Source organism: Lampetra fluviatilis, chromosome 62 (assembly GCF_964198595.1).
Source record: "Lampetra fluviatilis chromosome 62, kcLamFluv1.1, whole genome shotgun sequence".
Taxonomy (NCBI): domain Eukaryota; kingdom Metazoa; phylum Chordata; class Hyperoartia; order Petromyzontiformes; family Petromyzontidae; genus Lampetra; species Lampetra fluviatilis.
The window spans coordinates 1,888,232-1,960,320 of NC_136336.1; the positions used below are offsets into that span (position 1 = coordinate 1,888,232).

Here is a 72,089-nt window from a genome sequence, read left to right on the forward strand (position 1 = left end):
TATACGGGGGATCTTTGTTTTTTTTTAATCTTTGTTGTCTGTGTGTGCGCACGCGTGTCTGTGTGTGTGTGTGCACACACAGACAGACTGCTCTACATGACATTATAACAACAGTCTGGACCACTGGGCGGGTTCCGCAGGATTGGAAGGATGTCCTGGTGGTCCCCCTCTTTAAGAAGGAGACCGCACAGACTGTAACACCTACAAGGGCATCTCACTCCTCAGTGTGCCGGGAAAGGTCCTGGCAAGGATTAATCAACATCGCCTTGCTATACTCTGGTTCTTTCAGTTAAGTCACGTAGGTAGAAAAATAATAGATCACGACGTTTCGATCGCAACACAAAGGCGGTCGGGAGTGGTGTTGGCCACCCACCCCTTCGTGTGCCGTTCCGGCCTTCATAGGTGCTCCTCGCTAACAGCACTTGCCCCAACAGTCTGTTTAGCCTATACGGGGGATATTTGTCTTTGTGTGTATGTAAGTGGTAGTGTCACAGCACGCTGCACTACAGACTATGCAAACTAACGTTGCATGTGACCAGGGTAAGGCCCCGCTGAGCTACCTCTAGTTCTGGCCATCGCAAACGAAGTGGGCTCATCATCATCATCATCACGTGGAGATGGCGAGCAGCAGCAGCAGCCAAATCCTCTCAACGATGTTGGGGGGAGGAGGAGGAGGAGGCACGATAGTGGAGAGCGGCGTTCATGGAGCGGTCTCCACGGCCCAGCGACCAAGGGCTTGAAGAGAGGCCAGATGGGGGGGGAGCCTGTGAGGGCAGATCTGTGGGTGTCTGTGTGAGTCTATGGGTGTCTCTGTGTGAGTCTATGGGTCTCTGTGTGAGTCTATGGGTCCCTGTGTGAGTCTATGGGTATCTGTGTGAGTCTGTGGATCTCTGTGTGAGTCTATGGGTCTCTGTGTGAGTCTATGGGTCCCTGTGTGAGTCTATGGGTCTCTGTGTGAGTCTATGGTTCTCTGTGTGAGTCTATGGGTCTCTGTGTGAGTCTATGGGTCTCTGTGTGAGTCCGTGGACCTCTGTGTGAGTATGGGTCTCTGTGTGAGTCCGTGGGTCTCTGTGTGAGTCTTTGGGTCTCTATGAGTCTATGGATATCTGTGTGAGTCTATGGTTCTATGTGTGAATCTGTGGGTATCTCTGTGAGTCTATGGGTCTCTGTGAGTCTATGGGTATCTGTGTGAGTCTGTGGATCTCTGTGTGAGTCTATGGGTCTCTCTGTGAATCTGTAGGTCTCTGTATGAGTCTTTGGGTCTCTGTAAGTCTATGGCTCTCTGTGTGAGTGGCCGAGTCTCTGTGTGAGTCTATAGGTCTCTGCGTGAGTCTGTGTGTCTCTGTAGGCAGGGAGGTTGCGATATTTAGACGTGTAGGTAGGCAGGTATATGGCAGTTGAACGTAGTAATGATAATCATCGTCGTCGTCACAAGTTCAGAAAGCGGAATGGAAGTACTGACCGTAGAGTCCGACCGCGTGGAAGTCGCTCTGCGCGTGGAACGCGACCCCCGCCAGGGTCGAGGGGGGGAATCCCGGACAGGGCCCCCCGCAGGAGGAGGGGAACGGGCAGGCGGCGAGGGGGTACGGAGCGAGGGGGTAAGGAGCGAGGGGGTAAGGAGCGGCGTGGTAGGGGCCTGCCCCTCCGCACGGCGCCGTCGGTCTCCCCGCAGCGGCCATCGTCCTTGAATCCTTCCTCCTCGTCCTTGAATCCTTCCTCCTCTCCCTGTGAATCGTTCCTCCTCTCCCTGTGAATCCTTCCTCCTTTTCTTGTGAATCCTTCCTCCTCTCACTGTGAATCCTTTCTCTCCTTCCTCTCCCTCCCCTCCCTGTGAATCCTTCCCCTCCCTGTGAATCCTTCCTCTCCCTGCTCTCCCTGATCTTACTCTTAATCCCACTTGAGGTATCACCTCGGGGCGGGATTTGACTCTGTCAGCGCCAGACGCGGCCCTCTCGACGGTGACCGCTCCCCGTGCTTTTTTTCGAATTCTCTTTTTCGATTTCTATTTATTTATTTTATTTCTCATTCGGTCTCTTTTTGCCCACGAGGCGACGCTGTCTAGACGGCTACTGGGGAGTAGGGGGGGGGGCGAGAGTGGGGGGGGGGGCACCACCACACGAGAGGTCACAAACGAGCCACCCACCCCCCCACACCCCCCACCACACCCCCCACACCCCCCCACCACACCCCCCACACCCCCCACCACACCCGACCACGCCCGAGCCCAGCCGGCCAATGGGAGGCGAGCGCGGCGGCGGCGGCTCTCATCCAATAGGACGCCCAGGTGAGAGTCCTCGTCAGTCGCCGGTGCTGGTGGTGCTGCTGGTGGTGGTGGTGGAGTTTCTTGTCGAATCTGTAAAAGACAAATAAAATGAGCACTAAGCGGAGCGGTGAGTCACGCGGTGCCACGTTCCTCCACGGCCCCGTGAGCGCCGTTCAATTTGGTCACGAGTGGCGAACGAGTGGCGTCTTTCCGTCACTCGGTGTCTGGTGCGTGTGCCCCATGTGCTTTGCGATAGTCATCTACTGATCGTGGATTTTATTATGTTGCAATCCTTGAACATGAGCATGGCAGTAGCAGGAGCAGCGATACGGTTCAGGTGCTGGGTGGTTCAGGTGCTGGGCGGTTCAGGTGCTGGGTGGTTCAGGGGCTGGGTGGTTCAGGTGCTGGGTGGTTCAGGAGCTCGGTGGTTCAGGGGCTGGGTGGTTCAGGTGCTGGGTGGTTCAGGAGCTCGGTGGTTCAGGTGCTGGGTGGTTCAGGGGTTGGGTGGTTCAGGTGCTGGGTGGTTCAGGAGCTCGGTGGTTCAGGTGCTGGGTGGTTCAGGTGCTGGGTGGTTCAGGTGCTGGGTGGTTCAGGAGCTCGGTGGTTCAGGTGCTGGGTGGTTCAGGTGCTGGGTGGTTCAGGAGCTGGGTGGTTCAGGTGCTGGGTGGTTCAGGGGCTGGGTGGTTCAGGTGCTGGGTGGTTCAGGTGCTGGGTGGGTCAGGAGCTCGGTGGTTCAGGGGCTGGGTGGTTCAGGTGCTGGGTGGTTCAGGAGCTGGGTGGTTCAGGTGATGGGTGGTTCAGGTGCTGGGTGGTTCAGGTGCTGGGTGGTTCAGGTGCTGGGTGGTTCAGGTGCTCGGTGGTTCAGGTGCTGGGTGGTTCAGGTGCTGGGTGGTTCAGGAACTCGGTGGTTCAGGTGCTGGGTGGTTCAGGTGCTGGGTGGTTCAGGTGCTGGGTGGTTCAGGGGCTGGGTGGTTCAGGTGCTGGGTGGTTCAGGAGCTCGGTGGTTCAGGTGCTGGGTGGTTCAGGAGCTGGGTGGTTCAGGAGCTCGGTGGTTCAGGAGCTCGGTGGTTCAGGTGCTGGGTGGTTCAGGTGCTGGGTAGTTCAGGTGCTGGGTGGTTCAGGTGCTGGGTGGTTCAGGTGCTGGGTGGTTCAGGTGCTGGGTGGTTCAGATGCTGGGTGGTTCAGGAACTCGGTGGTTCAGGTGCTGGGTGGTTCAGGTGCTGGGTGGTTCAGGTGCTGGGTGGTTCAGGTGCTGGGTGGTTCAGGAACTCGGTGGTTCAGGTGCTCGGTGGTTCCGGTGCTGGGTGGTTCAGGTGCTGGATGGTTCAGGTGCTGGGTGGTTCAGGAACTCGGTGGTTCAGGAGCTGGGTGGTTCAGGTGCTGGGTGGTTCAGGTGCACGGTGGTTCAGGAGCTGGGTGGTTCAGGAGCTGGGTGGTTCAGGAACTCGGTGGTTCAGGAGCTGGGTGGTTCAGGTGCTCGGTGGTTCTGGAGCTGGGTGGTTCAGGAGCTGGGTGGTTCAGGAGCTGGGTGGTTCAGGAGCTGGGTGGTTCAGGAGCTGGGTGGTTCAGGAGCGGGGTGGTTCAGGAGCTGGGTGGTTCAGGAACTCGGTGGTTCAGGTGCTCGGTGGTTCAGGAGCTGGGTGGTTCAGGAGCTGGGTGGTTCAGGAGCTGGGTGGTTCAGGAGCTGGGTGGTTCAGGTGCTCGGTGGTTCAGGTGCTCGGTGGTTCAGGAGCTGGGTGGTTCAGGAGCTGGGTGGTTCAGGAGCTGGGTGGTTCAGGAGCTGGGTGGTTCAGGAGCTGGGTGGTTCAGGAACTTGGTGGTTCAGGAGCTGGGTGGTTCAGGAGCTCGGTGGTTCAGGAGCTGGGTGGTTCAGGAGCTCGGTGGTTCAGGAGCTGGGTGGTTCAGGAGCTGGGTGGTTCAGGTGCTGGGTGGTTCAGGAGCTGGGTGGTTCAGGTGCTGGGTGGTTCAGGAGCTCGGTGGTTCAGGAGCTCGGTGGTTCAGGTGCTGGGTGGTTCAGGAGCTGGGTGGTTCAGGAACTCGGTGGTTCAGGAGCTGGGTGGTTCAGGAGCTCGGTGGTTCAGGAGCTGGGTGGTTCAGGAGCTCGGTGGTTCAGGTGATGGGTGGTTCAGAATCTCGGTGGTTCAGGTGCTGGGTGGTGTCAATGTCTGCTGCTGCTGCTCCCCAGCACGAGAGGGCTACAGCACAGAGAGAGAGAGTTTGAGTCGTCTCCATGTCCCTCCGCCCACACTGATGGACCATGGAGACGACTCCTGAACCACCGAGCACCTGAACCACCGAGCACCTGAACCACCCAGCTCCTGAACCACCCAGCTCCTGAACCACCCAGCTCCTGAACCACCGAGCACCTGAACCACCGAGTTCCTGAACCACCCAGCTCCTGAACCACCCAGCTCCTGAACCACCCAGCTCCTGAACCACCCAGCTCCTGAACCACCCAGCTCCTGAACCACCCAGCTCCAGAACCACCGAGCACCTGAACCACCCAGCTCCTGAACCACCGAGTTCCTGAACCACCCAGCTCCTGAACCACCCAGCTCCTGAACCACCGTGCACCTGAACCACCCAGCACCTGAACCACCCAGCTCCTGAACCACCGAGTTCCTGAACCACCCAGCACCTGAACCATCCAGCACCTGAACCACCCAGCACCGGAACCACCGAGCACCTGAACCACCGAGTTCCTGAACCACCCAGCACCTGAACCACCCAGCACCTGAACCACCCAGCACCTGAACCACCCAGCACCTGAACCACCGAGTTCCTGAACCACCCAGCATCTGAACCACCCAGCACCTGAACCACCGAGCACCTGAACCACCCAGCACCTGAACCACCCAGCACCTGAACCACCCAGCACCTGAACTACCCAGCACCTGAACCACCCAGCACCTGAACCACCGAGCTCCTGAACCACCGAGCTCCTGAACCACCCAGCTCCTGAACCACCCAGCACCTGAACCACCGAGCTCCTGAACCACCCAGGCACCTGAACCACCCAGCCCCTGAACCACCCAGCACCTGAACCACCCCAGCACCTGAACGGGTGGAGGTGCTCCGTGTCCCCGTGGCGACGGGGGGGGGGGGGATCTTGGGGGCTACGGGGGGGCGCGATGCAATGGCTCGTTGCTGCTTTATTGCTGCTGCTGCTGCTGTGTCCGCTCACGTCCGTTCAGGAGGCGATGGTGGAGGGCCGCTGGCGAGTTTGCCGCGAGAGTCGCGGCCAGAAATAGTAAAGCAGGACCCCACTGTGGTGGTCCACTGTGGTGGTCCACTGTGGTGGTCCACTGTGGTGGTCCACTGTGGTGGTCCACTGTGGTGGTCCACTGTGGTGGTCCACTGTGGTGGTCCACTGTGGTGGTCCATCAGTGTGGGCGGAGGGACATGGAGACGACTCAAACTCTCTCTCTCTCTGCTGTAGCCCTCTCGTGCTGGGGAGCAGCAGCAGCAGACATTGACACCACCCAGCACCTGAACCACCGAGATTCTGAACCACCCATCACCTGAACCACCCAGCACCTGAACCACCGAGCTCCTGAACCACCCTGCACCTGAACCACCGAGATTCTGAACCACCCAGAACCTGAACCACCCAGCACCTGAACCACCCAGCTCCTGAACCACCGAGATTCTGAACCACCCAGCACCTGAACCACCCAGCACCTGAACCACCGAGATTCTAAACCACCCAGCACCTGAACCACCCAGCACCTGAACCACCGAGCTCCTGAACCACCGAGCTCCTGAACCACCCAGCACGTGAACCACCCAGCTCCTGAACCACCCAGCACCTGAACCATCCAGCTCCTGAACCACCCAGCTCCTGAACCACCCAGCACCTGAACCACCGAGTTCCTGAACCACCCAGCACCTGAACCACCCAGCTCCTAAACCACCCAGCTCCTGAACCACCGAGCTCCTGAACCACCCAGCACCTGAACCACCCAGCTCCTGAACCACCCAGCTCCTGAACCACCCAGCTCCTGAACCACCCAGCTCCTGAACCACCCAGCTCCTGAACCACCGAGCTCCTGAACCACCCAGCACCTGAACCACCCAGCTCCTGAACCACCCAGCACCTGAACCACCCAGCACCTGAACCACCCAGCTCCTGAACCACCCAGCTCCTGAACCACCTAGCACCTGAACCACCCAGCTCCTGAACCACCCAGCTCCTGAACCACCACAGTGGACCACCACAGTGGACCACCACAGTGGACCACCACAGTGGACCACCACAGTGGGGTCCTGCTTTACTATTTCTGGCCGCGACTCTCGCGGCAAACTCGCCAGCGGCCCTCCACCATCGCCTCCTGAACGGACGTGAGCGGACACAGCAGCAGCAGCAGCAATAAAGCAGCAACGAGCCATTGCATCGCGCCCCCCGTGGCCCCCAAGATCCACCCCCCCCCCGTCGCCACGGGGACACGGAGCACCTCCACCCGTTGGGGGGCAGACAGAAGGGGGGGGGGGGGCGACGATCCGAACGTGGAGCCGTGGCGCTCGCCGCGATGCCCCCCCCCCCCGGCTCGGACGAGGCCCCTCGCATCCCCTCCCCTCTCGTGTTGCTGTCTCAAGCGGCTGAAGCACTCCACATGAACCACCGCGGCGTCTGTGCATCCATCCCCTCCCCTCCCATCTCTGTCTCGCTCTTCGATCTATCTAAGTCAGCTCGAGTCTCCCCGTAAACCACGTGGCTTCTGCGTGCCTCCCCCCCCCACTCAGAACCCCCTCCCCCTCTCCCCGTCACCGCCCACTCTGAAAACAGACTCCGCTGCGTGCAGCAGCAGCAGCGTGGAGGTCCTGACGCTGCTTCTCTCCTCGTCTCCCCGTCTCTCCGTGTTCTCTTCCATCCTCTTCATCCTATCCCCATTTCTCTCTCTCTCTCTCCTCTCTCTCTCCCCTCTCCCGTTCCCTCCTCGAGGGTTTCCTCCGGGTTCTCCGTGCCCCCCCCCCGCTCCCCTCTCCAGAGCTAAATAAAGACTCCAGACGCAGTTGTAACGGAATAACCCCAACGCTGAAACCTTTCCCTGCAAACCACTCGTTTGGGGGGGGGGGGGGGGTCACACAGCAGCAGCATCGCCCCCCCCCCACCTACTGCGAACAGAACTCGGCAGGACCCTCCTGGGGGTCACAGCAGCACCACGGCTCCTACGCCACACACACACACGGGCACACACACACCTACACACACACGGGCACACACACACGGGCACACACACACGCACACACACACGCGCACACACACACGGGCACACACACACCTACAACAACAACAACAACCGCCATTCGCCACTAAGTGGCGGTGACGTCACCACGACGCTGGTGCCAGGCCATGTGCACCCTGACGCCACGTGAAGTGTCGAACGCCCGCTGGCAGGAGGTCACGGGGCAGACCCAGGTGCCACGGGTCGACTGACCGAGATGACTGGCTGATGCACACACACCTACACACACACACGCACACACACGGGCACACACACACACACATCTACACACACACACCTACACACACACACACCTACACACACACGCACACACACGCGGGCACACACACACGCACACACACACGCACACACACACGCACACACACACGCACACACACGCACACACACACACGCACACACGCACACACGCACACACGCACACGCGCACACGCACACACGCACACACGCACACACGCACACACGCACACACACACACACACGCGCAGTGGTTACCTGGCGAGAGCGAGTCCAGCGGCGTTCACCTTCCGGGGATGTCGCGTCCCTTGCGCGATGCTGCTGCTGCTGCTGCTTCTGGCTGATTCTAACTGCTGCTGCTGCTGATGCTGCTGATGCTTCTGGCTGATTCTAACTGCTGCTGGTTGCTGCTGCTGATGCTGCTTCTGGCTGATTCTAACTGCTGCTGGCTGCTGTTGATGCTTCTGGCTGATTCTAACTGCTGCTGCTGCTGATGCTGCTGATGCTTCTGGCTGATTCTAACTGCTGCTGCTGCTGATGCTGCTGATGCTTCTGGCTGATTCTAACTGCTGCTGCTGCTGATGCTGTTGATGCTTCTGGCTGATTCTAACTATTGCTGCTGCTGCTGATGCTGCTTCTGGCTGATTCTAACTCTTGCTGCTGCTGCTGCTGGTGCTTCTGGCTGATTCTAACTGCTGCTGCTGCTATTTCTGCTGCTGCTACTGGCTGCTGTTGCGTTGGCAGTGGTTGTATCACCAGCACTCGAGCAGCAAATGACGACGCAACTCAACGCGACATCACCGTGACGCCCTACACAGCTGGCATATATATAGTAGGCGACGTTTCGGGCAATGGGCCTTCTACATTTGACAGAGAGGATATCGCCCTCTGCGAGACTCTAGTCTTGCTGCACTCTTACCTTCTTGTTCCAGGTGAGTGTCAATTAATTCATTAATTGGTGGGGGGTGGGGGGTTGGGGGAGGGGAAATTGAAAAATTCCCGGCCACACCCCAACTCCCCCCCCCCCCCACCACAGCGGTCAAAATGGGAGAGGGGAAGGGGATGCGGCAGGGGGGGGGGGGGCACGTGGGGGGGGGGGGGGGGCACGTGGGGGGGGGGGGCACGTGGGGGGGGGGGGCACGTGGGGGGGGGGAGGTTAGAAATCCGTGGAAGTTCCCACCGGAGCTGCCGAGTTGGCAGCACGAGTGGCGCTCCGGAATCCGGGCGGCGCGTTGCGGGATTTTTATGTTTTTGTTTAATTACGGTCCGGTGCCGTTAATTTGTTCATCGGGTACGGAGCGAAAAGCACGGTCTTCTTTATTTATATAGAGGGTGCTTCAAAAACATGTTAACAGTTACATGGGACTATCGTTTTTAGTGGAAAAAGAACGGATACTAATACGCTGTATCGCGACAACACCTGTCGTGTTGATAGCTTCAGGAAATCAAAGAGTCTCTTCCACTCGTTCGCCATCGTTGTCAACACGTGACTGGAATCTTCTCCAGGTGGTCTCCAGAGCCCAGAGGCGGCACATTTATTTTGTGCGATTGTTGCCAATTCTCAGAAGTGTCCAAACATTTTTGTGAAACGCCCTGCCCTTGTTAACGCGCCCCTTCTCGCGCCAACTCACGCCGTCAACTTCATCAGAAGCTTTGCCGCTTGGTTTACGATAAGCATCTTCCTTGCCCTCTTTGTCTTTAAAGGCGGCTGGCACGCAACGAATGCGACGCGTGGGTCATCGGAAGAAAAAGTCCAGAACGGCAGGAAAAGATGCCCTTCTCGAGATGGCACTTGATGAACGCACGGCGATTTAAAATCCACACGTGGCAATTGCGCGATGTTCGATTTCCTCTGCGGGGGTTTATTTGTGTTGCGTGGGTTCGAGTAGCGGAAAGAAAATGGGACATGTTCACGGAAGATCCTTTGAGCTGTTTTAAGAGTAAGTAGCTTTCTAGCGCAGCAACACATCAATAAACGCGATACACTACGACTCAGTTTAACACGGAGGAGGCTTTCACGGCCAATGTTATCCATACAATTCGAGTACCGTGAAGTTTCGCTGTCGCCTGATGGTGCTGGTTGTGGTTGTTGTGGTTGTTGTTGTGGTTGATGTTGTGGTTGTTGATGTTGTGGTTGTTGCGTGCCGCGTGGCCCTTGCGGCATCAATCGCACGACCACCTTCAGCGGGCAACTTTATTTTAGGGCAAAGTTGCTTCTACGCGCGCATTCCGTGAGTTGCTTTGCTTGTAGTCGCCCAGGTTTCTAAGTTGATTCGAGTTGCGTGCAACCGCTCTGGGGCTGATGGTGCTTCAATTGCCTCGTGTCACTTCAACGCTTCACGTGGCCTGCTACTACTGCACCGCTGTCGTGTTGTTGTTGTTGTTGTCCTGTTTGTTGTTGTCCTGATTGTTGTTGTAACGTTCTCACCCCGTGCCCCTACTGGACATCTATGAAATAAAGAGATTCATAGCTCATCGGATTCCTCCTGTAGTAGAAATTCTGATTCTATTTATCCCCGAGGTCAACTCGCTCTCGATGAGTGCACCTGGGTGCGGCAGGGTAGTAAATACCAGCGGTGGGGGGAGAAAAGAGAGACAAAGACGGCCGAGCGTGGGGTGCTAGAACTCTCTGGGCACGCGTCGTGACGGGATCTGGCGAGATCCGACCGTGGTCCATGCAGTGCTCGCCGAACGAATCCATCGTCATCGTCATCATCGTCTCCTTTCGCACGCCATGTCAGCAACAGTTTGTCGAGACGATGTCATAGTTGGATGTCAAGGATTCGTTGAAGGGCCTTAACATTCAAGGTGGGGGGGGGGCAGTCATTGGATATTTGACTCAACCTTCGAGTTCGCTGTGGCGGTAGCTGGGTGACGGCGATGCCTGTGATTAGCTGGTGAGTAATTCATTATTAATCAACATTAATTCATTATTAATTAGCATCCCGTGGTTGAGTTTGGCACGTGCCGAGCCGTGACACACGGAACCGCAGTCGGCGATAGGCACGGCCACGCCGCCCACCCCACCCCTCCCTCAAACCACACACACACACGGGCACACACACACACACACACCTACACACACACCTACACACACACGGGCACACACACACGGGCACACACACACGGGCACACACACACGGGCACACACACACGGGCACACACACACGGGCACACACACACGGGCACACACACACCTACACACACACACGAGCACACACAGACACACCTACACACACACACCTACACACACACACACGGGCACACACACACCTACACACCTACACACACACACGGGCACACACACACACCTACACACACACACGGGCACACATACACAGCTACACACACACCTACACACACACCTACACACACCAACACACACACCTACAGACACACCTACACACACACCTACACACACACGGGCACACACACACCTACACACACACCTACACACACACGGGCACACACACACACACGGGCACACACACACACGGGCACACACACACACCTACACACACACGGGCACACACACGGGCACACACACAGCTACACACACACCTACACACACACGGGCACACACACACCTACACACACACCTACACACACGGGCACACACACACCTACACACACACACCTACACACACACACGAGCACACACAGACACACCTACACACACACACCTACACACACACACACACACGGGCACACACACACCTACACACCTACACACACACACGGGCACACACACACACCTACACACACACACGGGCACACATACACAGCTACACACACACCTACACACACACCTACACACACCAACACACACACCTACAGACACACCTACACACACACACCTACACACACACCTACACACACACGGGCACACACACACACACACACACGGGCACACACACACACACGGGCACACACACACACGGGCACACACACACACCTACACACACACGGGCACACACACGGGCACACACACAGCTACACACACACCTACACACACACGGGCACACACACACCTACATACACACATACACACACACGGGCACACACCTACACACAAACACCTACACACACACGGGTACACACACACACCTACACACACATGGGCACACACACCTACACACACACACCTACACACACACGGGCGCACACACACATCTACACACATACACGGGCACACACACACCTACACACACACGGGCACACACACACCTACACACACACACAGCTACACACACACACACGGGCAAACACACACCTACACACACACATCTACACACACACACCTACACACCCCTACAACAACCGCCATTCGCCACTAAGTGGCGGTGACGTCACCACGGCGCTTGTGCCAGGCCATGTGCACCTTGAGGCCACGTGAAGTGTCGAACGCCCGCTGGCAGGAGGTCACGGGGCAGACCCACTGCTGCTGTAGGCATCAGATGCCTGCGGTGAGCGCAACGCCGCGCTACGAATCCCACCCCATCGAGTCCCGCTCACGGCCACCAACACCGGGTGACGATTATCTGAGCCCGTCCTGGGCCTCCCCTAGGTCGACTCGGCCTCAAATGAGTACCTGGTGCGGTGTGGTGTAAACATCGCCACTGGGGAAAACAAAGGCGGCCGGGCGTGGTGCTGGCCACCCACCCCCTCGTGTGCCGGCCTTCGTAGGTGCTGCTCACTAACAGCACTTGCCCCAAAAGTCTGTTAAGGCTACAGGGGGGATCTTTGTCTGTGTGTATCGCTCACAACACTTGCCCCAACAGTTTGTTAAGGCTACACGGGGGGTCTTTGTCTGTGTGTATCGCTCACAACACTTGCCCCAACAGTCTGTTAAGGCTACACGGGGGATCTTTGTCTGTGTGCGGTGGAAACTTTGGAAGTCACTCGCACTTCCTGCCGATATCAATTGCTGATAGCGGTCGCTGTCGGCGGGGGGGCGGGGCGTGGGGGGAGGGGGTGGGGGGGGCGTGGGGGGGAGGCGTGGGGGGGGGGCGTGGGGGTGGGGGGGCGTGGGGGGAGGGGGTGGGGGGGGGCGTGGGGGGGGAGGCGTGGGGGGGGGGCGTGGGGGGGGCGTGGGGGGCGAGGGGGGGGGCGAGGGGGGGGGGTAGCAATTAAAAATAAGTCGTCTGGCTCCGGGAGTAAAACTCCGCGTTGCGTTTTCCGCGCATCTCGACGATTCGAAATCCGCGGAAGCCGTCGGCTGCCTCGTCGAATTGTCGACGACGAGATGCGTGCTCATCGGAGGCGCGGTGGATGTTGGACTTCTTGCGCACCGTACGTGGCCAACCGTGCTAATCGGAGGTGCCTGGGGTAAGGACAACAAACTAAACACAACGTCGCGCAGTTCTAAAGAAGCGAGAGTTTCGATTCTAAAGGGATTCGTTCTTAATCTCGATTTTAAACGCGTCTCGATCACGACGCTCCACGCGAATTCCTGCGTGGAGTCAACGCGACATTTCGCGTCATTTCGGCTCCAACTGCGACCGCTGCCGCTGCTGCTGCTGCTGCCAATTCATCAGCAGCAGTGGCTCAAGCAGAGGCTGCTGACTGCTGCTGCTGCTGGGAGCGAACTCAGTGCGCCGGGCACGTGGCGCGTGTCGCATGCTGTGTGTGTGTGACGTGTCGCAGTGAGTGTGTGTTCTGCAGTGAGTGTGTGTGTTCTGCAGTGAGTGTGTGTGATGCAGTGAGTGTGTGTGATGCAGTGAGTGTGTGTGATGCAGTGAGTGTGTGTGATGCAGTGTGTGATGCAGTGAGTGTGTGTGTGATGCAGTGAGTGTGTGTGTTTTGCAGTGTGTGTGTTCTGCAGTGAGTGTGTGTGTTCTGCAGTGAGTGTGTGTATGATGCAGTGAGTGTGTGTGTTCTGCAGTGAGTGTGTGATGCAGTGTGTGTGTTCTGCAGTGAGTGTGTGATGCAGTGAGTGTGTGTGTTCTGTAGTGAGTGTGTGTGTTCTGCAGTGAGTGTGTGTGATGCAGTGAGTGTGTCGCATGCTGTGTGATGCAGTGAGTGTGTCGCATGCTGTGTGTGTCGCAGTGAGTGTGTGTGACGTGGCGCGTGTCGCAGTGAGTGTTTGTGTGATGTAGTGTGTGTGTCGCAGTGAGTGTGTGTGATGCTGTGTGTGTGACGTGGCGCGTGTCGCAGTGTGTGATGCTGTGTGTTGCTGTGTGTGACGTGGCGCGTGTCGCAGTGAGTGTCGTGGCGCGTGTCGCAGTGAGTGTGTGTGATGCTGTGTGTGTTGCTGTGTGTGTGTGACGTGGCGCGTGTCGCAGTGTGTGATGCTGTGTGTTGCTGTGTGTGACGTGGCGCGTGTCGCAGTGAGTGTGTGTGTAATGTAGTGTGTGTGTTGCAGTGTGTGTCGTGGCGCGTGTCGCAGTGAGTGTGTGTGTAATGTAGTGTGTGTGTTGCTGTGTGTGTCGTGGCGCGTGTCGCAGTGAGTGTGCTGGACGCTGCAGCACGTGCGTGCCGTGTTTCCTGTGCGGTGCGCGTGGCGGTGAGCGAGTGCGTGTGGAGAGCACCACCCCTAACCCCAACGCCACCACCACCACACCCAGCAGCAGCAGCAGCTGGAGCACCCTCAACCCCAACACGGCACCCATCAGCAGCACCACCATTAACCCCAACACTGCACCCATCAGCAGCACAACAACCACACTACCACCACCATCCCAACCACCACCAACAACGATAACACCACCACCACCTTCACAAAAACTCCTACCACCAACCACCACCTTCACCAACACTCCCACCACCATTCCAACCACCACCACCACCACGACCTCCACCACCACGGCGAGCACCACCATCCCAACCACCACCACGACCTCCACCACCACCACCACGACCTTCACCACCACCACCACAACCTCCACCACCACCACGGCGAGCACAGCCACCACCACCACCACGACCTCCACCACCATCACGACCTCCACCACCACCGCGGCGAGCACCACCATCCCAACTCCCACCACCACCACGACCTCCACCGCCACCACCCACGGGGCTCCAGGAGACAGTGGCCGGGAGCCTCTCAAGCCCAGCTGCAGCAGCGCCGCCTGTGACTCACGCCCGGGGGGGGCAGGGGGGGGGCCCAGGGGGGGGGCCAGGGACGAGGGGGGGGGGCAGATGAACTCCAGCAATACGGCTAGGAGGAGGGGGGGGGGGTTAGCGGGTCGAGGAGAGATGCGATCCCCATCGCCGCTTGTCGATCGGCAGACGATGTTGCGAGCAAAATGGGCCCTTCTCATTCCTCTTCGTGGGAGACGTCGGCAAAGAGGATGGTGAGGGTGGTGGTGAGGGTGGTGACGGTGGTGAGGGTGGTGGTGAGGGTGGTGGTGAGGGTGGTGGTGAGGGTGCTGGTGAGGGTGCTGGTGAGGGTGGTGGTGAGGGTGGTGAGGGTGGTGGTGAGGGGGGTGGTGAGGGTGGTGGTGAGGGTGGTGAGAGGGGTGGTGAGGGTGGTGAGGGTGGTGGTGAGGGTGGTGGTGAGGGTGGTGGTGAGGGTGGTGAGGGGGGTGGTGAGGGTGGTGGTGAGGGTGGTGAGGGGGGTGGTGAGGGTGGTGGTGAGGGTGGTGAGGGGGGTGGTGAGGGTGGTGGTGAGGGTGGTGAGGGGGGTGAGGGTGGTGGTAAGGGTGGTGGTGAGGGTGGTGGTGAGGGTGGTGAGGGGGGTGGTGAGGGTGGTGGTGAGGGTGGTGAGGGGGTGGTGAGGGGGGTGGTGGTGAGGGTGGTGAGGGGGGTGGTGAGGGGGGTGGTGAGGGTGGTGGTGGTGAGGGTGGTGGTGAGGGTGGTGAGGGGGGTGGTGAGGGTGGTGGTGAGGGTGGTGAGGGGGGTGAGGGTGGTGGTGAGGGTGGTGGTGAGGGTGGTGGTGAGGGTGGTGAGGGGGGTGGTGAGGGTGGTGGTGAGGGGGGTGGTGAGGGTGGTGAGGGGGGTGGTGAGGGTGGTGGTGGTGAGGGTGGTGAGGGTAGTGAGGGTGGTGAGGGTGGTGGTGAGGGTGGTGAGGGTGGTGGTGAGGGTGGTGGTGAGGGTGGTGAGGGTGGTAAGGGTGGTGGTGAGGGTGCTGGTGAGGGTGGTGAGGGTGGTGGTGAGGGTGGTGGCGAGGGTGGTGAGGGTGGTGGTGAGGGTGGTGGTGAGGATGGTGAGGGTGATGAGGGTGGTGGTGAGGGTGGTGGTGAGGATGGTGAGGGTGGTGGTGAGGGTGGTGGTGAGGATGGTGAGGGTGGTGAGGGTGGGGGTGGTGAGGGTGGTGAGGGTGGTGGTGGTGAGGGTGGTGAGGCTTGGAGGAGTGCACGTGGTGGTGATGATGGGAATGACACCGTGACGATGTTCGCTGATGACCAGCGCTTCATCAAGAGTCGTATGAAGTTACACAACGCGCAGCGGGTCTCGTCCTGGAAGAAGTTCATTCATATTGTTAGTGACATGAATGCACAAAGCGCTGAGTCTGTAGAAGGTGGAGTGGAGTGAGTAGAAGGTGGAGTGGAGTCTGTAGAAGGTGGAGTGGAGTGAGAAGGTGGAGTGGAGTGAGTAGAAGGTGGAGTGGAGTGAGTAGAAGGTGGAGTGGAGTGAGTAGAAGGTGGAGTGGAGTCTGTAGAAGGTGGAGTGGAGTGAGTAGAAGGTGGAGTGGAGTGAGTAGAAGGTGGAGTGGAGTGTGTAGAAGGTGGAGTGGAGTCTGTAGAAGGTGGAGTGGAGTGAGTAGAAGGTGGAGTGGAGTGAGTAGAAGGTGGAGTGGAGTGAGTAGAAGGTAGAGTGGAGTGAGTAGAAGGTGGAGTGGAGTGAGTCTGGGTGAGTGGAGTGAGTAGAAGGTGGAGTGGAGTGAGTCTGGGTGAGTGAGTGGAGTGAGTAGAAGGTGGAGTGGAGTGAGTAGAAGGTGGAGTGGAATGAGTAGAAGGTGGAGTGGAGTGAGTCTGGGTGAGTGAGTGGAGTGAGTATAAGGTGGAGTGGAGTGAGTAGAAGGTGGAGTGGAGTGAGTAGAAGGTGGAGTGGAGTGAGTAGAAGGTGTAGTGGAGTGAGTCTGGGCGAGTGAGTTGATCTTCAATCGGCGCCCATCGCTTGCGCGCCGCGTGACACGTTCATTGCTTGTGGACGCGTCGTGTGGTGGAGGCTCTGACGGCACAACTCCTGCGGGACCCTTCACTGCACGTGGTGTGAACGAGACGCCAAAACGCACCGGCCGAGTGGAATCATTCACCATCGACTGTCAAATCCCTCGTAAGAGCCGAATCGGATTTTCTTTTAATCGTCGACTCGTCGACGTCGTAACCGAGGGGGTCACCCATCGAGACTCGTTACAAAAACAACAACAGCAGCAGCAGCAGCAACAGCAGCGATAACCACGGCGACGATTTAGCCATCGCAATAAATAACAAAGGCGGTAAACATCAACACTCGGTACATTTCGCAATCGGCGAGCGGTGCAGTCAAAGTTGGGTGCCGAGGTCACCCTCCAAAGCCAAAACACCCGCAGGGGGTCCACGACGGAGCGAACCGATCGGGATGCAGTTGCAAGCGACCAGTTGCAAGCGACCAGTTGCAAGCGACCAGTTGCAAGTGACCAGTTGTAAGCGACCAGTTGCAAGCGACCAGTTGCAAGCGATCAGTTGTAAGCGACCAGTTGCAAGCGACCAGTTGCAAGCGATCAGTTGTAAGCGACCAGTTGCAAGCGACCAGTTGCAAGCGACCAGTTGCAAGCGATCAGTTGTAAGCGATAAGTTGCAAGCGACTAGCTGCAAGCGACCAGTTGAAAGCGATTAGTCGCACACAAAGTTGCAAACAATCGGCTACAAGCGACCAGTTGCAACAAATCAGTTGCAGGCGACCAGTTGCGAGCAATCAGTTGCAGGCGACCAGTTGCGGGCCGTTGCGCAACTCGGTTGCTCGCGAGCGGCGGTGGCGCTCCGCTCCGGTGTCCTCGTCGGGCCGACGGCTCGTCTGGCACGTGGGGCGCAGCAGCAGCAGCTGCAGCAGCTGCAGCAGCAACAGCACGAGGAGCGATCACTCGGGGGGGGGGCTTCACGGACACGGCAGGGGAGTGGGGTGTGGGGGTGGGGAGTGGAGTGTAGGTGTGTAGGGGTGTGGGGTGTGTATGGGTGTGTAGGGTGTGGGGGTGTTGGGTGTAGGGTGTAGAGTATGGGGGTGTGGGTGTGGGGTAGTGGGTGTGGGGTGTGGAGGAGTGTGGGGGTGTAGAGGTGTGGGTGTGTGGGGTAGTGGGTGTAGGGTGTAGGGTGTGGGGGAGTATGGGTGTGGGGGTGTAGCGGTGTGGGGGTGTGGGGGATTGGGGGTGTAGGGGTGTGGGGAGTGTGGGGTGTAGGGTGGGGTGTAGTTTGTAGGGGTGTGTGGGTGTGGAGGGGTGTGGGGTGTAGAGGTGTGAGGGTGTAGAGGTGTGGGGGTGTAGGTGTAGGGTGGACTACATAGTGACGGATCAGCGGATGCGAGCCCATGTCCTTGACACCAGGACCTACCGTGGAGCTGATCTGCCCTCTGACCATCGACTAGTCATCTGTAAGATGCGCCTGCCATTCTCCCACTCCGGTGGTGGGTGTACACCCAATACCCCATTCCAACCTAAGGTGGCCTGGTCTCAGTTAGCTGATGAAAGAATTTCATCGTCGCTTGCGGCTGGGGTTGGCATCGTCCCCACTCCTCCTGATGTCGAGGGTAAATGGGCGAGGTTTAGGACTGCGACTCATGCAGCTGCAATGGCTGCTTTGGGTACGCGGTCCAGACCTCCCCAGAGACCCTGGCTGACAGAGGTGTTCAGGATGGTTGAGAAAAAGTGACAGGCCCACTCTAATCGTCTACAGCATCCCACGTCAGAGAATAAGGAGGCCTTCGCTCGGAGGTTTGGAGAGCCGTGAGGCACTGCAAAGATGGGTGGTGGTCGCGGGTTGCTGAGGAGATGGAGTCTGCCTCAGTGGCCCACGATCACAAATCCCTATTTAACTCAATCAAAAAAGTAACCTGCAGCGCCACACCTATTACCATCATTAGGGTAAAAAACGGTGATCCAATCTCCGACCCCCAGGAACAGGTTTGCAGATTTTCTGAGCATTTCTGTGAGGTCCTGGGGGAGGGAAAATCCCTCAGCCAGGAAAACATCATGGCACAAAGTGGGGAAGACCCTGCTGAGGCTGCGGTGCCTCAAATATTGGAGGAAGAAGTCACCCCCTGTGAGTGGCTGGCTGAGGTGCCATCTATTGAGGAAGTACTGAAGGCGATCCAGAGTCTGAGACCAGGAAAGGCACCGGGCAGAGATGATCTCCCAAGCGAAATGCTGAGGGAGGGTGGCGTTTGTGCACAGACTGCCCTACATGATATAACAACAGTCTGGACCACTGGACGGGTTCCGCAGGATTGGAAGGATGCCCTGGTGGTCCCCCTCTTTAAGAAGGGGGACCGCATAGACTGTAACCACTACAGGGACATCTCACTCCTCAGTGTGCCGGGAAAGGTCCTGGTAAGGATTATTCAACATCGCCTTGCTAGGCATACTGAGGAGAGGCTTGCGGAGCCCCAATGCGGTTTCAGGAAAGGGCGGTCTTGCACATATGCCATATGTTCTGTCCATCTGCTACAGCAGAGGTGTAGGGAATTCCAACAAGACCTACATCTCTGCTTTATTGACCTGGTCAAGGCCTATGATACCATCAGTAGGCCTGGGCTCTTGGTTGTTCTTCGTGCTTTCGGAGTCCCTGATCCTCTGCTCACGATCATGAAGGACCTTCATGATGGTGAGCGAGCCCGGGTAGAACTACGTGGCCGAGAGTCAGAGCCATTCCCTGTACACCTTGGGGTGCGACAGGGATGTCCTCTTGCTCCGCGTAGTTCGTGAAGCCTTCAATAGCTGTACCGGGGGAATTTCCATTTGGTACAGATATATGGGAGACTGATCGATGCCCGGGTGCGGTCAAGGGATGGCTCCCTATTGGTCAACCACGTTATGTATGCCGATGAGTTGGTAATTGCTGCTCATTCAGAGGAGTAGTTAAGAGACGCTTCTGCTGAAACTGGAGTGTGCCACTAAGAGGTGGGGCCTTACCATCAGACCCACCAAAACTAAGCACCTGCCTGGGTATTTTGTACCATCTGACACTCCACGCCCACAACTCCCAATCGGTGATGGGGCAGTAGTGGAGAGAGTGGAGAGTTTTCCATTCCTGGGCAGTGTGCTTATGACCGGCTCCGATTTGGCAGCAGAGGTCTCACTCTGAATCAGTCGAGCGGCAATATCTTTTCATCGGTTGCGTAACACTGTGTGGAAGCTGCCTGGTCTGTCGCTCCACTAAACGGGCACGGCACGGGCTAGAGAAGAGATGGAGTGATGTGGTACAGGAGGACGTGGAGTTGAGTGGACTTGCCGATGACTGGTACCAGCGGTGTCAAGATCGGCCTCTGTGGAGGAGGCTCGTGAAGGACGCTGCTAGTGGGCAGTTGGAGGCAGTCGCCCTCCAACAACAACGGAGGGCGGAGGAGCGACGCTCACAACAACGAGCGGAGCGCCGGGTGGCTAAAGCACAGCAAGTTGGCACAGTAGGGGGCACAGGTGGTGCATCAGCCAGTCATCGCGGTCATCTGTCAGTCGACCCGTGGCACCTGGGGCTGCCCCGTGACCTCCTGCCAGCGGGCGTTCGACACTTCACGTGGCCTCAAGGTGCACATGGCCTGGCACAAGCGTCGTGGTGACGTCACTGCCACTTAGTGGCGAATGGCGGTTGTTGTTGTAGATGTTATCGATTTCAGAGGATTTCACATGGGTTCACATTTTTTGCTTTTATTTGCGCAAAGAACAAAAACGGAAGCATGGTCCGAAGAAGGTTGGCTTCCGTAGGGGCAACTTTTTAGTTTCTGTAGGCCCCTAGGCCACAGGAGGTGAGTGGGTGGGTGAGTGGATGAGTGGGTGGGTGAGTGGGTGGGTAAGTGAGTGGGTGGGTGAGTGAGTGGGTGGGTGGGTGAGTGGGTGAGTGTAGTGGTGGTTATAGTTGTGGTAGTTTGGTTGTGGTGGTGGTTATGGTGGTTGGTGCTGGTTGTGGTGGTTGTTATGGTGGTTTGTGGTGGTTGTGAATCTTTCTCCCAGGTCGGGCAGAGGGAGCGACATTGTTGATCATTCCACTGCTGATGATGATGCTGATGATGATGTTGATGATGTTGATGATGATATTGTTGACATTCCACTGCTGATGATGATGCCGATGATGTTGACCATTCCACTGTTGATGATGATGCTGATGATGTTGTTTGACCATTCCACTGTTGATGATGCTGATGTTGACCATTCCACTGCTGATGATGATGCTGATGATGTTGTTGACCATTCCACTGTTGATGCTGCTGCTGATTAAGATGATGACGATGCCGTGGAAGTTTTGCTGCAACGGGAATGTTGAGGGGGGTGACGACGTGAATGCGTGGACTAAATAAAATGTTTTGTCGATACACGACTCTCTCCTGCTGTTTCTGGTGGTGGTTGTGGTGGTGGTGCTCACCACTTGGTCTCTCGAATCAAGGGCATTTCACTGTCCCCAGATGATTTGCTCGTCAGCTTTGATGTAGTTTCTGTGTTCACCAAGGTCCCTGTACCTGACACCTTAGCAATAATTGAAGACTTAGTCCAACATGGACTGAATCCTGATGTTCCTGCGCTGGTTAGGCACTGCCTCACCAACACCTACTTCACCTGGAATGGTACTTTCTACAAACAAAATGAAGGTACCCCCATGGGATCCCCCTTGTCACCAGTGATAGCGAATGTTTTCATGGAGAAATTTGAAACATGATATTTAAAGACCCATAGAGATGCATAGAGACCGATAAGAGACAGAGACCCATAGAGATGAATAGAGACCCATAGAGATGCATAGAGACCCATAGAGACATAGATGTTGCACACTCGAAATAAAGGACGTGGGCAGGTGCTCCAAATCGAGGGCAAGCACATTTATTGTGGTTAATATTAATCTTGTGAAGAACAGCACCGTCACTCTGTAAAATGCAACCATTCTTCTGAGTCGCCATTAACCATGTGGCTGGTTTACACGTGCGGTTATTCAGTCCCTCCAGAAAAACGCGATTATGCGATCGCAAAATTTCACGCAAAATCAGCCAAAGTCCGCATATTTATGCGGGGGGTGCGTTTTTTCAAATACGCCGCACTTTCGCCGCATAAATTGCAGATTTCCGCGCGCAAAATATGCGGGCTTGCATGATTTCATAATCCCCGCATTTTCGTTGCAAAAAGTCACATATATCTTAGCAGAAAGTTGAAAAATGTTGCGTTTACTTCACACAAGCGCAGCCATTTCCCCTGTTGCCATGGGAACGTTATGAAGTGACGTCACTCATTACGCGACATCATTGAAAAGCTGCAAACCCCGCGATGCCAATGAAACCATGATGAAGCCCGCAAATCTTTCTCATTTGCCAACAAACATAAGCGCAAAAGACCGCGCAAAGCAGTTCCCCAGTGTGTTACATGACAGTGGGGGCAAATTATTTTGCATAGCTACCTCTGTAAAACAGGAAGCACACATTTTATTTTTTTATATTTTATTTATTCATTTGTACAGAAGTTGTAGCATATTCATTTTGTAAAGCTACAGAACTTGTTCGACTCAATGTTTTGTAAGTTTGAGCCATCTGTTTGTTAAGGTCTGAAATAAAACAAGATGAGAACTTAAATATTCCCAGCACTTTCTGTGATGTAGTATGCTTGCTTATCATAGGAAGTAATAAGAAATTACTCTTTACATTAAAGTAGTAGCCTAGTGAATAGGGTGTTGGGGGAATCACTTTTTTTTCTCTTTTTCATCAAACCGCAGTTTTTGCAAGTTCCCGAAATTTTTACAAGTTCCCGCAATTTTTGCAAGTTCCCGCAATTTAATCGCATAAAATTGCATAAATATCCCGCATATTCCATCGCATTTTTTAAGAAAACGTGCCGCATAATCAACGATTTTTGCCCGCAACAATCACCAAAAAACTCCGCGTTTTTCTGGAGGGACTGGTTATTCATTAACCCTTTCTCTGAAACCCAATTCTACTACTGATAAACCATCTTTGTCTTTGACAATCACATTTGCACATCACTATTCGAATATTACTTTAATCCTAAGCTGTATGTCTATCTATACCATCCATTATATGTACTGTATGTGTACAGTATACGTACTGTATATCACCATTGTACAGCTTACTACCTTACATGTGTTCTATTCTCAATAGCATTGCAAGTAGTCATACTCTGGGTGCATGGGCATGGTTATAGACTAAACAGTATTAGAGTTAGAGAATTACAATGACAGTAACAAGTTACAGTGCGTCATCCCTTTACAATGCACAGTGCTAAAACGCCTCTAATTGCATCCATTCCTAATGTGCCACATAGATACACAGAGACCCATAGAGATACACAGAGACACAGACCCATAAAGATACACAGATACATAGAGACCCACAGACACCCAGAGAGACATACACAGAGACCCACAGAGATACATAGAGACCCAAGAACTAAACTAAAACAAGATTTTACCAGGTAATGAGCTATGTAGCGCTGGCTATCACAAATGATAGAAGCTCAACTAAGTGGCTGCTAACATCATCATCATCGTGTGGAAATGTATAGACACCCACAGTCTCAGACTCACCACAGAGACCCACAAACTCACCACATAATGACCCACAGACTCACCACACAGAGACCCACACACTCACCACACAGACACCGATAGACTCACAATACAGAGGCCCACAGACTCACCACACTGAAACCCACAGACTCATCACACAGAGATCCCCAAACTCACCTCACACAGAGACCCACAGGCTCACCACGCAGAGACCCACAAACTCACCTCACAGAGACCCACAGAATCACCACACAGAGACCCACATACTCACCACTCAGACTCACCACACAGAGATCCACAGACTCACCACACACAGAGACACACAGAGACCCACAGAACCACCACACACAGAGACCCACAAACTCACCTCACACAGAGACCCGTGGAGACATCTTCAGGCTGAGTCGACCTCGAGGAGGCCCAGGCAGGCTTCAGATTTTTCCCGCCATCGCCGCCATTCGCCCCGACCGGAAGCGGAAGTAGAAGCTGGAGGTGGGGGGGCGCCCAAAGAGGAGGGGCTGGAGGCGACTTCCGGGGGCGTGGTCACGCGCTGTGACGTCACTCGGAGGGGCGTGTCTAAAGGGGGCGTGGTCACGCACCTCGCACTGGTACGTCACCGGTGACGTCGCAATCACCACGTGCTTCCTCAGAGTTGTAGACGCGCGTGAAGGAGACGGCAGCTTCTTACACTTGCAGCTGCTACAGCTTCGTCATCGTCGCCTTTCGAACAACTTCTGCTGAAGCCATCCGAGCGAAACGTTTGACGAGGTGAGTTTTGTGGGTTCGTGGTGAGTGTGTGGGTCCGTGGTGAGTTTGTGGTGAGTGTGTAGTGAGTGTGTGGGTCCGTGTTGGGGGTGCGTGGTGAGTTTGTGGGTCCGTGTTGTGGGTTTTGTGGTGAGTTTGTGGGTCCGTGGTGAGGATGTGGGTCCGTGGTGAGTGTGTGGGTCCGTTTTGTAGGTTCGAGGGAAGTGTGTGGGTCCGTGTTGTGGGTTCATGGTGAGTGTGTGGGTCCGTTTTGTGGGTTCGAGGGAAGTGTGTGGGTCCGTGTTGTGGGTTCGTGGTGAGTTTGTGGGTCCGTTTTGTGGGTTCGTGGTGAGTGTGTGGGTACGTGTTGTGGGTTCGTGGTGAGTGTGTGGGTCCGTTTTGTGGGTTCGAGGTGAGTGTGTGGGTCCGTGTTGTGGGTTCGTGGTGAGTGTGAGGGTCCGTGTTGTGGGTTCGTGGTGAGTTTGTGGGTCCATTTTGTGGGTTCGAGGTGAGTGTGAGGGTCCGTGTTGTGGGTTCGTGGTGAGTTTGTGGGTCCGTTTTGTGGGTTCGTGGTGAGTGTGAGGGTCCGTGTTGTGGGTTCGTGGTGAGTGTGAGGGTCCGTGTTGTGGGTTCGTGGTGAGTGTGAGGGTCCGTGTTGTGGGTTCGTGGTGAGTGTGAGGGTCCGTGTTGTGGGTTCGTGGTGAGTTTGTGGGTCCATTTTGTGGGTTCGAGGTGAGTGTGAGGGTCCGTGTTGTGGGTTCGTGGTGAGTTTGTGGGTCCGTTTTGTGGGTTCGTGGTGAGTGTGAGGGTCCGTGTTGTGGGTTCGTGGTGAGTGTGAGGGTCCGTGTTGTGGGTTCGTGGTGAGTGTGAGGGTCCGTGTTGTGGGTTCGTGGTGAGTGTGAGGGTCCGTGTTGTGGGTTCGTGGTGAGTTTGTGGGTCCGTTTTGTGGGTTCGAGGTGAGTGTGTGGGTCCGTGTTGTGGGTTCGTGGTGAGTGTGAGGGTCCATGTTGTGGGTTCGTGGTGAGTTTGTGGGTCCGTTTTGTGGGTTCGAGGTGAGTGTGAGGGTCCGTGTTGTGGGTTCGTGGTGAGTTTGTGGGTCCGTTTTGTGGGTTCGTGGTGAGTGTGAGGGTCCGTTTTGTGGGTTCGTGGTGAGTGTGAGGGTCCGTGTTGTGGGTTCATATTTTGGGTTCGTGGTGAGAATGGTGGGTTCCTGGTAGGGGGATGTGGGACAGTGGTGAGGATGTGAGTTCGTGTTGTGACTCTCTACACCATCTCCACCCCCTTCCCCCCCCTCCCACAGCTTTCCACACAGAGACCTTGGAGACTGCTACGTGAGAGAAGCCACTCTGAGCATCAACACCATGGAGGTACGCATGGGCCCTTACTCTCGACTTACCAACACCACCCACACTCACAAACACCACCCTCACTTACCAACACCACCAGCACTTAATAACACCACCATCCCTTATGAACACCACCGGCACTAAACTGGCACTGGGCCTCCCCCAGGTCGACTCAGCCTTAAATGAGTACCTGGTGCGGTGTGTAAACATCGCCACTGGGGAGACAAAGGCGGTCGGGCGTGGTGCTGGCCACCCACCCCCTCGTGTACCGTTCCAGCCTTCATAGGTGATACTTGCTAACAGCACTTGCCCCTACAGTCTGTTAAGGCTACACGGGGGATCTTCATCTTTGTCTTTGTGCGTGTAGACGAGCCAAGCTGGAGCGAGGAGGAGGGAGGGAGCCTCTGGCAACACGTGGAGTGCGCTGTCCGCAGCCGGCACCGGCCCCATCCGCAGTAAATCGCCTCGAGGTGAGAACAGCAGTGAGAGCAAACATGGCCACGGTGAATGGGGGGGGAAGTCACCACCGCCATTTTGCATGGGGGACTTCACGGCGGCCATGTTGCTTAGGGAACTTTGTGGCAGCCATTTTGCATGGGGGACTTCATTACGGCAATTTTGCATGGGGGATTTCACGGCAGCCATGTTGCATTGGGTACATCACTACGGCCATGTTGCATGGGGGACGTCACTATGGCCTTGTTACGTGGGGGATTTCACGGCGGCCATGATGCATGGGGGTCTTTAGGGTGGCCATGTTGCATGGGGGATGTCATGATAGCCATGTTGCATGGGGGATGTCATGATTGCCATGTTACATGGGGGATGTCACGGCAGCCATGTTGCAAGGGGGACTTTATTGCGGCCATGTTACATGGGGGACTTTATTGCAATCACGTTGCATGACGGATGTTACTGCGGCCATGTTGAATGGGGGACTTTATTGCAGCCATTTTGCATGAGGGATGTCACTGCGGCCATGTTGCAAGGGGGACTTTATTGCAGCCATGTTGCATGAGGGATGTCACTGCGGCCATGTTACATGGGGGAATTCTATTTTGTCCATTTTGCATCAGGGGTGTAATGATGGCCATGTTGCATGGGGGATATCACAGCGGCCATGTTGCATGGGGGTTGTCATGGTGGCCATGTTGCATGGGGGATGTCACGGCAGCCATGTTGCATGGGGGATATCACAGCGGCCATGTTGCATGGGGGTTGTCATCGTGGCCATGTTGCATGGGGGATGTCACAGCAGCCATTTTGCATGGGTATAGAGTATTTGGCTGCCGCTATATATTTGCACGTGATGAAGATGATATCAGCCACTTTGGTGGGGCCTTACCTGCCAAGATAAAAAATATTATAGTTTAATCTAAATTTGAAGTTTTCATGACTGCAGGGATCCATACTCGTTGGTTCTTTCGGCAAAGTCATAACTGTACCTAAAGAACCAAATAGTTTATATAGTTTAGTTTTAGTATGGGTCTCTGTGGGTCTTCATGGATCTATATGAGTATGGGTCTCTATGGTTCTATGAGTATGGGTCTCTGTGGTTCTATGAGTATGGGTTTTTGTGGGTCTTTGTGAGTCTGAGTGGAGTTATGAGTCTCCACGTGATGATGACGACGATGTAGCTCTAGCGGAGGCCTTACCTGGCATGTAAACAAAACAGAAATAGTTCAAAGTTGTTGTTGTTGTTGTCACGTGCGCAGCGATCCTGGATCTCTATGGACCTCAGTTGAGTCATCGCCAAAAGCTGGAGCTGGCGGCCATGGAACAAGTATGGTTCTTCACTGTCGACGACAACAACAACGATGGCTACGACGACGATAACAACAACTACATCCCTGTGAGTCTCACAGAGACACCCATAGAGACCCACAGAGACCCACTCCCATTGAGACCCACAGAGACACCCATAGAGACCCACAGAGACCCACTCCCATTGAGACCCACAGAGACACCCATAGAGACCCACAGAGACCCACTCCCATTGAGATCCACAGAGACACCCATAGAGACCCACAGAGACCCACTCCCATTGAGACCCACAGAGACACCCATAGAGACCCACAGAGACCCACTCCCATTGAGACCCACAGAGACACCCATAGAGACCCACAGAGACCCACTCCCATTGAGACCCACAGAGACACCCATAGAGACCCACAGAGACCCACTCCCATTGAGACCCACAGAGACACCCATAGAGACCCACAGAGACCCACTCCCATTGAGACCCACAGAGACACCCATAGAGACCCACAGAGACCCACTCCCATTGAGACCCACAAAGGCACCCAAAGAGACACCATTAGACACCCACAGAGGTTTTTATTGGGTTAGAAGGCATGATTATAAATGTGTAATCTCGATTTAAAGCTTTCGTGACTGCATGGATTCATATTCTTGGTTCTTTCGGTAAAGTCACGTAGAAGGGAAATAATAAAATAATAAAAATTATATAAATTAAACATAAATTTTTACTGAGAATTGTATCCACCTCTGTCTCACCACCAGTGTCTCACTACCCAGTGTCTCATTACCCAGTGTCTCACCACCAGTGTCTCACTACTCAGTGTCTCACTACCCAGTGTCTCACTACCCAGTGTCTCACCACCAGTGTCTCACTACCCAGTGTCTCACCACCCAGTGTCTCACCACCCGTGTCTCACTACCCATTGTCTCACCACCAGTGTCTCACTACCCAGTGTCTCACTACCCAGTGTCTTACTACCCAGTGTCTCACCACCAGTGTCTCACTACCCAGTGTCTCACTACCCAGTGTCTCACCACCAGTGTCTCACTACCCAGTGTCTCACCACCAGTGTCTCACTACCCAGTGTCTCACCACCCAGTGTCTCACCACCAGTGTCTCACTACCCAGTGTCTCACCACCAGTGTCTCACCACCAGTGTCTCACCACCAGTGTCTCACTACCCAGTGTCTCACCACCAGTGTCTCACTACCCAGTGTCTCACTACCCAGTGTCTCACCACCAGTGTCTCACTACCCAGTGTCTCACTACCCAGTGTCTCACCACCAGTGTCTCACCACCAGTGTCTCACCATCAGCCTCTCACCACCAGTGTCTCACTACCCAGTGTCTCACTACCCAGTGTCTCACCACCAGTGTCTCACCACCAGTGTCTCACTACCCAGTGTCTCACCACCAGTGTCTCACTACCCAGTGTCTCACTACCCAGTGTCTCACCACCAGTGTCTCACTACCCAGTGTCTCACCACCAGTGTCTCACCACCAGTGTCTCACTACCCAGTGTCTCACCACCAGTGTCTCACCACCAGTGTCTCACTACCAGTGTCTCACCACCAGTGTCTCACTACCCAGTGTCTCACTACCAGCCTGTGACTACCCAGTGTCTCACTACCCAGTGTCTCACTACCCAGTGTCTCACCACCAGTGTCTCACCACCAGTGTCTCACTACCCAGTGTCTCACCACCAGTGTCTCACCACCAGTGTCTCACTACCCAGTGTCTCACCACCAGCCTCTGACTACCCAGTGTTGATTCTAGATTTGAAGCTTTCGTGACTGCAAGGATTCATAATCTTAGTTTTTTCGGTAAAGTCACGTAGGTAAAAAATGAAAATTGAAATTTATAAAAATAAAATAATAAACGTCGTGATTTATTATTATTTAATTTTTATTAATTTTTATTTAACAGCATTCGGTATTCTTGGGTCTTTCGGTAAAGTCACGTAGACAGGTTCAAACAAAATAATAGAAATAACAGGAAGACGACCGCTTGCGTTGCGATCGAAGCGTCGTAGTTTTCCGTTATTTTATTATTTATTTTCTTTGAACCAATCTTTGTGACTTAACCGAAAGACCCAAATATATTAATTCCTGCAGTCACGAAACCTTCAAGTCAATCATTCGGCGAGTTTAACGAAACATTTAAACATTCGCGCAATCTAACACCCAAGCAAATAGAAACCTCTGTGGTGGAAAATTGCGGCCATGGAAAATGGCGGCCGTGGAAAATGGCGGCCGTGGAACCCCCGACTGCCGCTGCTGCCACCACCATTGAGCGTCAGGCGCTCCGATCGCGACGACTCTGACGACCGGTCCGTACCTCCTCTTACGCCTCCCCAGGTCCGCAAGGAACAGCTCCACTACCGCTACGAGGTGCAAAAGCTGATCGGCGAGGGAGGCCAGGGACTGGTGCTGCAGTGCCTCGACCACAAAACCAAAACGCTCGTGGCCGTCAAGATGCTGTCGCTGCCCTTGTGGTGAGTCCATGGTGGCCCGCGCTCTCGGACAATAATCATCAAACGATTGGAGGCACCGCCGTGGACACTGCCATTGACTATGGACTCGCTGACAAAATACTAACTGCCGTAAAACTGCTGCAAACTACACCCACAGAGACACCCAAAGAGACACCCACAGAGACCCACAGAGACATCCACAGAGACACCCAGACCCTTAGAGACCCACAGAGACACCTAGACCCTTGGAGACCCACAGATACACCCAGACCCTTAGAGACCCACAGAGACACCCAGACCCTTAGAGACCTTCAGAGACACCCAGACCCTTAGAGACCCACAGAGACACCCAGACCCTTAGAGACCCACAGATACACCAAGACCCTTAGAGACCCACAGAGACACCCAGACCCTTAGAGACCCACAGAGACCCACAGAGACACCCAGACCCTTAGAGACCTTCAGAGACACCCAGACCCTTAGAGACCCACAGAGACACCCAGACCCTTAGAGACCCACAGATACACCAAGACCCTTAGAGACCCACAGAGACACCCAGACCCTTAGAGACCCACAGAGACCCACAGAGACACCCACAGAGTAACCCAGTCACCCACAGAGACCCCCACAGAGTCACACACAGAGACCCCCACAGAGACCCCCACAGAGTCACCCACAGAGTCACCTACAGAGTCACCCACACAGAGTCACCGTTGATGTCGTGGCCTTCCCCCTCCCGCTGTGCAGCTCCTCGACAACATCCCGCCAGAGGACGGAGCTGGAGGTGACCAAGGAGCTGCAGGGCAAGGCCAGCGATGAGCGCTACGGAGTCATCCGGCTCCTGGACACGTTCCAATTCCGCGGACACAATTGCCTCGTCGTCGAGCTCTTGAAGTACGCGAACCTCCCCCCCCTACCTCCCCTCCCCCACCCACGTGCGTGTCCATTGCTCCACTCGATAGTTGATTCATTTCGGAATTGAAGATTTGAAGCTTTCGTGACTGCAAGGATTCATATTCTTTGGTTTTTTTCGGTAAAGTCACGTGGGAAATTTTTTTAAATTAATAAAAGTAAAATAAAATAAAAATCACGTTTCGGAGGCAACACAAGCTTCCGTCTTCAGGTAGAACCGTCGCAGCACGATAGTTGTATCAATAGCTGTATCACTTGATACAGCAGTCGTGCTGTGACGGTTCCACCTGAAGACGGAAGCTTGTGTTGCCTCCGAAACGTCGTGATTTTTATTTTATTTTTATTTTACTTTTATTAATTTAATTTTTTTACCTACGTGACTTTACCGAAAAAACCTAAGAATATGAATCCTTGCAGTCACGAAAGCTTCAAATCTAGAAGGTGTCAGTTTTGTTGCCAGATAGAAGGGTAAAACAAATATAACCCGTAAAAACAAAGTTTTTCACTATAAATCCTTTATATGCGTGGCGGCTAGAGTTCTCTCGTCCTCTGGCTTGAGATGGCTGCCATCTATGGGTCAGATGATTGCATTGCACCATTAAGCAATTGGTAATTAAATATAATATTTTTGTCCTAAAAAGTGTAAAATTTAGGAAAAAAATTTTCACGAACATTAATTGTCACGCACAACGAGTCTGTGTGGAAAATGTCAGCTCTATTGGATCACGGGAAGTGGGTTAAAAAACGACCGAAAGATTTGCAGGGTCCTAAGCAAGCAAGCGAACTTAATATAAAGGATTTAAAACCAATTATCGTCGTCGTGGTTGTCGTCGTCGTCGTGCCAGGAAGAGCCTCTACGACGTCATGAGCAAAGGGAGCATCAAGCGAATCTGCGTGAGGCGCTTGAGGGAGTACACCAGGACCATCCTCGACTTCCTGCTGTACGCCAAGCGGCGGGGCATCGTCCACGGAGACATCAAGCCGGTGAGCGGAGCGGGTAGTTTATTAAAAGATTTTGAACGGGTCTCAGGAACGTAGCCCGTGCCGAAAAGTTTTCAAGTTCAATATTAATTATTCATGTATTAGGCATGGCCCTGTGAGCCATTCGGCTCTTGAATCGGGTGCAACCGCAACAAACAAAAAACAAAAACATGAACAAAAAAACATCTTAAAGTGACTATGTGACCGAGTGCAAACAGAAAATCCAAGAAAAGACAGCAAAATATTGCAGAAAAAAACACCGTACACCAACGCTGTGTGCAAAAATCCCAGTGGGATGCAAGTCAAACAACCAACAACAACAACCACAAGACAACTTAGATTAAGGCCATCAGTCTAACTCTGTACTACAACAAACAAACATGGCTAAACCAATACACTTTTCGAAATCACCAAAATAAAGCCATGAAAGCAATGAAACAGTGGCCATAGGAACTGTGACGGAATTTTCACAATAAACGGCATCAACAACATGTACTACCAAACCTTGCAGCCCGTGTGGGTGTCAATGCGTCACTTTGCGTGATCGACCCACTGCCGGCTGGACACTCTCTTGCTGTAACCTCACAGCGTGGAATTCCTTCCGATAGCCAGCCAGTTTTGTTTAACCAGGTTTAGTTTTTCTTTATTTCACACTTTTGTTATGTAGGCTAGGCGTTAGTCACAAACCGCACCTCTCCATAACAAAGGCTCAGTCTTTTGTTATGCAGTCTATTCTTAGTCTTAAGCCTCACCTTACCATATTAATAAAAAGTGGGCCGTTCCTGGCCCTTCCCCCCTCAACCATTATATATACGGAGTGGTATCTCTTGTAATCTCTCATTTACTTGATACAGCTGTCGTGGCTGTGACGGTTCCACCTAAGGACGGAAGCTTGTGTTGCCTCCGAAACGTCGTGATTTTTTCATTAATTTTTTACCTACGTGACTTTACCGAAAAAACCTAAGAATATGAATCCTTGCAGTCACGAAAGCTTCAAATCTAGAATTAATTCCTTCTCCGTCTCTCCCCTTTGTCCAGGACAACATTCTACTCACCGCGGCTGGCAAAGTGAGGATCACCGACTTCGGGTGCAGCTGCTACCTGAAGTCTCACTGTGAGTGGCTTTGTGTGCGTGGAGCTTCTGTTTTCAGGGTTAGCTCGCGTCAATGTCAACGTTGTGTCGTCAAAACCCGCCGCCACCCGACGCAGCCACTCAGTGAGGTTCAGCGTCACGTGACCAGGACGCTCCAATTCGCCACTTGCACAGCGCCAACCGCTGTGCTGCAGAGGTCGCAAACGGGTTTTGATTCCTTACCCCCCGTACCCGTATCTGTACCCGTACCCGTACCCGGCCGCACCAGGGTCGCAAATGGGTACTCGTACTCGTACCCATACCCGTACCCGTACCCGGCCGCACCAGGGTCGCAAACGGGTACCCGTACCCGGCCGCACCAGGGTCGCAAATGGGTACCCGTACCCGTACCCGGCCGCACCAGGGTCGCAAACGGGTACCTGTACCCGTACCCGGCCGCACCAGGGTCGCAAACGGGTACCTGTACCCGTACCCGGCCGCACCAGGGTCGCAAACGGGTACCCGTACCCGTACCCGGCTGGGTACGGGTAGCCGGGTATCGGGTACGGGTTACCGTTTGCGACCCTGGTGCGGCCGGGTACGGGTAAGGAATCAAAACCCGTTTGCGACCTCTGGGTGGTAGTGGTGGTGGTGGTAGTGGTAGTGGTGGTGGTAGTGGTGGTGGTAATGGTGGTAGTGGTGGTAGTGGTGGTGGTAGTGGTGGGGTCACGGTACCTCCGGTGAAGACAATCCGGGACGACCTCTGCTTCATATTCATCGTCGTTGTTGTTGTTGTCGTTGTTGTTGTTGTTTCTGTGCAGCCCAAACCGTGGGTGGGACGTTGCCCTACATGGGCCCGGAGCTGCCGCTGGGCTACCAGGTCACGTGCGCCGTGGACATGTGGGCGCTGGGCTGCACCGTGGCCGAGATGGCCACCGGCAAGGATCTCTTTGACTCGCGCACCTACGAAGAGCACCTGCACTGCTGCATCGAGGTACGAGCTGTGGGTGGGTACGGTGGGTGGGTACGGTGGGTGGGTACGGTGGGTGGGTACGGTGGGTGGGTATAGTGGATGGGTATAGTGGGTGGGCAGGCAGGTCTCTATGGGTATGGATCTCTGTTGGTCTGCACAAAGACCCATACTCATAGAGACCCATACAGACCCATAGAGACCCATACAGACCCACAGAGACCCATACAGACCCACAGAGATCCACACTCATAGAGACCCATACAGACCCACAGAGACCCATACTCATAGAGACCCATACAGACCCACAGAGACCCATACTCATAGAGACCCATACAGACCCACAGAGACCCATACTCATAGAGACCCATACAGACCCACAGAGATCCACACTCATAGAGACCCATACAGACCCACAGAGACCCATACTCATAGAGACCCATACAGACCCACAGAGACCCACACTCATAGAGACCCATACTCATAGAGACCCATACAGACCCACAGAGACCCATACTCATAGAGACCCATACAGACCCACAGAGACCCACACTCATAGAGACCCATACTCATAGAGACCCATACAGACCCAGAGACCCATACTCATAGAGACCCATACAGACCCACAGAGATCCACACTCATAGAGACCCATACAGACCCACAGAGACCCATACTCATAGAGACCCATACAGACCCACAGAGACCCACACTCATAGAGACCCATACAGACCCACAGAGACCCATACTCATAGAGACCCATACAGACCCACAGAGACCCATACTCATAGAGACCCATACAGACCCACAGAGACCCACACTCATAGAGACCCATACTCATAGAGACCCATACAGACCCACAGAGACCCATACTCATAGAGACCCATACAGACCCACAGAGACCCATACTCATAGAGACCCATACAGACCCACAGAGACCCATACCCATAGAGACCCATACAGACCCACAGAGACCCATACTCATAGAGACCCATACAGACCCACAGAGACCCATACCCATAGAGACCCATACAGACCCACAGAGACCCATACTCATAGAGACCCATACAGACCCACACAGACCCATACAGACCCACAGAGACCCATACAGACCCACAGAGACCCATACTCATAGAGACCCATACAGACCCACAGAGACCCATACTCATAGAGACCCATACAGACCCACAGAGACCCACACTCATAGAGACCCATACTCATAGAGACCCATACAGACCCACAGAGACCCATACTCATAGAGACCCATACAGACCCACAGAGACCCATACTCATAGAGACCCATACAGACCCACAGAGACCCATACCCATAGAGACCCATACAGACCCACAGAGACCCATACTCATAGAGACCCATACAGACCCACAGAGACCCATACCCATAGAGACCCATACAGACCCACAGAGACCCATACTCATAGAGACCCATACAGACCCACAGAGACCCATACTCATAGAGACCCATACAGACCCACACAGACCCATACAGACCCACAGAGACCCACACTCATAGAGACCCATACAGACCCACAGAGACCCATACTCATAGAGACCCATACAGACCCACAGAGACCCACACTCATAGAAACCCACACAGACCCACAGAGACCCATACTCATAGAGACCCATACAGACCCACAGAGACCCACACTCATAGAGACCCATACAGACCCACAGAGACCCATACCCATAGAGACCCATACAGACCCACAGAGACCCATACTCATAGAGACCCATACAGACCCACAGAGACCCATACTCATAGAGACCCATACAGACCCACACAGACCCATACAGACCCACAGAGACCCACACTCATAGAGACCCATACAGACCCACAGAGACCCATACCCATAGAGACCCATACAGACCCACAGAGACCCATACTCATAGAGACCCATACAGACCCACAGAGACCCATACCCATAGAGACCCATACAGACCCACAGAGACCCATACTCATAGAGACCCATACAGACCCACAGAGACCCATACTCATAGAGACCCATACAGACCCACACAGACCCATACAGACCCACAGAGACCCACACTCATAGAGACCCATACAGACCCACAGAGACCCATACTCATAGAGACCCATACAGACCCACAGAGACCCACACTCATAGAAACCCACACAGACCCATACAGACCCACAGAGACCCATACAGACCCACAGAGACCCACACTCATAGAGACCCATACAGACCCACAGAGACCCATACTCATAGAGACCCATACAGACCCACACAGACCCATACAGACCCACAGAGACCCACACTCATAGAGACCCATACAGACCCACAGAGACCCATACTCATAGAGACCCATACAGACCCACAGAGACCCACACTCATAGAGACCCATACAGACCCACAGAGACCCATACCCATAGAGACCCATACAGACCCACAGAGACCCATACTCATAGAGACCCATACAGACCCACAGAGACCCATACCCATAGAGACCCATACAGACCCACAGAGACCCATACTCATAGAGACCCATACAGACCCACAGAGACCCATACTCATAGAGACCCATACAGACCCACACAGACCCATACAGACCCACAGAGACCCACACTCATAGAGACCCATACAGACCCACAGAGACCCATACTCATAGAGACCCATACAGACCCACAGAGACCCACACTCATAGAAACCCACACAGACCCATACAGACCCACAGAGACCCATACAGACCCACAGAGACCCACACTCATAGAGACCCATACAGACCCACAGAGACCCATACTCATAGAGACCCATACAGACCCACACAGACCCATACAGACCCACAGAGACCCACACTCATAGAGACCCATACAGACCCACAGAGACCCATACTCATAGAGACCCATACAGACCCACAGAGACCCACACTCATAGAGACCCATACAGACCCACAGAGACCCATACCCATAGAGACCCATACAGACCCACAGAGACCCATACTCATAGAGACCCATACAGACCCACAGAGACCCATACCCATAGAGACCCATACAGACCCACAGAGACCCATACTCATAGAGACCCATACAGACCCACAGAGACCCATACTCATAGAGACCCATACAGACCCACACAGACCCATACAGACCCACAGAGACCCACACTCATAGAGACCCATACAGACCCACAGAGACCCATACTCATAGAGACCCATACAGACCCACAGAGACCCACACTCATAGAAACCCACACAGACCCATACAGACCCACAGAGACCCATACAGACCCACAGAGACCCACACTCATAGAGACCCATACAGACCCACAGAGACCCATACTCATAGAGACCCATACAGACCCACACAGACCCATACAGACCCACAGAGACCCACACTCATAGAGACCCATACAGACCCACAGAGACCCATACTCATAGAGACCCATACAGACCCACAGAGACCCATACTCATAGAGACCCATACAGACCCACACAGACCCATACAGACCCACAGAGACCCACACTCATAGAGACCCATACAGACCCACAGAGACCCATACTCATAGAGACCCATACAGACCCACAGAGACCCATACTCATAGAGACCCATACAGACCCACAGAGACCCATACAGACCCACAGAGACCCATACTCATAGAGACCCATACAGACCCACAGAGACCCATACAGACCCACAGAGATCCACACTCATAGAGACCCATACAGACCCACAGAGACCCATACTCATAGAGACCCATACAGACCCACAGAGACCCACACTCATAGAGACCCATACTCATAGAGACCCATACAGACCCACAGAGACCCATACTCATAGAGACCCATACAGACCCACAGAGACCCACACTCATAGAGACCCATACAGACCCACAGAGACCAACACTCATAGAGACCCATACAGACCCACAGAGACCCACACTCATAGAGACCCATACAGACCCACAGAGACCCATACTCATAGAGACCCATACAGACCCACAGAGACCCATGCAGACCCACAGAGACCAACACTCATAGAGTTTGATTCCCTCTCACGGCCACAAACACCAGCGAGGAATATCTGAACTGGTCCTGGGCCTCTCATAGGTCGACTCAGCCTCAAACGAGTACTTGGTGTAGCGCTGTGTAGTAAACATTTCCACTGGGGGAGACAAAGGCGGCCGGGCGTGGTGCTGGCCACCCACCCCCTCGTGTGCCGTTCCGGCCTTCAAAGGTGCTCGCTAACAGCACTTGCCCCAACAATGAGATAATACGGGGAGGGGAGGGATTCATCTTCTTGGTTCTTTCGGTAAAGTCACGTAGAAGGGAAGTAATAAAATAATAAAAATAAAACTTAATAAAATAATTCTCACGACGTTTTTAAATCGAAAGGGTCGGGATTGTTGCCTTTGTACACAGAGCCGGCCTTCATAGGTGCTGCTTGTGATTAAGCAGCACTTGCCCCAGCAATGAGATGAGGCTAAGACAAGGAGGGGAGGGATTGTTGTCTTTGTATAGAGTGCTGGTCTCAACAGACGCTGTCTCCGCCACTACTCATCGCTGACATGCGGCACTAACCCCAATGGGCCCGCTGAGGCTACACCGGCTGTAACCCCCCCCTCCTCCTCCTCCTCCCCCCCCTCCTCCCCCTCCTCCCCCTCCTCCTCCTCCTCCCCCCCCTCCTCCCCCTCCTCCCCCTCCTCCCCCTCCTCCCCCTCCTCCTCCTCCTCCCCCTCCTCCCCCTCCTCCCCCTCCTCCTCCTCCCCCTCCTCCCCCTCCCCCCCCTCCTCCCCCTCCTCCCCCTCCTCCCCCTCCTCCTACTCCTCCTTTTGTCTTCGTCTGAAACCACGTGCAGATCCTGGGCATGCCCCCGACAAAGATGGTGGACGAAGCCCCTAACAGGACACTTTACTTTGGTGAGTCGAAGGCTTGGGCAGGCTGGCGTGTGAGTGAGCGGGTGGATGGGTAGGTGAGTGGGTGGGTGGGTGTGTGAGTGAGCGGGTGGGTGGGTAGGTGAGTGGGTGGGTGAGTGGGTGAATGAGTGGGTGGGTGAGTGGGTGGGTGAGTGAGTTGTTGGGTAGATGAGAAGGTAGGTGAGTGGGTGGGTGGGTAGGTGGGTGGGTGGATGAGTGTGTGGGTGAGTGGGTGGGTGAGTGAGTTGTTGGGTAGATGAGAAGGTAGGTGAGTGGGTGGGTGGGTAGGTGGGTGGGTGGATGAGTGGGTGGGTGAGTGGGTGGGTGAGTGGGTGGGTGAGTGGGTGGGTGAGTGAGTTGGTATGTAGGTGGATAGGAAGGTGGGTAGTTAAGTGGATGAGTGGGTATGTGGGCGACGTGTTGGCGGGTGACTCTGCGTGCCTCTCTGTCTCTCTGCAGACTCTGAGGGTCTCCCCTACAACCTGTCCCAGCAGCGTCCACCAGGAAGCCTGTCCCTGCACCGCGCACTGCAGGGCCACCACCCTCAGCTGGTGGACTTTGTCAGCCGCTGCCTGCAGTACGAACCACACTCACCCCTCCCTCACCCCCACTCACTCACTCATCCCCACTCACTCACTCACTCACTCATCCACACTCACTCACTCACTCATCCCCACTCACTCACTCACTCACTCACCCCCACTCACTCACTCACTCACCCTCACTCACTCACTCACTCACTCACTCACCCCCACTCACTCACTCACTCACTCACCCCCACTCACTCACTCACTCACTAATCCCCACTCACTCATCCCCACTCACTCATTCACTCACCCCCGCTCGCTCACCCCCGCCCGCTCGCCCCCGCTCACTCACTCATCCCCGCTCACTCATCCCCACTCACTCACTCAACCCCACTCACTCAACCCCACTCACTCACTCACTCACTCCCACTCACTCACTCACTCACTCACTCACTCACTCACTCACTCACCCCCACTCACTCACTCACTCACCCCCACTCACTCACTCACTCACTAATCCCCACTCACTCACTCACTCATCCCCACTCACTCACTCACTCACCCCCGCTCGCTCACCCCCGCCCGCTCGCCCCCGCTCACTCACTCATCCCCGCTCACTCATCCCCACTCACTCACTCAACCCCACTCACTCACTCATCCCCACTCACTCGTCCCCACTCACTCATCCCCGCTCACTCAACCCCACTCACTCACCCCCACTCACTCGTTCCCACTCACTCACTCATCCCAACTCACTCACCCCCACTCACTCGTCCCCACTCACTCATCCCCACTCACTCACTCATCCCCACTCACTCACTCGTCCCCACTCACTCATCCCCACTCACTCACTCATCCCCGCTCACTCAACCCCACTCACTCACTCATCCCCGCTCACTCAACCCCACTCACTCATCCCCACTCACTCATCCCCACTCACTCACTCAACCCCACTCACTCATCCCCACTCACTCATCCCCACTCACTCACTCATCCACGCACACTTAACTCCACTCACTCACTCATCCCCGCTAACTCAACCCCACTCACTCATCCCCACTCACTCACTCAACCCCACTCACTCATCCCCACTCACTCATCCCCACTCACTCACTCAACCCCACTCACTCATCCCCACTCACTCATCCCCACTCACTCGTCCCCACTAACTCATCCCCACTCACTCACTCACTCACTCACTCACTCACCCCCACTCACTCGTCCCCACTCACTCATCCCCACTCACGCATCCCCACTCACTCACTCGTCCCCACTCACTCATCCCCACTCACTCACTCACTCACTCACTCACTCACTCACTCACTCACTCACTCACTCACTCACCCCCACTCACTCGTCCCCACTCACTCATCCCCGCTCACTCGTCCCCACTCACTCATCCCCACTCACTCACTCATCCCCGCTCACTCAACCCCACTCACTCACTCATCCCCGCTCACTCAACCCCACTCACTCATCCCCACTCACTCACTCATCCCCGCTCACTCAACTCCACTCACTCACTCATCCCCGCTCACTCAACCCCACTCACTCATCCCCACTCACTCACTCATCCCCGCTCACTCAACTCCACTCACTCACTCATCCCCGCTCACTCAACCCCACTCACTCATCCCCACTCACTCACTCAACCCCACTCACTCATCCCCACTCACTCACTCAACCCCACTCACTCATCCCCACTCACTCATCCCCACTCACTCACTCAACCCCACTCACTCATCCCCACTCACTCATCCCCACTCACTCACTCGTCCCCACTCACTCATCCCCACTCACTCACTCACCCCCACTCACTCGTCCCCACTCACTCATCCCCACTCACTCATCCCATCTCCCCACTCTCCCCCCACCTCCCACCCTGTCACATCTTCTCACCTTGCCCCTGTCACCACGTGGTGTGCGTCTCCTCCTCCTCCTCCCACCACCAGATGGGATCCCAATCTCCGGATGACACCTGAACAGGCGCTGGCTCACAGCTGGCTAGAAACCACCACCACCACCACCAGGGCCACCACAACCACCATCCGGGGCACCCCCACCACCAGCAGGGCCACCACCAACACCATCAGAGCTACCTCCACCACCAGCAGCAGGGCCACCACCACCACCATTAGGGCCAACCCCACCGCCACCACCACCCAGGCCACCCCCACCACCATCAGAAACACCCCTACCACCATCAGGGCTACCCCCACCACCACCAGCAACCGGGCCACCACCACCACCTGGCCTGACACCACCAACTGGGCCACCACCACCACCACCATCAGCAGCAGCACCACTCCAGTGCAGGGCTCTGCAGCTGCTGAGCCACGGTGAGCCTCTCTCTGTGTACCTCGCCTGGTACGCAGGAGGTCGTGGGTTCAATCCCGACCCTGATGAGATGTTAACTACCTCGCCTGGTACGCAGGAGGTCGTGGGTTCAATCCCGACCCTGATGAGATGTTAACTACCTCGCCTGGTACGCAGGAGGTCGTGGGTTCGATCCCGACCCTGATGAGATGTTAACTACCTCGCCTGGTACGCAGGGGATCGTGGGTTCAATCCCGACCCTGATGAGATGTTAACTACCTCGCCTGGTACGCAGGAGGTCGTGGGTTCGATCCCGACCCTGATGAGATGTTAACTACCTCGCCTGGTACGCAGGAGGTCGTGGGTTCGATCCCGACCCTGATGAGATGTTAACTACCTCGCCTGGTACGCAGGGGATCGTGGGTTCAATCCCGACCCTGATGAGATGTTAACTACCTCGCCTGGTACGCAGGAGGTCGTGGGTTCAATCCCGACCCTGATGAGATGTTAACTACCTCGCCTGGTACGCAGGAGGTCGTGGGTTCAATCCCGACCCTGATGAGATGTTAACTACCTCGCCTGGTACGCAGGAGGTCGTGGGTTCGATCCCGACCCTGATGAGATGTTAACTACCTCGCCTGGTACGCAGGGGATCGTGGGTTCAATCCCGACCCTGATGAGATGTTAACTACCTCGCCTGGTACGCAGGAGGTCGTGGGTTCGATCCCGACCCTGATGAGATGTTAACTACCTCGCCTGGTACGCAGGAGGTCGTGGGTTCGATCCCGACCCTGATGAGATGTTAACTACCTCGCCTGGTACGCAGGGGATCGTGGGTTCAATCCCGACCCTGATGAGATGTTAACTACCTCGCCTGGTACGCAGGAGGTCGTGGGTTCGATCCCGACCCTGATGAGATGTTAACTACCTCGCCTGGTACGCAGGGGATCGTGGGTTCAATCCCGACCCTGATGAGATGTTAACTACCTCGCCTGGTACGCAGGAGGTCGTGGGTTCGATCCCGACCCTGATGAGATGTTAACTACCTCGCCTGGTACGCAGGGGATCGTGGGTTCGATCCCGACCCTGATGAGATGTTAACTACCTCGCCTGATACGCAGGAGGTCGTGGGTTCGATCCCGACCCTGATGAGATGTTAACTACCTCGCCTGGTACGCAGGAGGTCGTGGGCTCGATCCCGACCCTGATGAGATGTTAACTACCTCGCCTGGTACGCATGTGATCGTGGGTTCGATCCCGACCCTGATGAGATGTTAACTACCTCGCCTGGTACGCAGGAGGTCGTGGGCTCGATCCCGACCCTGATGAGATGTTAACTACCTTGCTTGGTACGCAGGAGGTCGTGGGTTCGATCCAGACCCTGATGAGATGTTAACTACCTTGCTTGGTACGCAGGAGGTCGTGGGTTCGATCCAGACCCTGATGAGATGTTAACTACCTCGCCTGGTACGAAGGAGGTCGTGGGCTCGTTCCCGTCCCTGACGATGCCTGCTGCTGTATAGCTGCAGTCTGTGTCTCTGTCCCCGTTGTGGTCACCGCGTGGATTCTTCTCAGGGTCCTCCAGATTTCCACCTCCACGTTTAGAATCGGCGTCGCACACTTCGAGTATTTGACTGCCGCTATGAATGTCCACGGGATGAAGATGATGATGTTATCAGCCCCCTTGATTCGGCTATCAGCTGAGATGGCCAAGTCACTTCTGTTCTACATGGGTCTCTGTGGGTCTCTGTGGGTCTCTGTGGGTCTCTGTGGGTCTCTGTGAGTCTATGGGTCTCTGTGGGTCTGTGTGGGTCTCTGTGAGTCTATGGGTCTCTGTGGGTCTCTATGGATCTATGGGTCTCTGTGATTATGGGTCTCGGTGGGTCTGTATGTTTCTGTATGAGTATTGGTCTGTATGGATCTGTATGGTTCTCTATGAGTATGGGACTCTGTGGGTCTCTGTGGGTCTGTGTGGGTCTCTGTGATTATGGGTCTCTGTGATTATGGGTCTCAGTGGGTCTGTATGGGTCTCTATGAGTATGGGTCTCTATGAGTATCGGTCTCTGTAGATCTCTATGGGTCTGTATGACTATGGGTCTCTGTGGTTCTGATGATGACGATGCTGACGATGATGATGACGATGACAACGACGACGACGACGACGACAACGACGACGATGATGACGATGATGATGACGATGTTGATGACGATGATGACGACGACGATGACGACGATGATGATGACGATGATGTTGATGATGACGATGTTGATGATGACGATGATGATGACGATGTTGATGATGACGACGACGACGACGTCGTTGATGATGATGCGCTGCTGTGGTGCTGCTGCCTCTCTCTCTCCACAGAGCGGAGCCGGAGAAGAAGCTCCCATCGTCATCACCGTCATCGTCATCATCATCGTCATTATCATCGCCGTCATCGTCATCATCATCGTCATCATCATCGTCACCGCTCACCCAGACCTTTGGAGAGAGGACGGAGGTGGTGGAGGTGGTGGAGGTGGTGGAGACACAGGAGGAGGATGACGACAACGACGAGGAGGATGAAGAGAAGGAGGATGAAGAGAAGGAGGATGAAGAGGAGGAGAGGGAGGAGGAGAGGGAGCGAGGGGTCCTGGCGCGTGTGGGCAAGGCGCTACGCTCAGTCCGCTCGCTCCTCAGCCGCCTGCTGCTCTGTGGTGGGCGGCCCACGGCAGAGTAGCGGAGTGGACCCACACTCACCACCCACACTCACCACCCACACTCACCACCCACACTCACCACCCACACTCACCACCCACACTCACCACCCACACTCACCACCCACACTCACCACACTCACCACCCACTCTCACTCACCACACACACTCACCACCCACTCACCACCCACACTCACCACCCACACTCACCACCCACACTCACCACCCACACTCACCACCTACACTCACCACACTCACCACCCACTCTCACTCACCACCCACTCACCACCCACACTCACCACCCACACTCACCACCCACACTCACCACTCACACTCACCACTCACACTCACCACCCACACTCACCACCCACACTCACCACCCACACTCACCACCCACACTCACCACCCACACTCACCACACTCACCACCCACTCTCACTCACCACACACACTCACCACCCACTCACCACCCACACTCACCACCCACACTCACCACCCACACTCACCACCCACACTCACCACCCACACTCACCACCTACACTCACCACACTCACCACCCACTCTCACTCACCACACACACTCACCACCCACTCACCACCCACACTCACCACCCACACTCACCACCCACACTCACCACTCACACTCACACTCACCACTCACACTCACCACACACACTCACCACCCACACTCACCACACTCACTACACTCACTCACCACCCACACTCACCACACTCGCCACCCACACTCACCACCCACACTCACCACACTCACTCACCACCCACACTCACCACACTCACTCACCACACACACTCACCACACACACTCACCACCCACACACACCACACTCACCACACTCACTCACCACACACACTCACCACACACACTCACCACCCACACTCACCACCCACACACAACCACACTCACTCACCACACACACTCACAACCCACACTCACCACCCACACTTACCACACTCACCACCCACTCTCACTCACCACACACACTCACCACCCACTCACCACCCACACTCACCACCCACACTCACCACTCACACTCACCACTCACACTCACCACCCACACTCACCACACTCACTCACCACCCACACTCACCACACTCACTCACCACACACACTCACCACACACACTCACCACCCACACACACACACTCACCACACACACTCACCACCCACACTCACCACCCACACACACACCACACTCACTCACCACACACACTCACAACCCACACTCACCACCCACACTCACCACCCGCACTCACCACCCACACTCACCACACTCACCACCCACACTACTCACCACCCACACTCACCACACACACTCACCACCCACACTCATCACACTCACCAACCACACTCACCACCCACATTCACCACCCACACTCACCACCCACACTCACCACCCACACTCATCACACTCACCACCCACACTCACCACACTCACTCACCACCCACACTCACCACCCACACTCACCACACTCACCACCCACACTCACCACACTCACTCACCACACACACTCACCACCCACACTCACCACACTCACCACCCACACTCACCACACTCACTCACCACACACACTCACCACCCACACACACCACACTCACCACCCACACTCACCACACACACTCACCACCCACCAGCCACACTCACCACCCACACTCACCACACTCACCACCCACACTCACCACCCACACTCACCACCCACACTCACCACCCACACTCACCACACTCACCACCCACACTCACCACACTCACTCACCACACACACTCACCACCCACACTCACCACCCACACTCACCACACACACTCACCACCCACACTCACCACACTCACCACCCACACTCACCACACTCACTCACCACCCACACTCACCACCCACACTCACCACCCACACTCACCACACTCACTCACCACCCACACTCACCACCCACACTCACCACACTCACTCACCACCCACACTCACCACCCACACTCACCACACTCACCACCCACACTCACCACACTCACTCACCACACACACTCACCACCCACACTCACCACACTCACCACCCACACTCACCACACTCACTCACCACACACACTCACCACCCACACTCACCACCCACACTCACCACCCACACTCACCACTCACACTCACCACCCACACTCACCACCCACACTCACCACTCACACTCACCACCCACACTCACCACCCACACTCACCACTCACACTCACCACCCACACTCACCACACACACTCACCACCCACACTCACCACCCACACTCACCACTCACACTCACCACACACACTCACCACCCACACTCACCACCCACACTCACCACCCACACTCACCACCCACACTCACCACACTCACCACCCACACTCACCACCCACACTTACCACCCACACTCACCACCCACACTCACCACCCACACTCACCACACACACTCACCACCCACACTCACCACCCACACCACCCACACTCACCACACTCACTCACCACACACACTCACCACACTCACCACCCACACTCACCACCCACACTCACCAGACTCACCACACTCACTCACCACCCACACTCACCACCCACACTCACCACCCACACTCACCACCCACACTCACCACCCACACTCACCAGACTCACCACACTCACTCACCACCCATACTCACCACCCACACTCACCACACTCACCACCGACACTCACCACCCACACTCACCAGACTCACCACACTCACTCACCACCCACACTCACCACACGCACACTCACCAGCCACACTCACCACCCACACTCACCACCCACACTCACCACCCACACTCACCACACTCACCACCCACACTCACCACCCACACTCACCACCCACACTCACCACACACACTCACCACACTCACCACCCACACACTCACCACCCACACTCACCACCCACACACTCACCACACTCACCACCCACACTCACCACACTCACTCACCACCCACACTCACCACACTCACTCACCACCCACACTCACCACACTCACCACCCACACTCACCACACACACTCACTACCCACACACACCACACTCACCACCCACACTCACCACACACACGCACCACCCACACTCACCACCCACACACACCACACTCACCACCCACACTCACCACACACACTCACCACACTCACCACCCACACTCACCACCCACACTCACCACACTCACTCACCACCCACACTCACCACACTCACTCACCACCCACACTCACCACACTCACCACCCACACTAACCACACACACTCACTACCCACACACACCACACTCACCACCCACACTCACCACACACACGCACCACCCACACTCACCACCCACACACACCAGCCACACTCACCACCCACACTCACCACACTCACCACCCAGACTCACCACCCACACTCACCACACACACTCACCACCCACACTCACTACCCACACTCACCACCCACACTCACCACCCACACTCACCACCCACACTCACTACCCACACTCACCACACACACTCACCACCCACACTCACCAGCCACACTCACCACCCACACTCACCACACTCACCACCCACACTCACCGCCCACACTCACCACACACACTCACCACCCACACTCACTACCCACACTCACCACCCACACTCACCACCCACACTCACCACCCACACTCACTACCCACACTCACCACTCACACTCACCACACTCACTCACCACCCACACTCACCACACACACTCACCACACTCACCACCCACACACTCACCACCCACACTCACCACCCACACACTCACCACACTCACCACCCACACTCACCACACTCACTCACCACCCACACTCACCACACTCACTCACCACCCACACTCACCACACTCACCACCCACACTCACCACACACACTCACTACCCACACACACCACACTCACCACCCACACTCACCACACACACGCACCACCCACACTCACCACCCACACACACCACACTCACCACCCACACTCACCACACACACTCACCACCCACACTCACCAGCCACACTCACCACCCACACTCACCACACTCACCACCCACACTCACCACCCACACTCACCACACTCACTCACCACCCACACTCACCACACTCACTCACCACCCACACTCACCACACTCACCACCCACACTAACCACACACACTCACTACCCACACACACCACACTCACCACCCACACTCACCACACACACGCACCACCCACACTCACCACCCACACACACCACACTTACCACCCACACTCACCACACACACTCACCACCCACACTCACCAGCCACACTCACCACCCACACTCACCACACTCACCACCCACACTCACCACCCACACTCACCACACACACTCACCACCCACACTCACTACCCACACTCACCACCCACACTCACCACCCACACTCACCACCCACACTCACTACCCACACTCACCACTCACACTCACCACACTCACTCACCACCCACACTCACCACACACACTCACCACACTCACCACCCACACACTCACCACCCACACTCACCACCCACACACTCACCACACTCACCACCCACACTCACCACACTCACTCACCACCCACACTCACCACACTCACTCACCACCCACACTCACCACACTCACCACCCACACTCACCACACACTCACTACCCACACACACCACACTCACCACCCACACTCACCACACACACGCACCACCCACACTCACCACCCACACACACCACACTCACCACCCACACTCACCACACACACTCACCACCCACACTCACCAGCCACACTCACCACCCACACTCACCACACTCACCACCCACACTCACCACCCACACTCACCACACTCACTCACCACCCACACTCACCACACTCACTCACCACCCACACTCACCACACTCGCCACCCACACTCACCACACACTCACTACCCACACACACCACACTCACCACCCACACTCACCACACACACGCACCACCCACACTCACCACCCACACACACCACACTCACCACCCACACTCACCACACACACTCACCACCCACACTCACCAGCCACACTCACCACCCACACTGACCACACTCACCACCCACACTCACCACCCACACTCACCACACACACGCACCACCCACACTCACCACCCACACACACCACACTTACCACCCACACTCACCACACACACTCACCACCCACACTCACCAGCCACACTCACCACCCACACTCACCACACTCACCACCCACACTCACCACCCACACTCACCACACACACTCACCACCCACACTCACTACCCACACTCACCACCCACACTCACCACCCACACTCACCACACACACTCACCACACACACTCACCACCCACACTCACCACACACACTCACCACACTCACCACCCACACTCACCACCCACACTCACCACACACACTCACCACACTCACCACCCACACTCACCACCCACACTCACCACGCAATGGACTAGAGCCTGCCTAGCCACGTGTGCGTGTGAAGAGTTAGGAAAGAGATAAGAACAAGTGACAATGTAATAATGTGTACATATACATCTAGACCATTGTTTGTTTATCGATTGTTGTTGCTAATAAATAAGCGGACTCAACAGCACGTTGCAATTGTGTCCGTGACCTCCTCCTGCACCTAGCCTGGCACAGCAGTCAACCAATGGCACTACCTGGGTCTGTCCCGTGACCTCCTCCTGCACCTAGCCTGGCACAGCAGTCAACCCAAGGCACCTGCTGGGTCTGTCCCGTGACCTCCTCCTGCACCTAGCCTGGCACAACAGTCAACCAATGGCACCTGCTGGGTCTGTCACGTGACCTCCTGCCAGCAGCGACCCTTCGACACTTCACATGGCCTCATAAGTGCCGTGGTGACGTCACAAGGGGGTGGGGCACGTGTCTAGAGTTACAATTAATGAGTTCTGCACGGGTCGTCATGGACAGAGCTTACCTAACCTATCAACACTACAAATTGCAATCACTTCTCTGGCTACTCCCATAGGGTTCTATAGGCTTTACGTCAACCTTTCCGTCACATTTCCTACATGACATAATAACCTTACTTATCCACGCTACAAATTGCAATCACCTTCGGCTACTCCATAGGATCCCACGTTACCCTTCCCCACATTCTTCAGTTCACTTAAGAAACCACGCCTATTCATCGAGACACAGAGACCCATAGTGATACATAGAGACTCATAGAGATACACAGAGACCTATAGAGATACATAGATACCCTAAGAGACACACATAGACCCATAGTGATACATAGAGACCCATAGATACCCTAAGAGACACACATATACCCATAGTGATACATAGAGACCCATAGAGATACATAAAGGCCCATAGTGATACATAGAGACCCATACAGATACATAGATATCGATAAAGACAGATATATAGAAATAGACCCATAGACACACACATAGACCGATAGAGACACACAGAGACCCATAGTGATACATAGAGACACATAGAGACACACAGAGACCCATAGAGATACATAGAGACCGATAGAGACACAAAGATCCAGGGATACACAAAAACCAATAGCTACACACAGAGATCCAGAGATACACAGAGACCCATAGAAACACACAGATACCCATAATGATACATAGAGACCCATAGAGATACATACAGATACATGGAGACTGATAGAGACACACAGATATCCAGGGAAACGCAGAGACCCATAGAGACCCAGAGTGTTACATAGAGACCCAAAAAGATACACAGATACCCATAGAGATACAGAGACCCATAGCAATGCATAGAGACTCATAGAGATACATAGAAACCCATATAAATACACAGATAATCGTAAAGACAAAGACCCATAGAAATACATAGAGACCCATAGAGACACACAGATCCATATATATACATAGAGACACACAGACACCCAGAGAGACACAAACAGAGAGCCACAAAGATACTAAACTAAATGATTTAAATGTTACCAGGTAAGGAGCTATGTAGCGCTGGCTATTACAAATGATAGAAGCTCAACTAAGTGGTTGATAACATCATCATCATCATCATCGTGTGGAAATGTATAGACATCCACAGAGTCTCAGACTGGCCACACAGAGACCCACAGACTCACCACACAGAGACCCACAGACTCACCACACAGAGACCCACAGACTCACCTCACACAGAGACCCACAGACTCACCACAGAGACGCACAGAATCACCACACAGACTCACCACACAGAGACCCACAGACTCACCACACTCACCACACAGAGACCCACAGACTCACCACTCAGACTCACCACTCAGACTCACCCCACAGATGTAAAGGAGAGCCGACACAAGATTGCAGGGGTTTCGTCCTTTAATCCTTTTCTTCCATCCACACCTGTCCCCAGCCGTCCCAATCTCGTTCCCGCCAAAGGCCCCCCTTTCCTGCCCGTTCTCCCCTTATATCTACTCGATCACCCCTCCCACTAACCCACCTATTGGTGGGAATCCTTCCACTGACACCCCTACATCACCCCCCCCCCCCCCCCCCCCGGAGAAAAATAACCGTCCTCGGTTCTGCCTCCCCCATGGACCATTTAAGTCTCCCCATGCCTCCCACCACTGACAGTGACGACAGCCCTTAACCCCCCCACAACCATACAATGCAATATAACACAACAAAATCAATTGCGTGGCCTGCCCGGGTCTCCAGCCAGCGTCCCGTAACAGCCCGGACATCCACAGGCAGCAGATGACCGTGGCGGCCCCCTCCTTCGAAGGCCCTCTCGTCGCGGTCCCTGGTTCGGTGGTGCCGGTGTCGCCTTGCCTGGCGCCGCTGTCTCTCTGGCCCCCGCTCGTGCCGCCGCTCCGTCAGGCCTCACATGGGGTGCTGTAGGTGACAAGGGAACACAGGGCACCGAACCCCCTGCCGGTCGGCGCGTGGTGGTCGGCGACCTTGGCCTGGGTAGGAATGATGATGATGTTGGCAGTGATGTTGGTGGTGATGTTGGTGAAGATGACGGTGGAGAGATGTATGGCTTAAGGCGGGTGGGGTGTACAAACCATCGTCGCTTACCCAGTTGGACCTGGACGCACTGCGGTCGGAGTGCTTTAATGACCTCGACTGGCCCTTTCCAGGGTCGGTGCAGCTTTGGTGAGAGGCCAACCGGCACCTGAGGACAGTGTAGCCATGCCTGGTCCCCGACTTTAAAGGGCTTGGCTGTCACTGTCCTCTCCCGTATCCGTACATTACTCTCTTGGCTCGTGGCCGATGCGGCCTCGGCTGCTTGGCGGGCCTCTCTCAAATAAATGAGGGAGGTCTTTAGTGCCTTCGGCCATGCGTCAGCTCTTGCGGGAATGTCCGTCAGCTGCACCTCAATAGGCGGAACGGAATCCCGTCCGTACATCAGGAAAAACGGTGAGAACCCCGTCGCCGCGTGCGGGGCCACCCTGTACGCCGCTAAGACCGATGGATTGTGGAGGTCCCAGTTGGAATGGTTTTCGTCCACCACTTGGGACAGCATGGCCGCTATGGTGCGGTTAAGCCGCTCCACCATCCCATCGGTTTGGGGATGATACGGAGATGTTCGGACCTTTTTAGTGCCCAGGATAGAGCAGACGTCCTTCAATAGCTGTGAGGAGAAATTCCTGCCCTGATCCGTGAGCAACCGCTCCGGTGCCCCCTTATCAAGACATCGGCGATGGTCTGTGCCGTTTGGTCCGGGAGGGCCCACGCCATCGGCCACCTCGTGCAGTACTCGACTCCGACCAACAGGTATTTATTTCCCCGTGGCGTGACCGGCAGTGGTCCTAGGATGTCCAACGCAACCAATTCGTTGACCCTGGTCACCGTCATGGGCTGTAGGGGCGCCCCGGCTTTCCCCGGCTTTCGCCGCGCACATTCGACGCAGGTAGCGACCCATCGATGCACGTCAGCGGTCATACCTGGCCAAAAGTACCGACCCTGTAATGTGTACAGTGTCTTCCGCCCCGCCAGGTGCAGCAGCTGGCGGCCGTGTACGTCCATAACCAATTGTTGACGCAGCGACTCCGGAACCACCAGGCATCGCCGGCGCCCTGTCGGGTCCCATCGCATGAGGAGGTCCTCCCATACGATGTACTCCTCCCTCCCTGCCTCTGCTGAGGCGCGTAGCATTCGCAGTGGGGCTTCCTCCAGCTGTAGCCGTCTCCAATCGTCCAAGGTCAGCCCCAGGTCATGGTCGGTCAGCTGGACCTCACCCTGTGCGCCCTCTGCCGTGCGTACGGGAGCGATGACCGTCCCCTCCGGCCTCGCCTCCTTGCAGCGTGCCCCGCCTGTGGTGCATGCACAAGGGCCCTGGGGCGCCAGTCGGGACAATGCGTCTGCGTTGGCATGTCTGGTCCCTTTGCGATGCACTACTTGGTACCTGTACTCCTGCAGGCGCTCTATCCATCTGGCCAGCTGGCCCGAAGGCTGGTCGATGCGGAGCGAATACTGCAAGGCCGCGTGGTCAGTGCGGACCGTAAATTTGCGACCATACAGGTAGGGTCGGAATTGCTGCACGAAGTGAACGACTGCCAGGAGTTCCCTACGTGTGACGCAGTAGCGCTGCTCCGCTGCTGAAAGCACGCAACTACCATAGGCGATAACCACCTCCCGACCCTGCTGGACTTGCGACAAAACACTGCCGATGCCCACATCGCTGGCGTCCGTGTCCAGGATAAAGGGGAGGCCAAAATCCGGAAAGGCCAATGGTGGTGCATCTGTCAGACGTGAGCGCAGCTGCTGGAATGCCTCTTCCTCCAGAGGGCCCCAATAAAACCTCTGGTTCTTCGCCGTCAACACGTGCAAGGACTTGGCAATGGTTGCGAAGTTGGGTACAAACCGGCGGTAGTAAGAAACGAAACCCATAAACCGGCGTACCTCTGGAACCGTTGTGGGAACAGCCCAGGCCCTCACGCAGGCCGTTTTTTCCGGGTCTGTAGCCACTCCAGACTCACTGACGACGTGGCCCAAGTAGCGTACCAACGACTGCATAAGGTGGCACTTCGACGGCTTGAGCTTCAAGTTCGCGTTCCGGAACCGCAGGAATACCTGACGTAATCGGTCAATATGTTCCTCGAATGATCGGCTGAAGACAATGACGTCATCCAGGTAGATGAGGCACGTTTCCCATTGGAGGCCTGCTAAGGCCAACTCCATTATGCGTTGGAACGTCGTCGGCGCAGTCTGGAGGCCCATAGGCAGGCAGTTGAACTCGAACAGGCCCTGTGGTGTCCGGAACGCTGTTTTAGGCCGGGAGTCCGCGTCTAGTGGGACCTGCAAGAACCCGGACAATAAATCCAGCGTACTGAAAAATTTTGCTCCCGCCAGTGCATCCAATGAGTCGTCAATACGTGGTAGGGGATATGCGTCGGCCAGCGTGACGGCATTGAGGCGTCGGAAGTCCACACAGAATCTCAGTGACCCGTCTGACTTCTTGACTAGGACCACCGGTGCCCCCCAGGGACTCGAGGATGGAGAAATTATGTCGGCCCGCAGCATCTCCTGCACCGCTTGTTGAATGTGCCCTTTTTCCATTGGGCTCATTCTATATGTGTTTTGGCGCAGGGGTATGGCATCTCCCGTGTTAATGTGGTGCTGCGACAGATTTGTGTGCCCTAGGTCGAACGGTCCCCGGCTGAACACGTCCGAGAACTCCTGCAATAACGAGTGCAGCTGCTGTTTCTGGTCGGGCGGCAATCCCGGCTCAGGCCCCGCCAACTGGTCCATCCACGATTCGGCCCCTCTGTCCTCGGACTGGCTGATGCTGCCTACAAGCTCGGGCTCTGTCCCTGGGGCTTCTAGTGACAAGGGACTAACGTGGGCCAGAAATGTTCCCTCCTGCACCGTCGTTGTTCTATCGGAGGTGTTCAGCACCTGAATGAACAGATCCTGGTTCCTCTGTACAATAGTTTCGGCTCCCACCAGCGCATGGCGATCCATGGCAGCTGACGCCGGAGACACCAGGATGGGTGAGTTTGGTCGGGCTGTCACGAGGGGGGACCGATATCACAGCGGAATTAGCATCTGGGCTGCCGGGGGAATGGAGACAGACTTACTGACCAGAGCCTGCATGTAGGGTACACCCCGGCTGGCCCCCTCCGCCTTTAGGAAATGGAGATGCGTTCCCTGGACTTCCACCCGCCCATTGGCCAGATCGATTTTCATTGGCATCCGCCTCAGAAAGTCCGTCCCCAACAGGCAGGGTACGGGCAACGTTGCGGAGACAAGGATGGGTCCTGCTACCGAAAGCTGCCCAATCTGTATCAGGGCTTCAACCTGGCCCAGGAAGCCCATGCTGCCTCCATTTGCTGCAATGAACGTCGTCTTGACGGGGACTAAAGGTCGGATTTTATCCGGCAGCATCTCATGCATGGTGCTCGAGATGATCGTGGCTGATGCCCCCGTATCAACCAAGATACGTGCCGACACTCCCGCGATTTCACCGACCAGGACCGAGGTTCCTGACGTGGCCGCTACCACCCGCCTTGCCAGCTTCCTCCATTGTGTGGCTGAGTCCGGCCACTGACCAGGCGGCGTCTCGTTATCCTGTGGTGCATGGTGAGATGATGGGGGATGGATGTGAATGGACCGAAGATGGGGTTCCTCCCTTTGGAGTGCTCGCAGCAGGGTGAACGCGCCCTTGTTACATAGTGTGGGCTTCCCCCTGGGTTGCGGGCTGGGCTCTCTATGTGGTGCAAATTGCCCCCCCTTGGTGACGTAGGGTGGGCCCCCCTTGTGGTGTGGGGGCTGGGGGGGCCCCCCCAGGGGGCCCCCCCATTGTAGGGGGCGGTAGGGACTGGGGAGTGGGCCTTCCCGTGAGCCCCTCCCTTCTCCCCTCACTTTCCTTTGTCACGGGGGCGTGGTCCCCCTGGTTCCGTCTCGCTCTGCCGCAAAGCGGTGGTGAGGCGGGCCGTGGAACTGCTCCAGGGCGCAATGTCAATTTTGTGTGCTGCCTCAGCGCAAGGGTCGTTGCCCCTGGCAACTCGCCGGCGTCGCAGGTAACTGGTGACGTCACGCCCGCCCGCGACGTCACGCCCGCCCGCGACGTCACGCCCGCCCGCGACGCCACTGATGGCCGCGACGTCACTGCCGGCCGCGACGCCACCCCCGGCCGCGACGTCATTTCCGCCTGCGACGTCACCTCCGCCCGCAACGTCACCTCCGCCCGCGACGTCACTTCCGCCCGTGACGTCCCTCCCGGCCTCGCCGCGACTCCCGGCGCGGTCCCCGGCCTTGGCGCGATTCCCGGCACGATCCACGGCCCCGGCGCAATTCCCGGCGCAATCCGCGACACCACTTTCGGCTGCGACGTCACTTCTGGATGCAACGTCACGTCCGTTTGCGACGCCACTCCGGGTCGCGACGCCACTTCTGGTCGCGACGCGATCACCGGCCCCGGCGCTATCCCCGGCGCGATCCCCTTCCCCCGACCAGGACAGTGGGGACCGGGAAACGACACCGACGGCACCCACGCCGAGGAGACTCCCGGTGAGTTCGCGGCGTCGGAATTGTAATTGCTCGGCCCGACCGAGAGGCCGGGCGGGACGGCGTCACTCGCCTGGATCCTGTCGGTGTTTGGCCCTGGTGGGTTCCAGGTGACGTTGGCGGCCTCCGGCTCCGTGCGGCACCCCCTCACCACATGCCCCTCTCGACCACAACGGTGGCAGACCCACAGGGCGTTCCGTCGGGGGGGCTCGGCGCGATGTTGTAGAGGCGGCTGCCGGCGACGCGGCGGCTGGTCGCGCCCGTGGTCCCTCTGCTCCGCCAGTCCCCGGATCGCCGCGTACACCTCCCGCAGCGATGGCTCCGGCTCAGACGTCGGGGGTCCGTTCCCAGCTGCCCCACAGGCAGCCTGTGGCGACGGTGCAGGTTCGGCGGTTAGTGTCGCTGGACCCAGTAGCGCCGCGGCAACAGCTCGGCTGTTCCCCCCCGCCGCGCCAGCCACCCGGCCCACGGGTGGCGCCCAGCCCATGACCTGCTCGTGGGCTTGGATGGTCCGGGCAGCCCACAGCGAGGTGCGTTCCTCCGGCGTCACCACAGGTATTACAACGCCAGCGCGGCAAGCGTAGGCGATGAGGTGCTCGACCACGAGGTCCTCGAGCGCTTCTTCAGCCAGGCGAGGGAAAGCTCTCCTCACCAACACGAGCAGCGCACCCCTGTAGGCTAAAGGGGATTCTCTAGCCCCTCGCTGGCGATCCTGGAACCGTTTAAAGGCTCCTTCCGCCGGGCAATAGATCTCCCCCAAAGCCTCGTAGGCCGCCTGTAGCGTGGTCTTGCTGTGCGAGGGAAGGGAGGTGTAAGAGGAGAGTGCTTCTTTGCCCAGAACGGATGGCAGCGCTCGTAGTGCCTCTTCGTCTGTCCACTCGAGAGCGTGGAAGGCAGCCTCGAATCGGCGGACAAACCCCTCCCAATCTTCTTCCTCAGCCACGAACTTGTCGACGGGCCTCAGCCGACGCGGCCGTCCTGCCACCTGCTCTCCGTGTTGGGTGTTTAGCCCTGGGGGTTTTGGTGGGAGCGGCGGCGGCTGGCGTGACGAGGTTGGTTGCGGCTCCTGCCCGGCCGGCTGGTCGGCCTCCGGGTCCCGTGGCCTCTCCACCCGTAGTACGCGTGGGGGTGGGGGTCCCGGTGCTGGCGGGCCCCCCATAGGGAGCCTCTGCAGTAGCTCCTGGAGTGCCCTCTCCACGCGGGCCATGCGGTCTTCCATGGGGTCCTCCAGGCGATCCGGGCTCCCTGCTGCTGCTTCTGATAGCAGGCCCCCTTGTTGCCCGGGATGGGAAGGATCCCCGGCCCCTGCTTCCTCTTCCCTTGGCTCTTTTCCGCGGGGATTCTTCTTTGTAGCCATTGTAATCCCACCGCTGCCACCTGATGTAAAGGAGAGCCGACACAAGATTGCAGGGGTTTCGTCCTTTAATCTTTTTCTTCCATCCACACCTGTCCCCAGCCGTCCCAATATCGTTCCCGCCAAAGGCCCCCCTTTCCCGCCCGTTCTTCCCTTTTTCTACTCAATCACCCCTCCCACTAACCCACCTATTGGTGGGAATCCTTCCACTGACACCCCGACACAGAGATCCACAAACTCACCACACAGAGACCCACAGACTCACCACACAGAGACCCACAGACTCACCACACAGAGACCCACAGACAAGTCACACAGACTCACCTCACAGACTCACCACACACAGACTCACCACACACAGACTCACCACACACAGATACACACCGAGACCCACAGACTCACCTCACACAGAGACCCACAGACTCACACAGAGACCCACAGACTCACATCACACAGAGCCCCGTGGAGACATCTTCAGGCTGAGTCGACCTCGAGGAGGCCCAGGCAGACTTCAGATTTTTCCTGCCAACGCCGCCATTCACCCCGACCGGAAGCGGAAGTAGAATCTGGGGGTGGAGGTGGGGGGGGGCCCAAAGAGGAGGGGCGGGAAGCGACTTCCGGGGGGGTGTGGTCGCGCGCTGTGACGTCACTCGGAGGGGCGTGTCTAAAGGGGCGTGGTCACGCACCTCGCACTGATACGTCACCGGTGACGTCGCAATCACCACGTGCTTCCTCAGAGTTGTAGACGCGCGTGAAGGAGACGGCAGCTTCTTACACTTGCAGCTGCTGCAGCTTCGTCATCGTCGCCTTTCGAACAACTTCTGCTGAAGCCATCCGAGCGAAACGTTTGACGAGGTGAGTTTTGTGGGTTCGTGGTGAGTGTGTGGGTCCGTGGTGAGTGTGTGGTGAGTGTGTAGTGAGTGTGTGGGTACGTGTTGTGGGTGCGTGGTGAGTGTGTGGGTCCGTGTTGTGGGTTCGTGGTGAGTGTGTGGGTCCGTTTTGTGGGTTCGAGGTGAGTGTGTGGGTCCGTGTTGTGGGTTCGTGGTGAGTGTGAGGGTCCGTGTTAGTGACATGAATACGCTGAGTCTGTAGAAGGTGGAGTGGAGTGAGTAGAAGGTGGAGTGGAGTGAGTAGAAGGTGGAGTGGAGTGAGTAGAAGGTGGAGTGGAGTGAGAAGGTGGAGTGGAGTCTGTAGAAGGTGGAGTGGAGTGAGTAGAAGGTGGAGTCGAGTGAGTAGAAGGTGGAGTGAGTAGAAGGTGGAGTGGAGTGAGTAGAAGGTGGAGTGGAGTGAGTAGAAGGTGGAGTGGAGTGTGTAGAAGGTGGAGTGGAGTGTGTAGAAGGTGGAGTGGAGTGAGTAGAAGGTGGAGTGGAGTGAGTCTGGGTGAGTGAGTGGAGTGAGTAGAAGGTGGAGTGGAGTGAGTCTGGGTGAGTGAGTAGACTCTGTAGAAGGTGGAGTGGAGTGAGTCTGGGCGAGTGAGTTGATCTTCAATCGGCGCCTATCGCTTGCGCGCCGCGTGACGCGTTCGTTGCTTGTGGACGCGTCGTGTGGTGGAGGCTCTGACGGCACAACTCCTGCGGGACCCTTCACTGCACGTGGTGTGAACGAGACGCCAAAACGCACCGGCCGAGTGGAATCATTCACCATCGACCGTCAAATCCCTCGTAAGAGCCGAATCGGATTTTCTTTTAATCGTTGACTCGTCGACGTCGTAACCGAGGGGGTCACCCATCGAGACTCGTTACAAAAACAACAACAACAACAGCAGCAGCAGCAACAGCAGCGATAACCACGACGACGATTTAGCCATCGCAATAAATAACAAAGGCGGTAAACATCAACACTCGGTACATTTCGCAATCGGCGAGCGGTGCAGTCAAAGTTGGGTGCCGAGGTCACCCTCCGGAGCCAAAACACCCGCAGGGGGTCCACGACGGAGCGAACCGATCGGGATGCAGTTGCAAGCGACCAGTTGCAAGCGACCAGTTGCAAGTGACAAGTTGCAAGCAACCAGTTGCAAGCGACCAGTTGCAAGCGACCAGTTGCAAGCGATCAGTTGAAAGCGATTAGTCGCAAACAAAGTTGCAAACAATCGGCTACAAGCGACCAGTTGCAACAAATCAGTTGCAGGCGACCAGTTGCGAGCAATCAGTTGCAGGCGACCAGCTGCGGGCCGTTGCGCAACTCGGTTGCTCGCGAGCGGTGGTGGCGCTCCGCTCCGGTGTCCTCGTCGGGCCGACGGCTCGTCTGGCACGTGGGGCGCAGCAGCAGCCGCAGCAGCAGCTGCGGCTGCTGCGGCACGAGGAGCGATCACTCGGGCGGGGGGGGGGCGCTTCACGGACACGGCAGGGGAGTGGGGGAGTGAGGTGTGGGAGTGGGGTGTAGGTGTGTGGGTGTGTAGGGGTGGAGGGTGTGGGGGTGTGGGTGTGGAGGGGTGTGTAGGGGTGGAGGGTGTGGGGGTGTGGGTGTGGAGGGGTGTGTAGGGGTGTGGGGTGTAGAGGTGTGGGGGTGTAGGGTGGACTACATAGTGACGGATCAGCGGATGCGAGCCCATGTCCTTGACACCAGGACCTACCGTGGAGCTGATCTGCCCTCTGACCATCGACTAGTCATCTGTAAGATGCGCCTGCCATTCTCCCACTCCGGTGGTGGGTGTACACCCAATACCCCATTCCAACCTAAGGTGGCCTGGTCTCAGTTAGCTGATGAAAGAATTTCATCGTTGCTTGCGGCTGGGGTTGGCATCGTCCCCACTCCTCCTGATGTCGAGGGTAAATGGGCGAGGTTTAGGACTGTGACTCATGCAGCTGCAATGGCTGCTTTGGGTACGCGGTCCAGACCTCCCCAGAGACCCTGGCTGACAGAGGTGTTCAGGATGGTTGAGAAAAAGTGACAGGCCCACTCTAATCGTCTACAGCATCCCACGTCAGAGAATGAGGAGGCCTTCGCTCGGAGGTTCGGAGAGCCGTGAGGCGCTGCAAAGATGGGTGGTGGTCGCAGGTTGCTGAGGAGATGGAGTCTGCCTTAGTTGCCCACGATCACAAATCCCTATTTAACTCAATCAAAAAAGTAACCTGCAGCGCCACACCTATTACCATCATTAGGGTAAAAAACGGTGAACCAATCTCCGACCCCAGGAACAGGTTTGCAGATTTGCTGAGCATTTCTGTGAGGTCCTGGGGGAGGGAAAATCCCTCAGCCAGGAAAACATCATGGCACAAAGTGGGGAAGACCCTGCTGAGGCTGCGGTGCCTCAAATATTGGAGGAAGAAGTCACCCCCTGTGAGTGGCTGGCTGAGGTGCCATCTATTGAGGAAGTACTGAAGGCGATCCAGAGTCTGAGACCAGGAAAGGCACCGGGCAGAGATGATCTCCCAAGCGAAATGCTGAGGGAGGGTGGCGTTTGTGCACAGACTGCCCTACATGATATAACAACAGTCTGGACCACTGGACGGGTTCCGCAGGATTGGAAGGATGCCCTGGTGGTCCCCCTCTTTAAGAAGGAGGACCGCATAGACTGTAACCACTACAGGGACATCTCACTCCTCAGTGTGCCGGGAAAGGTCCTGGTAAGGATTATTCAACATCGCCTTGCTAGGCATGCTGAGGAGAGGCTTGCGGAGCCCCAATGCGGTTTCAGGAAAGGGCGGTCTTGCACATATGCCATGTTCTGTCCATCTGCTACAGCAGAGGTGTAGGGAATTCCAACAAGACCTACATCTCTGCTTTATTGACCTGGTCAAGGCCTATGATACCATCAGTAGGCCTGGACTCTGGGTTGTTCTTCGTGCTTTCGGAGTCCCTGATCCTCTGCTCACGATCATTAAGGACCTTCATGATGGTGAGTGAGCCCGGGTAGAACTACGTGGCCGAGAGTCAGAGCCATTCCCTGTACACCTTGGGGTGCGACAGGGATGTCCTCTTGCTCCCACATTATTTAACATCTATTTTGACCGCGTAGTTCGTGAAGCCTTCAATAGCTGTACCGGGGGAATTTCCATTTGGTACAGATATATGGGAGGCTGATCGATGCCCGGGTGCGGTCAAGGGATGGCTCCCTATTGGTCAACCACGTTATGTATGCCGATGATTTGGTAATTGCTGCTCATTCAGAGGAGTAGTTAAGAGACGCTTCTGCTGAAACTGGAGTGTGCCACTAAGAGGTGGGGCCTTACCATCAGACCCACCAAAACTAAGCACCTGCCTGGGTGTTTTGTACCATCGGACACTCCACGCCCACAACTCCCAATCGGTGATGGGGCAGTAGTGGAGAAAGTGGAGAGTTTTCCATTCCTGGGCAGTGTGCTTATGACTGGCTCCGATTTGGCAGCAGAGGTCTCACTCCGAATCAGTCGAGCGGCAATATCTTTTCATCGGTTTCGTAACGCTGTGTGGAAGCTGCCTGGTCTGTCGCTCCACTAAACGGGCACGGCACGGGCTAGAGAAGAGATGGAGTGATGTGGTACAGGAGGACATGGAGTTGAGTGGACTTGCCGATGACTGGTACTAGCGGTGTCAAGATCGGCCTCTGTGGAGGAGGCTCGTGAAGGACGCTACTGGGCAGTTGGAGGCAGTCGCCCTCCAACAACGAGCGGAGCGCCGGGTGGCTAAAGCACAGCAAGTTGGCACAGTAGGGGGCACAGGTGGTGTATCAGCCAGTCATCTCGGTCATCTCAGTCAGTCAACCCGTGGCACCTGGTTCTGCCCCGTGACCTCCTGCCAGCGGGCGTTCGACACTTCACGTGGCCTCAAGGTGCACATGGCCTGGCACAAGCGTCGTGGTGACGTAACCGCCACTTAGTGGTGAATGGCGGTTGTTGTTGTGTAGGGTTGTAGGGGTGTGGGAGTGTGGGAGTGTCGGGTTGTAGGAGTGTGGGGGTGTGGGGGTGTGGGGTTGTGGGGGTGTGGGGTTGTGGGGGTGTGGGGTTGTGGGGGTGTGGGAGTGTAGGGGTGTAGGGGTGTGGGAGTGTGGGGGTGTCGGGTTGTAGGAGTGTGGGGTTGTGGGGGTGTGGGGGTGTGGGGTTGTGGGGGTGTGTGTGCGTGGCACGCGCGTGCGCCGCTTACTGCGCAACGTGTGTACTGCGTGTGTACTGTGACCCCACGAACTCCACGAACCCGTGAACCCCACGAACCCGTGAACCCGTGAACCCGCGAACCCCACGAACCCACGAACCCGTGAACCCGTGACCCCCACGAACCCGCGAACCCCATGAACCCATGACCCCCACAAACCCGTGACCCCCACGAACCCACGAACCCGTGAACCCCGCGAACCCACGAACCCGTGAACCCACGAACCTCACGAACCCGTGAACCCCACGAACCCGTGACCCCCACGAACCCGTGAACCCCACGAACCCGTGAACCCATGACCCCCACGAACCCGTGAACCCCGCGAACCCACAAACCCGTGAACCCACAAACCCCACGAACCCGTGACCCCCACGAACCCACGAACCTGTGAACCCGTGAACCCCGCGAACCCGCGACCCCCACGAACCCGTGAACCCCGCGAACCCACGAACCCCATGAACCCGTGACCCCCACGAACCCACGAACCCGTGAACCCCGCGAACCCGCGAACCCGTGAATCTGTGAACCCGTGAACCCGTGACCCCCACGAACCCACGAACCCGTGAACCCTGCGAACCCACGAACCCGTGAACCCCGCGAACCCGCGAACCCGTGACCCCCACGAACCCGTGAACCCACGAACCCCACGAACCCGTGACCCCCACGAACCCACGAACCCGTGAACCTGTGAACCCCGCGAACCCGCGCCGTGACCCCCACGAACCCGTGAACCCCGCGAATCCACGAACCCACGAACCCCACGAACCCGTGACCCCCACGAACCCACGAACTCGTGAACCCGCGAACCCGTGACCCCCATGAACCCGTGAACCCCGCGAATCCACGAACCCACGAATCCGTGACCCCCACGAACCCACGAACCCGTGAACCCCGCAAACCCGCGAACCCGTGACCCCCACGAACCCGTGAACCCCACGAACCCGTGAACCCCACGAACCCGCGACCTTCTCGCGTCGCGGCGAACAATACAAAGGGGCAACCACGATGACCGCTGCGAGTCAGTACAGCAAGTTGGTTGACATTCTTTCCGTCACATTTCGGTTGCTCCCCAAATGTGCTTTCTAATGTCAGAGCAGCGAGTTCATGAACTTCCTCTGGCCGCCCGCACCACGAACGCTGAACGATGAACGGTGATTTGGTTGGGTGGGGTGGGGGGTCCATGGGTGCCCACCGCTCCACCCGTGCAGTGCCCAGATGCCCTCCCTTAGTGATGAAAAAACGACAACAACAGCTCGGCGAGGATATCCTGCATAAATAAAAGGACATGGCATCACCATTGTCGTCGTCGACATCGTCGTTGACATCACCATCGTCGTCAGCGTCGACGTCATCGACATCACCATCATCACAATGATTGCTTAAACCACGTCACGAAACACCAACAGCCGGTCGGTCGTTCTCCGGCGTGGACCCGCACGGCCGTCCCACCCCCCCCCGCCCCCGCCATAGGAATGTGTAATTTCCACCACAGGTTCAGGATGGCTGTAAACACGAAACAACGCAACGCTGCCCACCCCCCCTCCCCCCCAGTGGCGCTGATCTGTGAAGAAAAACAATCGAGACGCAGCCTCCCGGCACGAGACGAACGGGCAGCACAGCCCCCCACGTGCATCTCAGGGCTGTGACGCGATGCAAGATGATGCACCAACCTGCCTACCGAAGGCTGAAAACCCTCCCGAGTGCCCCCCCCCCCAATCCCCCTCTACGAACAAGGCACGCCGAGCGCGACGACGAGGCCGATGACCAGATTATCACCCAGGCCCTCAGGCCCAGCAGCATCTCCCGTCCAGCAGCACACGTGTGAACAAAGTTGACACTTCCCCCCCCCCCCCCCATCACATCCCAGCTCGGCGCGACTTTCCCTGTCCTACGATCGCCCAGTCGCCGGTCGACGCGCGCCGCCAGTGGACGCGGTCACTCCACAGGCACCCAGGGTGGACGCGCGGCCGAAGCGATGAGCTTCCTCGCCGGTGTGGTCGGTGGTGTGGACATTGATTGGGTTTGCGTGACCTCCACAAGACCCCCCCACCCCCCGTAGCCACTAGAGGCCACGTGAAGTTGTAAATCTGTGGTAGACACGAGTTCACGCTCAGAGATGTATAGAGACGCACAGACTCACGTAGAGATTCATAGAGACACACATACACAGAGAGATTCACGGAGACCCGTAGGTACACACAGACACTCGAGTGACCCGTGTTCTCCAGGGAGAGGAGTCTGCACCTGCTGCCGTGGGTCCAGTTCGGGTCCAAAGCGAGCCACTGTCGCCATAACTAGGCCTCGGCAAGGTCAGGTAAAAGGTAAAAACAACGAGCCTACCTTTACCCTGTTTACCTTACCACAATACAATCACTCTACCCTTACCTTTAGAAAGGTAAGGTAAAAGGTCAAAAGCAACGAGCCTACCTTTACCCTACCTTTTACCCTTACCCCATACAAATTACCCGATTACAGGGTAATTACTGGGGTACTACTACACATGAACAAGGTTTATAACAGGTAAATGCTAGGTAGAGCGCTTTATTCATATAGAATACTCTCGATGATTCCAATTTTAAATGCAGGCCACGGACTGCGCCACGGAGCTTTTAGCGAGCGGTAAACAAGGTATTTACCGGGTAATTCTTCCGCGCTAACTTTACCATACCCTTTACCTTACCCCTTGGCATGTCGACATCTTTACCTTTACCCTTTTACCTGGTAAAAAGGGTAAATTACCTTGACGAGGCCTAGCCCCACCAGCCACTTGGCGGGTGTTGGGTACCGGCGGTCACGTCTCCCTCGTCTCTAGCGACCTCTAGTGGCTGGTGGCAGTGGTGGAGCTACGAATTGCGAGCCGAGGAATCGAGGACTTCTGATTGGTCGATCGATCGGTCATTGTCACGTGCAGGCACAGGCGCGCGCGCCACGCCCCCGCGACTCGTCACAGCGGCCACGTGGCGAGGAACCGCGCGGCGACGACCAACGCGGGCCCGCCCACACAGCCACCCCCAGGGCCACACAGCCACCCCCAGGGCTCACACAGCCACCCCCAGGGCCCACACAGCCACCCCCAGGGCCCACACAGCCACCCCCAGGGCCCACACAGTCACCCCCAGGGCCCACACAGCCACCCCCAGGGCCCACACAGCTACCCCCAGGGCCCACACAGTCACCCCCAGGGCCCACACAGCCACCCCCAGGGCCACACAGCCACCCCCAGGGCCCACACAGCCACCCCCAGGGCTCACACAGCCACCCCCAGGGCCCACACAGCCACCCCCAGGGCCCACCCTGCTATAATAATAATAATAATAAAACATTCCGCGGAGTTTCCCACTGGATTTTGATTGAAAAGTGTTGAGTTTTTCTTAAATTCTCGTCGTCTTCTTCTTGATTTTTAACTCCCACACGCCGTTCGTTTGTTTTGATTCAAAAGAAGAAAAAACTGTCCGCCTCCCATCACGGCTGACGGGTGTCCCGTGCCCTCTGACCTCTTACACTGGGGAGGGGGGCCGCTGCTACTGCTGCTGCCCTCCCAGTGTGCCCCCCCCCTGAGTCCCCCCCCCCCCCCGTTTCGTCGAGCTCGCGTCTCCTCCTCAGCAACAACAAAAACGGGTTCCGATCGAACGTCCCGGCCGCGTCGCCGCGACCTTCGCAAAAAAAAACAACTCGCCGTCAAATCGACCGCGACCGATCGTCCACCCCAACGCCGGCCGTCGCGCGGGCCGCTCGCGCGGGCCGCTCTCGCGGGCCGTCGTGCGGGCCGCTCTCTCAGTCTCAGTCTTAGTCGACGGAGGCCGTCAACTCTCCGTGGTCCCGTCTCCGGCGCAGTGGTGGTGGTCACTCGGCCCCACGGGTCTCGCCGCCGCGGTGGCGTGGATTTTGAATATTCGCTCGTTTTGAGGTCAAACATTCTGCCGTGCGCTGCAACGCCCACCCGTATCCCGTATCGCCCCGGTACCCGTATCCCATATCCCGTATCCCATATCCCGTATCCCATATCCCGTATCCCATATCCCGTGTCCCGTATCTCGTATCGCCACGTGGAACCCTGGCCCAGGGCTCGGACCGGAGCCCAGGCTGTCCGAGGCAGCGGGGCGAGCCGACCACGTGATTCATATTCATTCACCCTGAGAAGGCTGGAGGAGGGGGGGTGGGCTAAAGGGTGGTGGGGGGACACGAGGGGGGCCAGGGGGGACCTGTGTCCCTTGCTTCGTTTGATGCAACGAGGCCCAGAATTGAAAGCGCGACGGAAATGGGAAGGGAGGGCGCAAAGCGTCTGCGGACGAAGCAAACTGGCCAATCAGAGACTAGTTCCGGACATAACCCTAGCCCGAACCACACCAGCCAATCAGAGACTAGCCCGAACCACACCAGCCAATCAGAGACTAGCCCTAACCACACCAGCCAATCAGAGACTAGCCCTAACCACACCAGCCAATCAGAGACTAGCCCTAACCACACTAGCCAATCAGAGACTAGCCCTCACCACACCAGCCAATCAGAGACTAGCCCTAACCACACCGGCCAATCAGAGACTAGCCCTAACCACACCAGCCAATCAGAGACTAGCCCTAACCACACCAGCCAATCAGAGACTAGCCCGAACCACACTAGCCAATCAGAGACTAGCCCTAACCACACTGGCCAATCAGAGACTAGCCCTAACCACACTGGCCAATCAGAGACTAGCCCTAACCACACCAGCCAATCAGAGACTAGCCCGAACCACACCAGCCAATCAGAGACTAGCCCTAACCACACCAGCCAATCAGAGACTAGCCCGAACCACACTGGCCAATCAGAGACTAGCCCGAACCACACCAGCCAATCAGAGACTAGCCCTAACCACACTAGCCAATCAGAGACTAGCACTAACCACACTCACCAATCAGAGACTAGCCCGAACCACACCGGCCAATCAGAGACTAGCCCGCAACCACACCAGCCAATCAGAGACTAGCACTAACCACACCAGCCAATCAGAGACTAGCCCGAACCACACCAGCCAATCAGAGACTAGCCCTAACCACACCAGCCAATCAGAGACTAGCCCTAACCACACTGGCCAATCAGAGACTAGCCCTAACCACACCAGCCAATCAGAGACTAGCCCTAACCACACTGGCCAATCAGAGACTAGCCCTAACCACACCAGCCAATCAGAGACTAGCCCTAACCACACCAGCCAATCAGAGACTAGCCCTAACCACACCAGCCAATCAGAGACTAGCCCTAACCACACCAGCCAATCAGAGACTAGCCCTAACCACACCAGCCAATCAGAGACTAGCCCTAACCACACCAGCCAATCAGAGACTAGCCCTAACCACACCAGCCAATCAGAGACTAGCCCTAACCACACCAGCCAATCAGAGACTAGCCCTAACCACACTAGCCAATCAGAGACTAGCCCTAACCACACCAGCCAATCAGAGACTAGCCCTAACCACACCAGCCAATCAGAGACTAGCCCTAACCACACCAGCCAATCAGAGACTAGCCCGAACCACACCAGCCAATCAGAGACTAGCACTAACCACACCAGCCAATCAGAGACTAGCCCTAACCACACCAGCCAATCAGAGACTAGCCCTAACCACACCAGCCAATCAGAGACTAGCCCTAACCACACTAGCCAATCAGAGACTAGTCCTAACCACACCGGCCAATCAGAGACTAGCCCTAACCACACCAGCCAATCAGAGACTAGCCCTAACCACACCAGCCAATCAGAGACTAGCCCTAACCACACTAGCCAATCAGAGACTAGCCCTAACCACACCAGCCAATCAGAGACTAGCCCTAACCACACCAGCCAATCAGAGACTAGCCCTAACCACACCAGCCAATCAGAGACTAGCCCGAACCACACCAGCCAATCAGAGACTAGCCCTCACCACACCAGCCAATCAGAGACTAGCCCTAACCACACTGGCCAATCAGAGACTAGCCCTAACCACACCAGCCAATCAGAGACTAGCCCTAACCACACTGGCCAATCAGAGACTAGCCCTAACCACACCAGCCAATCAGAGACTAGCCCTAACCACACTGGCCAATCAGAGACTAGCCCTCACCACACCAGCCAATCAGAGACTAGCCCTAACCACACCAGCCAATCAGAGACTAGCCCTAACCACACCAGCCAATCAGAGACTAGCCCTAACCACACCAGCCAATCAGAGACTAGCCCGAACCACACCAGCCAATCAGAGACTAGCCCTCACCACACCAGCCAATCAGAGACTAGCCCTAACCACACTAGCCAATCAGAGACTAGCCCTAACCACACCAGCCAATCAGAGACTAGCCCTAACCACACTGGCCAATCAGAGACTAGCCCTAACCACACCAGCCAATCAGAGACTAGCCCTAACCACACTGGCCAATCAGAGACTAGCCCTCACCACACCAGCCAATCAGAGACTAGCCCTAACCACACTGGCCAATCAGAGACTAGCACTAACCACACCAGCCACCCAGACCCCAGCACTAACCACACTGGCCATTATTTCCGTCTTCATCTGCAATTCTCGTTTGCTGTCCCCAGCTCCAGGTGAATATCTCTGCTGTTTGTTTTGGTTTTAGTGATCTTTGAATGGGCATTGTGCCTGTATGTGTGTGTGTAAACACAGATGTGTGTGTGTAAGAGAGGTGGTGTAGCGGTTATCGCAGCTGTGCGACGAACCCGATGACCCGAGTTCAGTTCCCGCTCACGGCCAACACCGGTGACGATTATCCGAACCGGTTCTGGGCCTACCCTAGGTCGACTCAGCCTCAACATGAGTACCTGGTGCGGTGTGTGTAAACATCGCCACTGTCGAGACAAAGGCGACCGGGCGTGGTGTTGGCCAGCCACCCCCTCGTGTGCCGTGCCGGCCTTCGTCGGTGCTACTCGCGAACAGCACTTGCCCCCAGCAGTCGGTTAAGGCTACACGGGGGAGCTTTGTCGTGTGTGTGTGTGTGCCTCTGCCTATGGGCGATTAACATCCCTGCGTACTCAGAGCTGCGCGGCAAAAACATTTCACCGGGAGAATCCCTCGGGGATGGAACATCTCTCGTTGGAAAAATGTGTCCGCGAAATTCGAAACCCGACTCCACACTCCTGGTGCCCCGCGCCCCCCCGCCCCCCCCGCCCCCCCGCCCCCCCCCGCCCCCCGCCCCCCCCGCCCCCCGCCCCCCGCCCCCCCACGGATGAGATGATTTGTGAATTGGGGTCGATTCGCCGGCATCGTCGAATCCGCCGGTCGTAGCTCTCCCACCGTGGCGGCTACGAACCGAGCGGAAAGCCGGCGGCCACTTTGGTCCCGCTGCAGCTGCAATAGGAATGTGGACGCTTTGCAGCAGTCGGTTGAAGATGTCCGTCTGCAAACCAGCAGATCCTTGGGGGGGTGGGCGGGGGACGGAGCCGCATCCCTCTTCCACCCCCCCAACCTTGGACATCCACCCGCTCGCTCGTCCGCGCAGAGGTGAATATCGGCGCACCTCCTCCTCCGTCGCGTATTTACACTCGCCCGTCGCATCTTCATCTTTTTAAAGTAAAATAAAAATAGATCGTCCAGCCATTGCCTCCGCCGCGCGTCGTTTGATTGGTTCCTCCGCACTTCGCTCGTTTTGATTTTCTTTTTTTTTTAGTTTTTTGTTGTTTTTACATTCGGCGAACGCTCAAATTGTCGGTGGCGAGCTCGCCGGTTTTCCCGGCGCTGGCCGTCTTCGTTCCGACCGGCGAGAATGTCCCTCCCTTCATCCGCTCGCTCGTCTGCCCGTTCATCGTCCATCCGCTCTCCTTAGCTACGGTGGCGAGATGTTGACTCCCTCGCCTGGTACACAGGAGGTCGTGGGTTCGATTCTAACCCTGACGCCTGCTGCTGTATATTTGGAGTTTGTGTGTCTCGGTCTCTCTCCCACAGTGGTGGCGTGGATTTTCCTCCGGGTCCTCCGTTCTCTCCCTTCGCATTTGAATCAACATCCGTCTCGAGTATTTGGCTGCTATAAATGTCCACGTGACAAGCCACTTCGTTGAACTATCACTTGTGGCCAGACGCCATCTAAAAAACAGCTGTATAGCTCAAGTGGGCCTTACCTGGTATGAAAAAGGTCTAGCGATAGTTTATAGCCTCCTTCCGCTATTTTTGTTGCGTTTGTTTTGTTCCGAACCGTGGCCGCTTGCCGTTGTTTTGATTCGGTGTCTCTTGGGATCTCGCCAGATGCCTCGCGCCGGGGCCCCAACTCGCAATTACAAAATCCAGGCCTCGGTAACAGGGATCCGGGTCTATGGAACCCAACATAAATAAAACAACACCTGGGTCTGGAACTTAGATCCAAAGATCTGGAATCTAGAACCCATGAGCCAGAACCCAGAATCTAGAACCTGTGATGCAGAACCCAGGATGAGACCCCAGGGTCCAAAACCAGAGAAACCGGAGCCAAGAACTACAGAATGCACGGGTGGTGGTGCTGGTGGTGGTGGTGCTGGTGGTGGTGGTGCTGGTGGTAGTGGTGGTGCTGGTGCTGGTGGTGGTGCTGGTGGTAGTGGTGCTGCTGGTGGTGGTGCTGCTGGTGGTGGTGGTGCTGGTGGTGGTGGTGCTGCTGGTGGTGCTGGTGGTGGTGGTGGTGCTGGTGGTGGTGGAGGTGGTGGTGGTGCTGGTGGTGCTGCTGGTGCTGGTGGTGCTGGTGGTGGTGGAGGTGGTGGTGGTGCTGGTGGTGCTGCTGGTGCTGGTGGTGCTGGTGGTGCTGCTGCTGGTGGTGCTGGTGGTGCTGGTGGTGCTGCTGGTGGTGCTGGTGGTGCTGGTGGTGGTGAGCGTTCCCGGAGGCGTGGGGGGCCTCCGTGGCGCCGTCAGTCGTCGAAGATCTCGAGGAAGAGTGGAGGGAAGAGCTCGGCGGGGCACTCCACCTTCATGTGCAGCAGGCGGCTGGTGTGGCAGGCGCCGATGGTGCGCAGGTCCGTCACCTTCATGAGCAGCTTTGGCCAGAAGAAGGGCATGGCGTGGTGCCGCTGGTTGATGTAGTGCTCCAGCGCCAGCAGGTGCTCCTCCTGCGCCCGCTCCACCGCGTCCACACAGGTCAGGCCCGGACGGTCTGCACGCGCGAGCACACGCACACGCACATGAGCAGACGC

General features: G+C 56.2%; 4 protein-coding genes across 6 annotated transcripts in view; 1 reads left to right on the forward strand and 3 right to left on the reverse strand.

Moving 5' to 3' along the window:
- The window catches only part of LOC144951384 (retinoic acid receptor gamma-like), a 16,383-nt gene extending 14,704 nt beyond the window's left edge, over nucleotides 1-1,679 (reverse strand). The window contains exon 1 of the mRNA XM_078881623.1: nucleotides 1,476-1,679. Within this exon, the coding sequence (XP_078737749.1) occupies nucleotides 1,476-1,679 (204 nt within the window). The remainder of the gene's footprint in view (nucleotides 1-1,475) is intronic.
- A 23,804-nt stretch (nucleotides 1,680-25,483) lies between these two features.
- On the forward strand, nucleotides 25,484-57,125 carry LOC144951385 (dual specificity tyrosine-phosphorylation-regulated kinase 4-like). The gene is made up of 12 exons (XM_078881624.1): nucleotides 25,484-25,489; nucleotides 25,836-25,938; nucleotides 27,184-27,320; nucleotides 29,587-29,723; nucleotides 30,450-30,596; nucleotides 32,863-32,873; nucleotides 33,489-33,661; nucleotides 38,470-38,530; nucleotides 38,987-39,104; nucleotides 55,952-56,034; nucleotides 56,491-56,544; nucleotides 57,061-57,125. The coding sequence occupies exons 1-12, from the start codon at nucleotides 25,484-25,486 to the stop codon at nucleotides 57,123-57,125; spliced, it is 1,095 nt and encodes a 364-aa protein (XP_078737750.1).
- Nucleotides 57,126-59,563: 2,438 nt separating this feature from the next.
- LOC144951432 (uncharacterized) lies at nucleotides 59,564-68,177 on the reverse strand. Its single transcript, XM_078881678.1, has 2 exons — nucleotides 63,409-68,177; nucleotides 59,564-63,007 (listed from the first exon to the last, which is right to left on the reverse strand). Exons 1-2 carry the CDS (start codon nucleotides 64,250-64,252, stop codon nucleotides 62,631-62,633), a joined length of 1,221 nt encoding a protein of 406 aa, XP_078737804.1. The 5' UTR covers nucleotides 64,253-68,177; the 3' UTR covers nucleotides 59,564-62,630.
- Nucleotides 68,178-71,676: 3,499 nt separating this feature from the next.
- LOC144951417 (thyroid hormone receptor beta-like) overlaps nucleotides 71,677-72,089 on the reverse strand; it is a 55,170-nt gene continuing 54,757 nt past the window's right edge. For all 3 annotated transcript variants that reach the window (XM_078881660.1, XM_078881659.1, XM_078881658.1), the window contains one exon: nucleotides 71,677-72,049. In XM_078881660.1, coding sequence (XP_078737786.1) covers nucleotides 71,808-72,049 — 242 coding nt within the window. In that variant the 3' untranslated portion in view covers nucleotides 71,677-71,807. The remainder of the gene's footprint in view (nucleotides 72,050-72,089) is intronic.

Bases quoted from the DNA above. Each gene is read 5' to 3' on its own strand.
- LOC144951385 (XM_078881624.1), top strand. The intron at 39,105-55,951 runs GTACGAACCACA...TCTGCCGCAAAG, and splicing joins TTTGTCAGCCGCTGCCTGCA to CGGTGGTGAGGCGGGCCGTG. The intron at 56,545-57,060 runs GTGAGTTCGCGG...TGGTCCGGGCAG, and splicing joins CCACGCCGAGGAGACTCCCG to CCCACAGCGAGGTGCGTTCC.
- LOC144951432 (XM_078881678.1), bottom strand. From the start codon at position 64,252: ATGTCCTTTTATTTATGCAGGATATCCTCGCCGAGCTGTTGTTGTCGT. The intron at 63,008-63,408 runs TTCGCGGGGTTC...TGGGGTTCACGG, and splicing joins GGGTTCATGGGGTTCGTGGG to GTTCGTGGAGTTCGTGGGGT.